The sequence below is a fragment of the Amblyraja radiata genome, chromosome 6, assembly GCF_010909765.2.
Source record: "Amblyraja radiata isolate CabotCenter1 chromosome 6, sAmbRad1.1.pri, whole genome shotgun sequence".
NCBI classification, from domain to species: domain Eukaryota; kingdom Metazoa; phylum Chordata; class Chondrichthyes; order Rajiformes; family Rajidae; genus Amblyraja; species Amblyraja radiata.
In genome coordinates, this window is record NC_045961.1 from 42,709,341 (window position 1) to 42,768,756 (window position 59,416).

At 41.6% G+C, this 59,416-nt stretch overlaps 1 protein-coding gene across 2 annotated transcripts; it reads right to left on the minus strand.

Moving 5' to 3' along the window:
• Positions 1–344: 344 nt before the first annotated feature.
• uxs1 (UDP-glucuronate decarboxylase 1) lies at positions 345–52,176 on the minus strand. 2 transcript variants are annotated; one of them, XM_033022620.1, is made up of 15 exons: positions 52,011–52,176; positions 46,962–46,989; positions 41,093–41,141; positions 36,675–36,718; positions 35,977–36,055; positions 35,179–35,359; positions 30,163–30,267; positions 28,516–28,575; positions 24,106–24,227; positions 23,471–23,590; positions 15,044–15,087; positions 9,579–9,639; positions 7,422–7,479; positions 6,346–6,449; positions 345–4,413 (listed from the first exon to the last, which is right to left on the minus strand). In XM_033022620.1, the coding sequence occupies exons 1-15, from the start codon at positions 52,096–52,098 to the stop codon at positions 4,282–4,284; spliced, it is 1,275 nt and encodes a 424-aa protein (XP_032878511.1). In that variant the 5' UTR covers positions 52,099–52,176; the 3' UTR covers positions 345–4,281. The 2 variants fall into 2 exon arrangements, with proteins under 2 accessions (XP_032878511.1, XP_032878512.1); XM_033022621.1 differs by having other exon boundaries at positions 3,467–4,413; positions 35,977–36,037.
• Between the last annotated feature and the right edge of the window lie 7,240 nt (positions 52,177–59,416).

Consider the following 59,416-nt stretch of genomic DNA (forward strand, 5'->3'; position numbering starts at 1 on the left):
CATCGCTAACTTTTACATTATGCCACCGAAACTTGGTGCACTCGCAGCACAGAGCGGTGAGGGAGCTGGCGTAAAATCATACCGCTATCGTGTACCATTTTTGCGCAAGTAGAAAGAGTGCGCAAACGGGAAGATAACAAGATCAGAGATTTAGTTATGTATAGATAGATGTGCAAAGTGCAAGAGTGAAATTCCTTTCTTACAAACAGTCCAGTATCGTCATACCCAGCCCACATCCCCGATTAGCAAATTGTACATGAAATAGTCTACCGCTCACACATGCAAGAAGTGCTATGTTTGCCACCGTCATCATATTCACAGAAAGCTGATAGCAAATAAATTTCCACATTTTTCAACACCATAATTTATTTTACAACCAAACAGAATGGAAATATAATCGCTGCAACAAACGTTTACAGAAAATTTAAACCTTCCATCATCCATCTCATATGAAGGCATGAGAATAGGTATATGCCTCAGATCAATAATGTCCACATTATTATTTTAGATGAGACATTCATTGAAACAAGGATCTTGAAAGATCAATTTCACATCAAATACTGGCAAGACGCTTAATATTCTGTTAGAGATTCAAATCAGTGACCACAAACACCAATCTTGTATTTTTGGATTAGAGTTCAATTGTAGGCAAATATTTGCTCTTTCCTTTGGTTTACTAATCCCACATAAATTTACTTTTAGCATGTTCATTCACATGTGCATGATCTCCATCTGCCACTATTACTCAAAGGCTCTCTCAGAAGAAAGTAGGTGAAATCATACTGATGCTTTCAAAGTATGGGTTAAGGCACATTGTTTGAGGAACAATGGAATGAAAATTACACTTTGTTAACCTAGACCCACTCTTCTTGAGATGAAACCAATACATTTCAACTTGGACACTAATACACTGTAACCAAATATAAAAGTCAAACAAGCTGTTGTCTGAAACAAGCTGTTGTCTTTTTCCCCTTAGTTCAGCAGCGTTTCACACTAAAAGTTACCCTTATTTACCAATAGCAAAAACCTGTCAAGGCAAATAGTTGCTTCCAAGGATTCTATTGCTATGAACCATGATCAAGAAAAAGGCATAGTAAAGATCTATATAATGCAGCATCCTAATAGTCATGAATCTTGATGGTTCAGCAACCGGCTCACTTACTGCTGCAACTCCAGAGCTTGCAGTCAGAGCCAGGACCCAGAGATAGACACACAAAGTGCTGGGGTAGCTTAGTGGGTCAGAGCATCTCAGGAACAAAAAGGATAGCTGACATCTTGGGTCAGGAACCTTTTACAGACGAAAAGATGGAAACAGATGAGGGTGGTGGGAGGAAGAGAATAGAAGCAAGAAAAGACCAGGACATATCAGGGCTAGCAACAAATTACCTCAGGCAAGGTGATTTCCCTGGTAGGCCAATTGTTGGCTAAGGAAAGTGACATTTTGAGTTGCGATCCATATTCAGACTGAAAGGCAGAGGGGTGGGGAAAAGAACTGGAGGCGATTCTGGAGAAATAGATCCAGGACCCAGATCCCTTGTACATTTCTGGCTACCTTTAAAATTCACCGGGTGCATCAGAAAATGTATTATTCTACTGTGAAACATGTAAAACACAAAGTAAACATGGTTTTGATTATTAATAGAAGTATCAGCAAATCTGCTCATGTCACTACTAAAATCCTGAGAGTGGCAAATTACCAGTTTTACCGAACTGCACATACCTTACCCAGAAATCTGATGATACTTTTTTCAGCTTTGAATTATTATGATCATCCTAGGGCAACATGAACCATACTTTGACAATAGAAATAACTTATTTGGACAAACAGTATAAATGAATAAAATAGACTTATTTACTCATTGAAAAGACTTTAAATGACACATACAAAAAAATTATTACAACAGTACAAGGAGAGAACATTTTTCAGATACTGTCTTTTCAAAATACCTTGGCCATACAGAACAGTTTTCAATTACCAAAATGGCATATTGGCGTGTCCAGTCAAGGACATTCATCTCAAGGATATACATCCTCATATAAATATGTCACTCATGAAAACGGCAGCTACCTTAGTCATTATTTTCCAAGGTTACCCAGGTTAAAGAATCACACCTTTAGATTAGAAAACCAAAGCCTACTCTTGGAAAACAAAAGCTTATCAGTTTTTACATGAATTGTGCAGGGTGTGAGGGGGGGAATACCGCATTTATTAGATAGATTAAGCCGTGTTACAAGTTATAACTGAGTTAGCATATATTAACGAAGAGCCTGTCATACTGACTAACCTGGAGGAAATTTCAGATTAGCTGAATACATGATGTGCTTTGGATATTCAGAAATCCTATCTATAAATGGCATTGGAAAATAATACACTTGATTGCAAGGTTCACACATAATCCCGTGACATGGGCCAATAATCATTCTGGGATAAAAATACAGTACAATTAGAACATACTGTCACGATCTGGAAAGGAAAAATGTTTCAAAGGACTAGCACCGAGCGTCTCATATCCTCCCTCTCCCGGAACACAATTTAAATAACTTAAGTTGGGAGGTGCAATTAGTTGTATAGATGGGAGATACAGGTTGCAGATGAAATATAAATTAATATAATATAGGAAAGGACAAGCTTGTTCAGAATGTTTAAAGAAGTTGCAAAACTATTTGCCATGAACTAGCTGAATTTGTGTCCATTACATACCAATGCAAATCAGTACAGGAGGTATAACTGAATCATTCTGCTGATTGGGGTGGAACTAGAATCCAGAAAATTAGAGCCAAACCATATGGGAAAATAAGAGGTATTTTTAACACAAAATGTTTGACTCTTGAAAGACCATGGCAAAATGAAATGAAAATGACAGATTTTTTAAAAAAGGTGCAGGGTTTGCAAGGGATGCGAAACAATGACAGACATGGATTAGTTACACTAATTAAATAATAGAATAGGCTGGAGTGGCTGAATGGATGCCTGTTCTTATAGCAGTACAGAGTGAAAGACGATTCAGCCACAAAAATCTCAAGGATGCCGCAACACACGATTTGGCATAACTAATCCTTTTATCCATTTAGAACATTGCCATTGTGATTGGGATATGAAATAAAAAGGAGGGAATGCGTTCTGCATAACTGAACATCAAGGGCGACCAAAAAGTACGGTTTACAAAATACGTGCCTATAAGCACGATTCAGCAAATCCAGCTTCTCCGATGATTCAGAATCCATCAGACCACTTTCCCTGGCAATAAGAACTAGAATAAACAGACTTGCCCCGAGGAATATGAAAGGCACAGTGTAAAAACGGATCTTCAGGTAGATCAGTCAAGCTACTGTTAACATTATAAACCAATTAAGGAAGTAGAGCGCTCCATAGAAAGGTGTCCTCAACATCTACTTTGTTGTAAATCTTAGACCAGGCCATTCCTTCCCATTTTATTTGGGAAGAATTAAATAAGAATGACAACAATCACCAAAGAGCTTTTAATTTTCATTTAAAATGGGAAACTTTCAGCTAAAGTAAATGGGCATATTTGATTTTAACAACTTTTAAGAGCTATAAACATATCACCAAACAAGACATACAAATTACAACCTTTTTATGCAATGCTACACAATGTAAAAATAGTTTAAATATGATACCCTACCACAACATTATTAAATCAACACTTAAAATACATTTATCCAGTCACACACTTCTCCCTCCAAACACACACAATGTAGCAGTGATTGAGACAACTACTTTATTTTTAAACTCTTATATAACATACATATTTTACAAAAAGAAATATATTCCTCAATATTAGTACATTTTTACAACTGTTAAAAATGAACAAACAAACCTTTGTGCGTGAGGAAACACTTAGATGCCAGAGCAACAATCTGATGTCACCTGAACAGACTGTTAGTTTGGTTGAAAATCATTGCACACAATTATGGTAAAAAATAAAATACCCCTTTTTATAAATAAACCTACTTTTAACAGGTATGTTCATGTGAAATAACCCATGAGGAAATCCTTCACACCAATTAAAAATAGTTCAGACAAATATAATAAACCAAGTACATTAAAAAAAAAGCTACCCAACAATGCAATGCCACTTTAAATAAAATAGATTAAAAAGTGCAAGGCAAGATCCGAAGTTTTTTTAGGCACATCCATCTGCAGAAGCAAGCTCAAACTACAAATTCCAGTTCAGTTTTAATGATTTTTCAGAGGTTCTTGAATTGCGAAATTTTCTTTCTCTTCCCTGGGGTGTCGATGGCTCAATTTCCACCAGTGCATTAATTGTGTCTCAGTCTGCCTTTCTTTGTTTTAGCAGGTTTGGGTTTTGGGATATATTGATTATTATCCTGATATTCTAGTTCTTTACGGAAGTAGTCAATTGTTTTGTTTAGGCCTTCTTCCAGGGGAACCTATGTGGAGAAAGCGAGAGAGGGGTGAAAAATAGCAATATATTTAGTATTTATTATTTTCTTTCATGTTTATGGTTTATTATGAATGCCCAGAGGCATTTGTGAAATGCGTACCACCAAAACCCCACATACCTATTGCATACAGTCATAGAGGAAAGAAGCAGGTCCGCAGCCCAACTCATTCATGCCGACCAAGATGTCTCATCTCAGCTAGTCCCATTCCCTCGCGTTGGCCCAGATCCCTCTTCACCTTTACTAACCCTGTACCTGTCCAAGTGTAATTTAAATTCTGTTCTTGTATTTGCCTCAACTACCTCCTCTGCCAGCAGCCTCCAAGTGAATATTATAATCAAGATGCTGCTGCAATTTTTGATAATCATCTTTACTATCTACGATGCCACCCACTTTCGTGTCACCTGCAAACTTGCTAATTGTGCCATGTGCATTCTCATCCAAATCGATGATATACACCACAAACAGCAAAGGGCCCAGCACTGATCCCAGAGCCACACCACCACTCCAGGCCTCCTGTCCAAAAAACAACATTCCACCATCACATTCTGCTTCCTTCCATGAAGCCAATTCTCCATCCAGTTGGCTATCTCTCCCCGAATCCCATGAGATCTAACCTTCCAGAGCAGTCTACCATGCAGAACCTTATCAAATTCCTTGCTGGTCCATATAGACGTCTACAGCTTTGCCCTCAGCAACCTCTTTAGTTACTTCCTCAAAAAACAGATTCGTGGAAACAATCTCCCACGTTCAAAACTGTGCTGACTATCCCTAATCAGCCCCTCTAACCAAGTGCATTCCCTCAAAATCTTCTCCAGTAACTTGACTACCATAGAAGTTAGGCTCACTGGTCTATAGTTCCCAGGCTTTTCCTGGCAACCTTTCTTCAATAGAGGCACAACATTAGCCACCCTCCAGTCTTCCAGCACCTCACCTGTGTCGAATGATTATTCATTTATCTCAGCCAGGGCACTTGCAATTTCTTCTCTAGTTTCCCACAGTATCCTCAGATACATCTGATCTGGCCCAGTAGTTTTTATCCACCTTCATACACCTTTACGATGTTCAACACCTCCTCAAATGCGACACTGACTATCCTCAAGACGCTTCTATTACCTGTCCAAAGTTCCCCAGTCTGCACAGCTTTTTCCACATTAAACTGAGAAATAATTAAGGGTCTTGCCTATCCCCTTCAACCCCACACAGAGGGGACCACATTTGTTTCTAAATGGCCCAATATCTCTGGTCACCCTCTTTCCCTTAATGTACATATAATCTCTCTGGATTTCCATTAATATTATATGCCAGAATTATCTCCTGCCCCCTTTTTGCCCTTCTGATTAACTTCTCAAGTATGCTCCTCAGTTCCTGAAACTCCTCTAGGGATACACTTGATCCCAGTTCCTATCGCTGTCCCATGCCCTCTTTTTCCTGACCACACCCGGTCTGGATTAACTCCATTTGCCATTTCTCTGCACGTATTTCCAACTGGTCCATATCCTGCTGAGTCCTTTGACAACATTTCTCAATATCCACAGCTCTGGCAAATTTTGTGTTTGCAAACTTAGTAACCCGTCACAAACAGGGTCCCAGCACTGATCAATGCAGAACACCACTGGTCACAGAACATCAGTCAGAATGATTGTCCTGGTCCGCCTCTGTGGGCACATCTTGAGACTGATTGTTTGTAGAACTTCAGTAGTTCAGCAATTCTACAGTTTTGTAGAATTAGTTTATAGAACTAATTGACCATCATTTAGCATATTTCTGGATGAAAGCAGAAATCCCATGGCTAATCCAGTCACATGTAAATAGCAAATGTGATCTAGGAGACTCAGACAGAAAAACTAATTGTCCTGGTAATAGCATGATGCTGCATGATTTACTAGCGAGTGTGCAGAGGAATCAATGCATCCTTACCACAGGCTCCCATCCGAGCAATTGCTTGGCTTTTTTAATATCTGGATTTCTTCGTTGGGGATCATCTTGTGCTTCTGGGAGTGACAGGATTTCACTTCTGCTCCCTGGTGGACAGAAAATTAACACAGCTTTTTTTTTTAAAGATGCTGTCGGTTTTGAATTGGCAGAAGATTGAATGATGTGGCTTGCTTTTTTCAGGAAGTATGTTAAAACTGTGGCCTTAGAGCTCAAATATCTTATAACTTTCTCCATAATCATTTTGACTCCAAATTATTTAGTTTAGTTTAGAGACACAGCGTAGAAACAGACCCTTCACCCCACCGAGTCCATGCTGACCAGTGATCCCTGTACACTAAGCCAAAATCTTAATTTCTAATTAATATGCTAGTTAAAAAAGACAAAGTGCTGGAGTAACTCAATGGAGCAGACAGTATCTCTGGAGAACATGGGTTGGTGATGTTTCTGGTCTACATATATTTATACACACACGCGCATTATTAACATGAAGTACCACGGTAAACGTGCATTATTTTAAAACCCCTTATTAAAAGACAAATCCTCCACCAGGATCTTTGATAGATCCATTGACAACGCAGAGGAGAAGGGAGCAAAACAGCCTGCCTTCAGCAGTGATGTGCACTGGGATATGCACTGCCTGGTTTAACTCCTCTTGGAGGAATATCTGCCCCAAAGTCACCCCACCACACGCTGGAAGTGTCTGATGTTGATGACAAAATGAAAAAGGTTTTATGACAAAAAAGGATAATAGGAAAATATTTTAAACAGACCTCAGTGGAAGTCAAGGAAAAAAAAAATCACAAACTCAAACAATTAGCAAGATATTAATGGAAACAAAGATTCCATTAAATGGTTTTACGGGCTTATAAACTGGAAATAAATAATTGAGAATATTTGTTGCAATTTTGAAATTGAACAATATACACAGATTGCTGCAGAGGATTAGAGGGAAGAGTATGTTTATATCTTTAGTCAAACATGGACTAAATGGCCTATTCTCCTGCAATGACATTCCTTCCCTCTCCAGATTACTAAAAGTAGCAAAAAGGAAATCTTACCAACAAGGCTCCGAATTAACTTGGCAAATTCCAGAATAGTGTGTTCTTCTGGATTTCCCTGCAAAAAGTAAACAGACAGCTTGCTCTAAATAAAACAGATAATGTTTAAAGCATTTGAACACAATTGGCAATATAAACAATTTTATTTCCACTTACTACATTTGAACAATTTGATATTAATGTTAATTGTTTGAATGTACACTATCATACATTTAATTTAAAATATTTGAAACTATTTATGGCAAATACAAATCCATACTGATTATTGTCATTTGAAGCACTCGCCACACATATGCATGTCTTGCGGTGATGCGCTCAATAGTTTACGGGATAATTGGATTGTTTATAAAGCAGATTACACGACGTATTAAACAATGTGTGTAGGAAAGAACTGCAGATGCTGGTTTAAATCGAAGGTAGACACAAAATGCTGGAGTAACTCAAAGGAACAGGCAGCATCTCTCTCGACAAGGAATGGGAAGGGTCTCGACCTGAAACATCACCCATTCCTTCCCTCCAGAGATGCTGCCTGTCCCGCATATTAAACGATATTATATAGTTACATGTATTTCAAAATACATTAACAAAATAATATTGTGTAATTTTATATAATATATATTATATTAAATAACAGACAAAAGTCATCATTTTTGCCCACCACCAAACACACTCCCTGCTACAGTTTCATCTCCCTCCTATGTTATTTGTCGGGTTGAAATAGTCCAAGTACCACCTTCCTGCTGTGCGAGAATCAAATTCAGATTTAATCTCAAGACCACTTCACAGCGGAATTCTCTTTTGAAAAGCATTTCATCTCTTGTTAACATCCTCTCCTTGATCTCGCTATCACCCCGAAAGCATATGCAATCCCTACTAACTTCCAACTACAGCTTAATAACCCCCCCCCCCCCCTCTCCCACCCCCATGTGTTCAGCAAATGAGAAAATGTATGCCAAATAGAATAAAATGTGGAGTAGTGGAAGGTTATTTACTTTTGTGGCAAGAATATAAAATCAAATTATTTCAGGTGTGCTCTATTATTAAAAGCATTGGGTCCTGTCAGAAAAATTACAAAGTTTGCTTACAGGTACAGAAGGCAATTGGATTTTTTTTTTCTAACAAAGAGGAAAGGCTTACATAAGTAGGAATGTGTTATCACATTTGTATCCATCCTCTTGCTACCTCTGTACTTGGCTTTGGTGACATCACACCCAACAATGCACGGGGTGTGTAGGGAAATACTTGGCAGTCGTGCAGTGAAGTTTTGTGGATTGATAAAGGAAGCTGCCTTATGTAGAAAGGCAAGCAAAGTGGGGCATACACTTTCCAGTTTAGTGGCAATTTGATGGAGACATATTCAGACTACGAGGGGTAGACAGAACAGATCTGAGATTGTTTCTCATGACAGAGTCGGGAACCATAGGGGATTTTCTAGGGATATGGATTGAGTCTTGGATGAGCAAGAATTAGGGCAGGTTGCAAATCTCTGGATATCTTTACCCTAGATTCCAAATTATGAAGTGACATCAAGGCCTAAATAATGGATTACAAGCGAATCAAGACTAATAGGATTTGGGCAGGAAAAATCGAGTTAGGCCAGGGAGCAGAACCACTATGATCTTTCAGAATGGTGGAGCTGGTTCAAGGAGCCACATGTCTTCCACCAACCTCTACTGCTTATGCACTTCTTTATCTAACAACATTGCAAGATTACTTTCAGTGATTCAAATAGGTGCCATCGCCTTCTCAAACACAATTAGATCCAAGAAATGAATGTTAACCATTCAGTGAGAATCTACCCATTATCAAAAAATTGAAGGTCATCTACCCAATTGTACAGTCTGTCATCTTGCTATTTCCATAAGAAATTCAATCTGTGAAAAACAACATACTTTAGGGAACTGCCCTATGGGCTTGTTTAATGGCTGTTACACAATATTACATAATAATTAAGTGACAAGTAAGTTAGTGCTTACATCATTAGTTGTAGGTGAAATACAATTAAGAGTTTGAGATGACTGAATTTTTTAAAATTTTAGATTACAAAACTGTAATCAAAACAGTTATTATCCAGTCTTAAGGTTATAGCAATGTCAAATATATAATTGATTTAAAGTGAATGCTCAGACTATGATTCTCCAAAAAAACTTTACATACCACATTAACAGGACTACTGACATTACTGTTCATCAAAGCCACTAATCCATTCACAAGATCACTGCAAAGAAAAATAAAATATTAAGATGAAAGTAGCTGCATTTTCTTTCGGCATATTTATCTAAAAAATAACTAAACTGAAGTAAGCATTATAATTTTAAAGAAAGTAAACTTAGATAAAACTAGACAAGAAGCTACCTGTGAAATTCAACAGCTTCTATAACTTCTTCATTCTTTGAAATGACAAAATCATCTGACACATTCACTTCAAGTTTCCATCGATGTAAGTTATGTGGAATAAAGTGGCTTAATATGATATAATGACCAATAAAACATTGCTTTTATGGTTTTAATATTCCATAGAAATTAAGGTTTTTGTAAAAACATTGAATTTGGGTGAACTTTTCAATTTTGCAACCTTACAGCGAGGCACGGAAATCACTATAAAAAATATAGGGGGGGGGGGGGGGAACACAATTTCTTGGCAGGTGGACGCACACACACGCGAGGCTTTGGAGGCTTCAGCCGTGGGCCCTGTGGACGGTAATTACGGGAACGACGGCTCAGGCTTATGGCCAGCGCGGAGAAGAAGCGCTAAATCCAGCTCAACTCTGCCTGTCTTGCCGGTTAACCTACAGCCCTGCCTGGACTGACGGGACACTAGTCCGGAGCCATAGAGCTAGCGCAGCTTCTCCGCGCTGGCTGTAAACCTGGGCCATTGTTCCCGTAAGTCCAGGCAGGGCTGGAGGGTTAACAAGCAGAGTTGAGCTGGATTTAGCACTGCTTCTCCGCGCTGGCTGTAAGTCTGGGCCATCGTTGCATATAAAAGAGCATGCAATTCAAGCACCGCTCTATGATCTTTGCTCCACCAGGACGTCTTCCACCTCCAATCACCACGCTCTATCCTCAGTCCCGCCCCACTACCGCCTCTGACCGACACCACCGTCCTCCAATCATTGCGCTGAATCATCATGTCCCGCCCCCGCTGCCTGCTGAATGACGTCTCTCATCCAATCAGCGCCCTCGATCATCAGTCTCACCCACACTGTCTCGCGGAAAGCGGAGATTTCACCCTGTTTGTAAAATCTGGATTACAAAAAAATGGGGGGGGGGGGGAGGGGAAAATCGTCCCATCTCTCAAAACAGGAGGGGGACGTGTGCCCCCCCCCGTGATTTCCGCCCCTGTTTACAGCACAGTATGCACCATATACAGGGCCCTCCATAATGTTTGGGACAAAGACCCATCATTTATTTATTTGCCTCGGTACTCCACAATTTGAAATTTGTAATAGGGGGGGGGGGAAACACGTGGTTAAAATGCACATTGCCAGATTTTAATAAAGACCATTTTTATACATTTTGGTTTCACCATGTAGAAATTACAGCAGTGTTTATACATACAGGGCACCATAATGTTTCGGACACAGCAATGTCATGTAAATGAAAGTAATCATGGTTTGTATTTTGTTGCATATACTTTGCATGAAATGACTGCTTAAAGTCTGCAAATCATGGACATCACCAGTTACTGGGTGTCTTCTCTGATGATGCTCTACCTGGGTGTATTTGAGTCATCTTTAGCTTATGCTTGCTTTGGGGGCCAGTCCCCTTCAGTTTTCTCTTTAGCATATAAAAGGCATGCTCAATTGGGTTCAGATCGGCTGATTGATTTGGTCACTCAACTGACCATTTTTTAATCTTTGAAAAACTTCTTTGTTACTTTTGCAGTATGTTTGGAATCATTGTCTCACTGTAGAATGAACCACCGGCCTTTGTTTGTTTGAACTTGAGCAGATAGGATGTGTCTATACACTTCAGAATTCATTATACTTCTACCATCAGCAGTTGTATCATCAATGAAGATAAGTGAGCCAGTACCTTCAGCAGCCATACATGCCCAGGCCATAACACCCCCACCACCGTGTTTCACAGATGAGGTGGTATGCTTTGGATCTTGGGCAGTTCCTTCTCTCCTCCATAATTTGCTCTTTCCATCACTCTGATATGTTAATCTTTGTCTCATCTGTCCACAAGACCTTTTTCCAGAACTGTGGTTGCTCTTTTAAGTACTTCTTGCAAACTGTAACCCGGCCATCCTATTTTTGCGGCAAAGCAGCAGTTTCCATCTTGCAGTGTAGTCTCTGTATTTCTGTTCATGAAGTCTTCTGCGGACAGTGGTCATTGACAAATCCACACCTGACTCCTGAAGAGTGTTTCTGATCTGTCGGACAGGTGTTTGGGGATTTTTCTTTATTGTATTGAGAGAATTATTCTGTCATCAGCTGTGGAGGTCTTCCTTGGCCTGCCAGTCCCTCTGCAATTAGTAAGCTCACCAGTACTCTCTTTCTTCTTAATGACGTTCCAAACAGTTGATTTTGGTAAGCCTAAGGTTTGGCTAATGTCTCTAACAGTATTATTCTTGTTTCTCAGTCAAATAACGGCTTATTTGATTTTCATTGGCACAACTTTGGTCCTCATGTTGATAAACACAATAAAAGTTTCCAAAGGTGATGGAAAGACTGGAGGAAAGACTGGGTGCTGAGAGCTCTCTTATACCTGCATTAAGATGGCAATTAAACACACCTGAGCAATTACAAATGCCTGTGAAGCCATGTGTCCCAAACATTATGGTGTCCTGAAATGGGGGGGACTATGTATAAACACAGCTGTAAATTCTACATGGTGAAACCAAAATGTATAAAAATACCCTTTAATAAAATCTGACAATGTGTGCTTTAACCACATGTGATTTTTAAAAAAAATTACAATTCTCAAATTGTGGAGTACAGAGGCAAATAAATAAAAGATGTGTCTTTGTCCCAAACATTATGAAGGGCACTGTAATATTGCACCAGGGCATCGGAAATGTCCTTGTTCTTCAGGGAACGGGGATTCCCCTCCGCCACCATAGATGAGGCTCACACCAGGGTCTCATCCATACCCCGCAACACTGCTCTCTCTCCCCATCCCCGCACTCGCAACAAGGGCAGAGTCCCCCTAGTCCTCACCTTTCACCCCACCAGCCGGCAAATACAACAAATAATCCTCCGCCATTTCCGCCACCTCCAACGTGACCCCACCACTCGCCACATCTTCCCATCTCCCCCTATGTCTGCCTTCCGCAAAGACCGCTCCCTCCGCAACTCCCTTGTCAATTCTTCCCTCCCGTACCACCCCCTCCCCGGGCACTTTCCGTTGCAACCGCAAGAAATGCAACACCTGTCCCTTCACCTCCCCTCTCGACTCCATTCAAGGACCCAAGCAGTCGTTCCAGGTGCGACAAAGGTTCACCTGTATCTCCTCCAACCTCATCTACTGCATCCGCTGCTCTAGATGTCAGCTGATTTACATCGGGGAGACTAATCGGAGGTTGGGCGATCGTTTCGCCGAACACCTCCGTTCAGTCCGCAATAACCTACCTGAACTCCCGGTGGCTCAGCACTTCAACTCCCCCTCCCATTCCCAATCCGACCACTCTGTCCTGGGTCTCCTCCATTGCCAGAGTGAGCAACACCGGAAATTGGAGGAACAGCACCTCATATTCCGCCTGGGTTGCTTGCGTCCGGATGGCATGAACGTTGAATTCTCCCAGTTTTGTTAGCCCTTGCTCCTCCCCTTCCTTAACCCTCGAGCTGTCTCCTCCCATCCCCCCGCCCTCGGGCTCCTCCTCCTCCCTTTTTTCTTCCTTCTCCCCCCCACCCCCCATCAGTCTGAAGAAGGGTTTCGGCCCGAAACTTCACCTATTTCCTTTGCTCCATAGATGCTGCTGCACCCGCTGAGTTTCTCCAGCATTTTTGTGTACCTTTGCTTTTGGTTCATTTTGTTAAATACCATTCTTTCTATAACAGTCATCAATTGCTATCAATAAAACTTTCAATGATATGAAGTTCTCTGGCTCATGATCAGTACCACAGAGCGTCTGCTAGTTACATATCCAATAAATATATTTCTAAGACATTAAAAGCTGGCAAAGGCAATTTGGTGCTGGAATTGCACTAATTTTACAGACAAATAATTTATAACTATAATGGCTCAAAGACACAACAATGCACAATAAAATCTAACTATATTTAGGACAAAATAAATCAAATTAAAGCCTAGGTTTCTGGAGAGGATGAAGACTTCAAATAACAACTTTAGTGACGTTATTAATGCCATGAAATTAAACAAAAGGTAGTTCATAGTATTGTATTGCATTCCATCTTGCTCATATCCTCTAAGAATACAAACAACTTTAGTTACCAAGAATTTTTTTTTACAAAATAATTTAGGAACTTTCTGGAACAGTGGTGCCCGGTGCAGCAGCGGTAGAGTTGCTGCCTTACAGCGTTTGCAGCGCCGGAGAGCCGGGTTTGATCCCGACTACAGGAGGTGTCTGTACGGAGTTTGTACGTTCTTCCCGTGACTTGCATCATTTTCTCTGAGATCTTCGTTTTCCTCCCGCACTCCAAAGACGTGCAGGTTTGTGGGTTAATTGGCTTGGTATAAATGTAAGTTGTTCCTAATGTGCGCAGGATGGTCTTAATGTGCGGGGATCGCCGGTTGGCGCGGACCCGGTGGGCCGAAGGGCCTATTTCAGAACTGTATCTCCAAATTAAAAAAAACTAAATTGCATTTAGAGATCACACTACACAATGCTTGTTGGTGAATTGCAACAAATGTGTGCAATAGCAATTTACAATTAAAAAAAGCAAAAAGGTACAACAAAATTGTGAAAGGATGTCAAGTTTTTAATGCTATATGTTAAAATGACAAGAAAATTAGGATTGGATGCCACAATGCCAGCAGTTAATGCTGCAAATATGACTATCAGAAGCTGCCCAAAGGTTAAACAGGTTAAACAGAATTTTAACTAATTTTGTTGCCCTTTAAGGAAATTAAAACACCATGTTCAAGAAATTACAAAACCCACAGTCCTCTACGGGGAGAAAAGATAATCAAGCTAACACTAGTTAGTTCACTTCCTCTTGCTTCATTTCAAATGAAGCCTGTGGTCACAAGATGATTATTTTATTGCAATGAATGGGCATGGCCATATCGTTTGCAGAGTAGGGATACCTCCTCTGGTTATCTTTGGTATTGGGACTGAGATTCATAGAATCAGGACTCGAGGCTTGGGATGTGTATTTGATTCCATTTTGATCAGAACAAATTAATGACAAAGAACATGAACGTGCAGTTCCACTAATTCCTTCACTTGAAAATGACTCCCACATTAAACCCCAACGCAGTACCTCAACTCCCAAATCACTAGCTCATTGTTTGGTATCGAAGCCAGCTACAACACTTCTCAGTTCCTTCCTTCTCTCGACATCTCCCACTTGGATCTAGTTATTCTGCCAAACTCCTTCCTTTGTCATGCTTGGGTCAAAGGATCTGATTTTTCTAAGTTTACTATGCACAAAATGGTTGATAAATTAAATTGATGGACCGGTGAAAACATTGATGAATTGACCATGTCTTACCTCACATACTGGAAAGACCTTGTTTGAGAGCCTGAGCCATAAACCTGTGAACACAGGAGGAAAAAAATGTATGTATGTATAAATAAATGTATGTAAAAACATAGTCCAGCATCCCTACAGTATTTCATAAATTGAATGCATTTTAACACCTAGTAATATTTTAGAAACCATGATACTCTGACCACAGGAGACTGTAGATGCTGGAATCTGGAGCAAAAACCCCCCCAAAAAAAGAGCTGCTGGAGAAATGTCAACTATCCATTTCCAACCGTAGGTGCTGCCTGGCTTAAAGTTCCTATTCCTGCTATCTTTTTGTTTAAAATCAAAAAGGTATCTTGCTAACAAAATATTTGTCTGATTAAAGAGATAAGTAAATTTTATTTATATAGCACGTTTAAATCAACTCGCGTTGAGACCAAAGTGCTTTACATAGAACAAATAAGTAGGATTCCGTACATCCATAGAAAAATTAAAAATAAAGAAAAATGACACAACACATTATAGAATTTAACATGAACGTCCCCCCACAGCAGAATAAAAATGTTCCACTGTGGGGAAAGGTAGTAGAACGTTCAGTCCTCTTCCTCTGTGATCACCGGAGGTCGGGGCCTATTTGTGGCCTCCGCAGCCAGTGGCCGCAATGGCAGCCCAATGTTTTCAGGCCCTCTTGCCGGATGATGAAGCTCCTGCTTCGGGAGAAACACTCCTCAGCGGCTTGGAGTGTCTGGAACAGCCGCTCCCTCCCCGGAGACCGCGGCTCCCGATGGTCGGAGCTCAGACTCTGGCAATTTCGCCGAGAGATCCCAGGCTCCGTGGTGTTTTAAATCCAGCGCCGCCCGCGGCTGGACGCTCCGGAGACCGCAGCTCCTCGATGTTGGAGTCGGCGGTCACAACACTCTGGAGCTTACCGCACGGCGACCCGGTAAGGCATCGCCCGCTCCGTGATGGTGCCTCAGTGCTGCGCCGTCGCCGAAGCTGGGGTTCTGGCCGGTCCCGACAGGAGACGCCACTCCAGTCTCGATGGTAGGACGCGAGGAAGGGACAAAGAAGCAGCTCGGAGGGAAGCCGCCTATCCGAAATAAAGTTTCCCCCTTCCCCTCCCCCACCACATCAAAGAAGACCTCCGACAAACATTTTTTTTTTTTTAACAGGACTTAAAATAAAAAATAAAAAGGGTGAAAGGACGGACTGCAGGCAGAGCAGCCATACACAACGGCGCCCCACTCCTGCAGTCCGCCATCAAACTAGGTGAGATTCCTCAGTCCAGTCAAAGCTAGCTAAAGTTGAATCTCCTAGAACTGAAGGCAAATTCCTGACCTTTCTGAAATTGGCTGAAACAGCAGGTAGAAAGGATTAATGGACCTGTACTCAAATGGGCAGGACATCACCAACTGAATCCATCAAGCATTACTGTTAGAGCTGCATCTATTCATTATTTTCAGACGATGGGACAGACAGGATAAAAGGACAAACATCGTTGTGATTTTAAATAGTTAAGTAGCAAAAGTGTGACACAAGTTCCCCACCCCACCAAAGTTTGCAAATTCACATTGGAATTGGAAGTAAACATCATGGTTATCAATGGACAATAAATATCAAAAAAGGAGATCCAAAGTTTTGTAGCTCATACAAGTTAAATATCATGAAGGGAATCAGAAGAGAGTTAAAAGGCAAGTAGAATGCAAAAAGTCGAAGTAAAGCAAAGTTGCGGTTGGACATGTACTATCAGACATTCTGGGTGCTACACCTTGGGAAAACAAAACTGGCCTTGGATGAGCATAACTAGTTCGGCAGGTTTAAAGATTTTTGTAAATCAAAAGGTACCAGGAAACAGTAATGGAAAGACAGGTTTGAAGATCTCCTGTTCGTATGCTTCCAGCTGACATTAAATTAGTACAAAGTGGGTGGAGGACATTGTGAGACACACCAACAAGCAAAACATTGTTAGGTGGAAATCAATGTGATCAAATTGAAGATAATCTACTTTAAACAAAGTTTTCTAAATGACAAGGAAGAGCCATAAAAATATTTTTTTAAATAACAGACGGCCTCGCATAAAAATCAAAAAGAAATGAAAATGTTGGCAATCCAAATCAAGTGTTTCAACACATCATTGACACAACTTTCAACAAGAAAAATATTTTTGATTTATGATTTCAGATGTTATTTAGTTTAAATCTTTTTATTTGAATTTTGAATTTAACAGCAATTTGCATACATACAATGATAACAGACAGTGATAATCAGGACATAATTGTACAACAGTATGTAAACGACCCTCAAAACCCTTACCCTTACCCACCCTCGCCACCCGGGGACAAACGACACTCACATACGTACACATCCACACAAATACGATTTAAAAATAAATAAATAAATAAATAGATAAATAGATTTTAAAAAAGTAAAAAAAAAAAAAAGATTTGTGGGGAGGGAGGGGTTGAGGGGATAGCAGCTGCAATAAGACAGAGCTGTGATAGAGGGCACTCAGTCCTCTTCCGAGTCCAGAAACAAGTTAAGAGAGTTAACAAGTTCCAGGAAAGGGTTCCATGTATCTAGGAATGTCTTGGTAGAGCCTTTGAGAGAGAACCTAAGTTTTTCAAGCTTTAAGTTGTAGAGCACCTCCTTGATCCAGTGGGCGTGTGTCGGGGGACAGGTAAGTCTCCAGTTAAGCAAAATCAGTCTCCGGGCTAACAGGGTTGTAAAAGCCAGGACCCGCTTCAACGCAACAGAGAGGTTGGTGTTGGGGGGAATACCCAAAATAGCTGACAGTGGGTTTGGTGGAATAGTCTGGCCATAGGCTCTGCTTAGCACGTCGAAAGCACTCCTCCAAAAGGTTGCTAGCTTAGGGCAAGACCAAAACATATGACTATGGTTGGCAGGGGATTGATTGCATCTGTTGCAGGTGTCTTTAACATCGGGGTATATTCTAGATAATCTTGCGTTTGTGTAGTGGACTTTGTGAAGGACTTTGCATTGGATTAGGCCATGACGGGCACATATGGAGGAAGAATGGATCAAATCCAAGGCAGAGTCCCATTGCTGGTCTGTTAGTTTCGTATTCAGCTCGCCCTCCCACGCAGCTTTTAATGAGGTATAAGGTTTCAATATAACCGACCCTAACAAGTTGTACAAAAAAGAGATGCATTTCTTCCGGTTGGGATCTAGGGCTAGGATGGAATCGGTCAGGGTTTCAGGGGGACAATTTGGGAAATGGGGGAATATCTTCTTCACAAAATTCCTAATCTGGAAAAAATGAAAAAGGTGGGAGTTTGGGAAGCTATAGTTGTATGAAAGCTCCGCAAAAGACGAAAAAATGCCATCCTTGTATAGGTTTTTGATACTACTGATGCCATTACTATGCCAGGTTTTGAATGCGGAGTCTGTACTTGAAGGTTTAAAGATGTGATTTTTAAGCAGTGGGGTCAAGATGGAAGGGCCTTGTAAACCGAAGTTTTTCCTAAATTGATTCCATATCTTGAGCGAGAGGGATACAATTGGGCCTGCACCCGCAGATGTTATAGAAAGGGGGAGTTGAGAGCATAGGACAGACCGCAACGGGAGATGTGAACTCGCCTTTTCCATGTGTACCCAGGTCGGTAGGTGGTCGCAATCATCATTCATCCAGTACAGGATTTTTTGCAAGTTAGCAGCCCAGTAGTATCGCCTAAAGTCAGGAAGTGCCAAACCGCCGTCATTCTTAGGAGACTGTAGTAGCGTCTTTCGAATTCTGGCCGGTTTGCTACCCCATAAAAATTTAGATATTCTCCTTTCTAATTTATCAAAAAAATATTTAGTGATAAATATAGGAACATGCTGGAAAAGGTACAGGAATTTGGGTAGGACGACCATCTTGACCAGATTTATCCGGATTTCAGATGTTATTTATGCATAAATATTAAAAAGCTCATCATGTTGCTAGGGAGAAAGTTGTAGGCATGAAAGCCAAAGATAGCGTTCATTTAAAAATCAACAGGCTTTTCAAACAGCAAATCTATATTTGTTTCCCCCCCCCCCATGGAAATTGTGATAAAAGCAAGTGAATGATAGATAAATAACTAATCCTCTGCAATCGATGTTCTAATTGCATTATACATTTTAATAGCTTCACTTTTTATTAGAATTTCAATTATTAATTTGAATATGAAGACTAGAATGTTTAATGTAACACTAATGTCGAATTGAAACGAATATTTCAACATAAATGTACAGAAAATCCTATTTTCACTAACTTTGAACAGTAAAAATACAAGTGCAATCCCCATTGTTGATGGTGGAGAGATCTGATAACATAAAGGCATTATCTAACATTTGAAAATGATATAATACGTGGAATAACTAATTATTAGCAAGGCCTTTCACATACTACTCACATTCATGACTTGAGAGTGCATTATTCTGGTTAAGGCACAATGCCACCTTGCTATGAGTATGTGGGAATAATTGACTTTATCTTGCTGGGGGGGGGAAATAAGTGTCTGCCTTCAAATGCAAAGCCATGTAAATTTTCAAATTACATAGCATTTTGAAGGGATGACATACAGCAGCTGTGAGTCACGGGAACTGACAGACTTACATTTCCTGCAATTTCTAAGTACAAATGCATATCATTATTAATCTCCCCAATATTTTTAATAACCTACTGGATTCGCTGAGTAATTAGAATTAATTAATTATGATTAGTAATTAATCATGCAGCAGAAAGTACGGGCTCATAATTACTGAGATAAATATTATTTTATAGGTTGGCAGTTCGTACAAATCAATCGCACAAACAAAATTATTTAAGCCAAGTTCTCATCCATGTATTCTAAAAAATCAAAAATAAAAAGGCTAAAAATCATTTCTACTTTCATCACGTCTTTTTTGTCCTCTCTCATTCTGTACCTTTCATTTTTATCTTTATGACACGAGTTGGTTTAATAGTCCTTCATTGTTCTTCTCTGTTGTTGACATTTCTCAACCATTTAATTTCATTGTTTGAAAGGAAAGGTCCCATTAATCACCCAATTTACAAACGACTCTTTGTCCGCTTGCATTTGCAGCAGGAAATGACACAAATCACAAATACACAGAATAGTGCAAGAAAGAGTTTAAATAGTGCCCCAATCTGCAACATCTCTCACTTCAAGATTTGGAAGGCATTTGTGCATTCCCCAGGTGTCATAGGCTCAAAGTGAGAGGGGAGAGTTTTACTAGGGATTTGGGGGCATCTTTTTCACTCAGAGGGCTGTCCATACCTGGAATGAGCTTCCAGAGGAAGCTATAAAAGCAGTTACAATGACGACTTAAGTCATTTGGACAGATATGAATTGCAACTGTTTAGAGACCTACGGGTCAAATCCAGGCAAATGGGAACAGCACTGTATGCCAATTGGCTCGGCATGGACAAGATGGGCCGTAAAGCCTGTTCCTATGCTATGACTCTACGGTGATCATTTCAAAAGACTACCCAAGTAGCAAGATACACAAAGAGCTAAAACTTTGTAGTTCCATCACCGCAGTTTGCCACTAATTAGAGTTTTTACTGCAAGCAGACCCTCACATATTGCCCTACGTTTTATACACTTGGGTGTCCTGTTCCATCTCAGCTCATTTTCTTCTACCATATTAGATTCTTTGAAACTACAAACTATTAAAACAATGTTTTGCCCAACATTCAAATGCATACACATTTCATGTTTAACTGCATGGAGGAGAGGTGTGGGGAAAGACACCCAAGTTTGTCACCCAAGTATAATGGAATGGTGATTGGGAAGTTAGTGGGAAGTAAGGAGACTGCAGAGAGAGATGAAAGGTAGAGGAGAAGACCAAGAATGTGCCATTTGTGCGAAAATAGCCATTGAAAAGGGCTGGAAGAACATTACCATCAGGGAATGACCCAAAAGACATCAGTTGGGAAGATGAGTGTTCAGATTGGAAAAGATAGAGACAACGATCTCGGACTTAAGGGTAATCAAAGTTCCTCATGAGAGGAAACCCGAAGCAAATCAGCACGCCAGGCAGCATCTGCGAAATACAAGAGGGGCAAGGAAGCCCACTCCTCCATCCTTTGCTTGCATTTTGAAAACAAAAATCTGATCATCAGGCTGTGGCCCTTTTCCTTGTTTATTAGTAGAAACTGAAGAGCAAGGATCTGGTACAGAAAGTTGTACAATGCTGGTCTGAGGAAATAGGTGAGCTCATACATGATTGTTTCTAATCCACATTCAAGGACTCAGCAGCCAACATAGGTGAGTATGCCACTGCCATCGCAGACTTCAGAAAGTGTGTAGAAAAATGTATACCAAGATGACAATCCAAACTGGAAACCACAGATTAACCACGAAATCCATTCCCAAATGAAGTGCCCATTTGTGCCGTTCAATGTGGGTTACTCTGACCTGTGCAGGAAATCTGGGTATGACCCCTGTACATCACAAGGTATGCCAAGAAACAATACCATATGAAGCTGGAGTGCTAGATTAAGCACACAGACACCCACCAATTATGGTAAGTCTTGCATGCTAGAACGGGATAAAAAGTGAAGTTGGGCAGAATTGCTGGCAACACAGCCACGTCCCCTCCCTAACTCTTTCCTTGCTTGTTTTGAACAGTAATTCAGTGGAATGACATCCCACTGAATGTCATGGCATAATCACATTGGTGTGTACTGAATCACCAAAGGCCATGCAAAGCAACACACTGGTGAATCAGAAGGTTTTTTTTTTTTTTTAATAACAATCCAATAATTTTCATGATCACCTTGATTGATACTAGCTTTTCAATCCAAAATCTATCACAGTATAAATGTTTCCATGGCTGCCATAGTGGGATGCGATATTATGTTTGCAGAAATAGTCAAGACGTCGAGATACTGGTGCAATGACCCTGCAACACTGCTGATTAATATGTAGTCTCAGCTGTTGATAGGTTTACCACACACACACACACACACACGAGCAACAGGTTGGGTCAGACATGTGGAATTTGTTCACTGTTCATCCAAGTTGCTCGGCCGTCTACTAGTGCTGTGAAACAGAGAGCGCCATGCTGAAAGACCACAGAAACAGAGAAGGATGAGGGGGAACCACGTTGAAACTTACCGAATAGTGAAAGGCCTGGATAGAGTGAATGTGGAGAGATGGTTCCACTAGTGCGAGAGTCTAGGACCAGAGGCCGTAGCCTCCGAAAAAAAGGACATACCTTTAGAAAGGAAAAGAGGAGGAATTTCTCAAGTCAGAGGGTGGTGAATCTGTGGAATTCATTGCCAAAGATGGCTGTGGAGGCTGTCAATGGATATTTTTTAAAGCGGAGATTGACAGATTCTTGATTAGCAAGGGTATCAGGATTTATGGTGAGAAGGCAGGAGAATTAGGGTTGAGAGGGAAAGATAGATTTGTCATGATTGAATGTCGGAGTACACTTGATGGGCCGAATGGCCAAATTCTGCTCCTAGACCTAAAAGGGGTGGGATAGCAGCTTTTGACACTTACCCGCCAGGTCTGATGGTGCCTAGGTCCTGCTCCCCAAAAGCTGCACTTAGGTTGGCACATATGCCCACAGTATCAAATTTAACTTCCCTTGTCTGCAAGGTACAGGAGACACACAAGCGTGAAAAGAAAGATGGTGGCTACCTAGATAGCAGGTGGTCTACTTTTGAATGGGCAGAATTCATAGCAAACTAGATCATTCAACATATGTTTGTGCTAATAAGGAAAATGTAATGAGAATTAAAAGATTTTGAGAAGTAAAAATGTAGGTGGAACAGATTGATTGCAGGGATTCTCGTGATTCCTTTACTTAAAAGGCTGGGCAAAAATATCATTCCTTTTATTAAAAAGAAAATTTGAAAACAGAAGGCTCTCCAAAACCTCCTTTACTTTCAAAGGACTGTTTAACATCATATGTGAATTTCTTTAAAAGCCCATATTACCACGAATGTCTAAGACATTACATGAAACAGAATTATTTCTAGGGTAGCACAGTGGCACAGCTCGTAAAGCCACTGCCTCACAGCGGCAGAGATCCTAGTTCAATCCCGACTTGGAGTACTGTGTATGTGGAGTTTGCACGTTCTCTCTGGACCATGCTAGTTTCCTCTGGGGGCTCCGGTTTCCTCCAATATCCCCAAAACATCTCTAAACTATTTCTATTCTTTCAATGGCTCAACTATGGCAAGACAATATATTGTTATAAGTAATCAATAACATGGTCTTATCAAATAAATAAAGTTAACAACCAGTGAAAAATAGTTTGGTTTTAATCTCATAGGTGTAGATGCAACAGAAACTGGCATCTTCTGTATATCTTTAAATTGTTAATAATAATTCAATGCCTGGAAAAGATCTGCTGTACAATTTACTGAGATTCGGACAACATTCCAAAGTGCACACACACACACACACACACACACAAAGCAGTGCAAGATTGACAAATTGTACTCACAGTCAGACCTTCTCCTTGGAGAGCCTGTAGAACAAAGTTACTCACTACTCTGCCATCATTCATATGCATGCGAGGTCCATATGTGTTGAAGATTCGGGCAACCCGAACTTCAACTCCTTCCTGCAACGTTGATATGGAACACCTGCGTTAATATGTACATTATCAAAGAAATAAAAGATTTATATGCAGCATACAGATTGGTCAAAATTAATTAAATCCATATCAGTTAATCCAAACATGTTATCATTATATTATCAATTAAACATCATTTTAAAATGACCAAATTCATCTGAACAGGAAATAGGTGTGATAAGGTATACAACTAAGAGTGATTTTGCTATATGCAAGTAATATTTAGACCGAAAGATGTTATAAAAATGTCATTAAATATGTAACTACTAAAACCCCATCAAGACTTTTGCAAGGTTAACAGAAAGTAACAATTCTAATCCGAACACATGCACCAAGATACTTATATAGATTACATATGGATTAAGATCTACTGCAAGCATTCTCAAATTATCATTCACATGGTGCTATATGTTTATGCTACCGAACTTAAAAGATACTACTTAAAGGCCAAAGTTTAGCAATTGTAATCTATTTTTCTGAGCAACTTGGAAGCATGTACAAACCTGCTTCATGTAAGCATAACACATAGTTTCAGCTACTCTTTTGCCCTCATCATAACAGGCTCTTGGTCCAATAGGGTTTACATGACCCCAATAATCTTCACGTTGCGGATGAACCTCTGGATCTTTATTGATGAAAAAAGATTTGAAAATAGATTAACCATCATACTCGTAAAATTTTGACGGTACCATAAATTAACAGTTCCCATCTTAAATGGCCCAGTCTAGGCTGTGGGCCGAGGAGCTTTATTCCAGTGTTTCGTGACCCAAGTCACAGAAATACATGAACTTTTCACATCTTGTGTAAAAATATTATATAAATCACCCCTGAAACTCGTCATGAACAAGACTTGCACATTTTTATTAAATTAGAGAAAAACCGGAAAAATTTCAGGTATTTTTCATCCAATCAAAGCACGTTTAACATTGAGTTGTATGCCAGTTGGCCAATCACGCACTTTGCTTCAGGGTAGCACACATCATAGCTGAGAGGACTTCACTGCTGCCTGTTTTACTGGAGATTCCGATGAAGGTTCTTTCTAGTTCTGTGGAATACATGTCGTGGAAACTTGCAGCAGGGTAATTGAATTTAGTGAGAAAAGCATTAAGAAGTCTGAAGAATGTGCAGCTAAGTGGATAGAAGTGGAAGAAAGTCTTGAAAGCAAAGTCCCTGCTGAGATGTTGCAACACAAATTGTGAAACCTGTGAAACATTGTGAATCAACTCAAACTGAAAGGTAAGATCTAAAGTCTGAATTTATGAAAATTAATCTGTATGGACTTTAATTAATTTAATTGCACCCTTTTATAATGTGAAAAAATGAGATTTGGAGGCTGTACATTCACTCATTCATTCACTCACTCGTTCATTCATTCATTCATGAAGTTGAGGGCCTAAACTATGTGTATCCATAACACAAGATAAATTAAACATTTTCACTAATGCCAGCTTGTTGTAGTCTAATAAGTCTTTAACATCTAATCTCGGAGCTGCCTGCGATAACTTACCGGGAAAAAGTTCTCCGATCGTGGGGCCTATGTATTTAACATAGTGAAGCCACGGTCTCAATTAAGAAGCGGCCGATTCGCGAACACGGAGCCGCGGATCATCTCCGCGGGCGGGGAGGGTGGGGGGCAAGGCTGTACATAGTGCCGTCCGTAGCGGCCGTTTCCAGGCCCCGACCACGGGAGAAAAACGGAGGAATATTCATTGCACTTTATAGGCTGCCATTGGAGTGAGACATGGTCAGAAATGTCTGATGTTTATGTAGAAATGAACTGGTGTATGTGAACTTGAACTTGAACTAATTTATCTATGGTAGTAACAGTGTTATTCTCATTAAATGGTATGAATAGAAGTCCATGAAGACTTAATGACTATGAGATGGGGTTTTTTGTAGCCTCTGCCTGACCCTCCACGTGAACTTGAACTAACTTATGGGCATTGGCCACTAGATGGCGCTTACTTTCCAGATCTCATTTTCTAATTAGTTTAATTAATTAATGTGCAACGTTTGGCAATGACGAGTTATGACTTCCTTCTCAATTATATTTCATCTAAATCTGTGGAAAATTTCATGTAGTTCAGTGACTTGGGTCACAGAAACTGATTTCTAGACACATTTTTGATGCTCGGCCCACAGCCTAGTCACCATGAGGGAAGTTGAAAATGTATGCCGCTGTATGGCAATAGGTACCACAATTTTCAATTTGATTTGGAAATTATCACAAGCACATACTTGGGAAAAATTTAACCTTTTACTTGCGTGACAAACTGCCCTTTCCCCATACCTCCAAGTAGAGTGTGCAATGTATAAGTAGGGGTTAGAGGAAATTGTATTTATTCCACCTACAAATTTTCACACATGGAATGAACTACAAAATCACATCAAACCAAATCCTCTTTTCCTATTGTTCTAAAGGAGAAAAAAGGCTACTTAACTTACAACCGAGAATCATTCTCTCCAAATGCAAGTCCAAATAGAAGTACGGTGATGGCAGGAAGGGTGGGGGGGGTATTCAACTTAAATGATGGTTTGTCCTTGAAACAATCAAGTACAGGAGTGAAGCTGAGCCAAGTATTGATCAATTTAAAGCCTAAATGATAAATATTAAGAATTAATATAAACTAGCAACCATAAGGTGACCTTCTGATCTCATAGAGATAAAAGGCCATTTCTGCCCCAAGGTCGATCATTGGAAATCTATCTCATTGCCTGTGATCACTGATATTTACATTCACTAGCAGTCAGATTAGGAAAAGGGAAGGTATAACGAGACCTGGGCTTGCTTGTACGTCAGTCACTGAAAGTAAGCATGCAGGTACAGCAGTCAGTGAAGAAAGCTAATGGCATGTTGGCCTTCATTGCGAGAGGATTTGAGTTTAGAAGCAAGGCGGTCAATAGACAATAGGTGCAGGAGTAGGCCATTCGGCCCTTTGAGCCAGCACCGCCATTCAATGTGATCATGGCTGTTCATCCCCAATCAGTACCCCATTCCAGCCTTTTCCCCATATCCTCTGTCTCTGCTATTTTTAAGAGCCCTATCTAGCTCTCTTGAAAGCATCCAGAGAACACGCCTCCACTGCCTTCTGCGGCAGAGAATTCCACAGACAACCACTCTCTGTGAGAAAAAGTGTTTCCTCGTCTTAAGGGATTGGACAGGCTATATGCAGGAAAATTGTTCCCAATGTTGGGGGAGTCCAGAACCAGGGGTCACAGTTTAAGAATAAGGGGTAGGCCATTTAGGACCGAGATGAGGACATTTTTTTCACCCAGAGAATTGTGAATCTGTGGAATTCTCCGCCACAGAAGATAGTGGAGGCCAATTCACTGGATGTTTTCAAGATAGAGTTAGATTTAACTCTTGGGGCTAAACAAATCAAGGGATATGGGGAAAAAGCAGGAACAGGGTACTGATTTTAGATGATCAGCCATGATCATATTGAATGGCAGTGCTGGCTGTTTCTAACTGCTTATACATACCCATGAAAGAGGGAGTGGGGGTGGGAGTTTGCAACCTTCACGTGGTCCGCCCTGTTTCAACGAATGCAATCAACCTGGCGTGCACAATCAAGTAAGATCAAATAGAACAAGTTGTCCTACAACTTCAGGCTGTGCACGCCATACGCAAGAAGAAGAAAAAGAAGGCGTGCAGAAGGGGGGAAAAAAGGATATTATGCAAAAATCAATTAGGACAATAATTCATTTCTACATTTCCATTTTTATTCAAGAATTGATTTTTACCGAGGCCGATTAATACAGATAAAAAATGGTGGCTAAGGTCAAGAAAAGTGTAATGGGGGAGATGGTGCTTGTGGAGCCTGGTCATTAGGAATGTGTACTTTCCTATTTCTTATGCAAGGTAACTTCATCATTTAATTCCCAGACTCCTGGGTGCTCCTCTCATTATAATCATTTGCTTCAGGACAACATGGCATTTCCCACATACTGCATGGCACCTCCTCTGATGAAAAACGATGCAGTAATCAACATATTAAAACTGTGGCACAAGTTTTGACTTCAGTTTGCAATTAATTGGATCAGTTTTAAATTGTGTTCATGCTTGCACCTTGCTTTGATTGGCTTTAAGCCGGCACATCCAGTCATTGTTCACAATTATATCACTGATCCAAAAGGACCTACCTATCTCATTTTCATTTAAAATAATAAAGTAAGCAAATATTTTGAAATAACTTGAAAATATCTTGCGTAATGATGCAGACCATCACATAGTTTTTAAACTGATTGATTTAATATTCCATTTATGAAAACTTCATTTAAAATGGAAGCCAGCCAAAAGGTTTTCATGGCTCCATTAGCATAGTATTACCTGCTTGGTCATTTAGGTATACTAAGAACAGGACAAAGGCTCACTATTGACAAAAATGCTTTCATTTGGTCTACCCAAAACATCTTCAGATGTTTGTAACATTGCACAAAAGATTGATTTCCCAAAGCCATCCTGAAAGATTGCTACTGCACAGCAGTTGAAAAAGAACAACTTTCACAAGAACTGTTAGTCCTAAATGAGATTTGCAAGCCAGAATGCAGAAGGTAAACAGGTTCTGAGAATATACCTTGAAAAATCAATGAAATACTACAGTTGGAAAGGCTGGAATTATTTAGATTAGGCAACATCTATGGGAAGAGACAACAACTCTTTCCACATTGCTTAAACCAGATCCTGCTGGGTGTGTCCAATATTTTCTGTTTTTTTAATTTCTAAGAATGCATATTTGGTGGCGTAATAATGGCTTGTGGCATGCAAATTAAATTTCAACCATCATTTCCTTGTGGCATATTTTCTCATAGGTAGCTAGAGTTGCTTCAACAACCATTAAAATAAGAAGTCAACAGAAAGACATTACTAAATGAAATTTACAGTAAAAATGTAACTATAAATTGGATCTTACCTCCATATACCTCAGATGTAGAAGCCAATAGGAGGCGTGCACCGACACGTTTTGCCAGGCCTGAAAACACAAGATCATACTAATTTAGTTTAGTTGCGAGATGAAGAGTGGAAAATGGCCCAGTCTGCCCACCGAGTCAGTGCCAAACAGCAATCACCCATACACTAGTTCTATCCTACACACAAGGGACAATTTACAAAAGCAAATTAACCTACAAACTTGCATGTCTTTGGAATATGGGAGGAAAGCGCAACACCCAGAGAAAACACATGGGGTCACAGGGGGAACGTACAAATGGCACCCGCACTCAGGATCAAACCGAGGTCTCTGGTGCTGCAAGGCAACAACTCTCCCACTGTGCCACCATGCTAGTAGTGCAATAATACTAAATGGAATCTATAGAATGGTGTTGACTGTTATTGTCTTCACTTACTATTCAAGAAATGTTTATAATCTTTTGTTAGATTTTACTTGAGGCACAGGACCTTATGATTTCCCAAAGGGCATTGCATAAAATATGAAACACGGAAAGCAATTTCTTCCGCACAAAGTTTTGATGATTATGACTTGATAATCTATTTTTTGCAAAATTGTTTGTAGAACAATTAGCTAGGGTACATTTACTCTTGGAGACATAACAAACTACAGATGCTGGTTTACAAAAAAAAGACAAAGTGCTGGAGTAACTCAGCGGGTCAGGCAGTATTTTTGCAGAGCATAGGATAGGTGATGCTTCAGATCTGAAGAAGGGTCCCGACCCGAAACGTAAACTATCCATGTTCTCCAGAGATGCTGCCTGATACATCGTGGAAACAGGCCCTTCAATCCACCAAGTCGTCACCGACAAACAATCACCATACACTAGCTCTGCCCTAGGGACAAATTACAAGTGCCAAATTACTACAAACCTGCACATCTTTGGAACGTGGGAGAAAACTGGAGCACCTGGTGAAAAACTACATGGTCACAGGGAGAACGTACAAATTCTGTACAGAGAAGCACCCATAGTCAGGACTGAACCAGGTGCGAGCGTCGATCCAAGGCAAGGAATCGGCTCCAATGGCAAGTCCACGCCCCGCTGTGGGACTCAGTCAGTCCTGAGCAAGACCTCCAGCTCCTTGATGTTAGGCTGCAGAGCGACCGGATATACGACCCGGAAAACCATTGCTTCTCTGGTAAAGTGTAGATTGAAAAAAAAATTCCCCCGACCCACCCCCCAATTTTTTGTGTTGGATTCAGTTGGGTAAAGGGATTACCCTCCTACAACATTGGCATTGGTCACAAGACTAGACCACCAGATGCATTGGTTATCGACATGACGATGATTCGTGGCACATTAATGTGCTACCACACATTCCTGAAGCATTACAAATTTATTTCCTGCTTTTCCATCATTGCCTCGGGGCTGGGTTGGATGACATATGGAAATGCTCTACATACCTAAGATTGCGTATGATTGGGAGCAGCCTTTACTTATTTTCCAATTAGAAAATAGGAAGGTACAAATGGCATTTGGTAAGGTGTGATGAGGTATTTGTACATTTTATTTCAGCATTCTAAAAAATCTCATGCAAGACATTTCATTGTAAACAAAACATTTCATATATTATAACGTTTTATAAATTAAACGTGAAGAAATAGTCTTACCCAACATGTTTAATGTCCCAATTGTATTGGTCTTCAATGTCTTGATTGGATTATACATATAATTTGGAGGAGATGCTGGTGAAGCCAGGTGATAGATCTGATCCACTATTTTAAATAAAAGATTAATTAATTGTCTAGTAAACTGAAGTATACATATAGCAATCCCCATTCATCATTTGAAACATTTCTAATTTAATGCAGTGATTTTCTAGTAGTAGCTTTGACCATCTTAACATCAATGATGAAACAAACCCTTAACCAAACCCAAAAATCCAACAATGTCTGTTGAGCATGAGGCCAAGACCATCACCTATCTACATAATAACCCATTTCCTTCCATTCCCTGCCTATCCAAAAGTATTTTACAAGCCAGTAATGCATCTGCTTAATCCACCATCCCCAGCAACGCATTCCATACTTTGTAAAAAAAACCTTGCCCTGCACATTTCATTTAAACTTTGCCCCATTCATCTCCAAGCTATGCTCTGTAGTATTTGATATTTCCAACCTGGGAAAAAGGTTCTGACTCTCCGAATTAAATATCCCCCTCATAATTTTATACACTCCTATCAGGTCTCTCTGCAACCTCCGACATTCCAGAAAAAAATAATCCAAGTAGCCATCCATTTCTGTACCAGATCTATATCCTACTGTATACTTTGACAGCCTTCTTCTCAGTCCACGGCCCAGGCAATATTGGTGTAATCTGCAAACTTCTTAACCATCCCATCTATGTTGAAGTCATTCATATATCACAAACAGCAGCGGTCCCAGCACAGATCCCTGCAGAACTCCACTGGTCAGACTTCCAGCACAAATATTTTCCTTCCACCACAGCATTGTTTTCTATCAGTTCCAAATCCATAAGACAGTTCCACCATAGCACCAAGTCACTATTAATCCTGTGCATCATAATCTTCTGGATCAGTATACCATGGGGCACTCTATCATATACATAGACTATATAGTCTATACTAAAATCCATGCAGACAACATCTACCACCCTACCGTCTTTGAACACCTACATCACCTGCACAAAAAACTAGATCAAGTTAGCAAGACATGACCTGCCATGTACAAAACCATGCAAAACACCCTTGCTTGTGAGTGTTCTCCACACTGATCTCGCTGTCCTTCATGTCCTTGGTGGAAACAGATGAAAATTACTTGTTTAGTATCCTGCCTACATCTCCAGACCCCAAGCGCAAATTCTTTGCTTTATCCTTGATATCCTTATCATACCATCTCCCAAGTTATCCACATGATTTAATATAGGTATGAAAAGCTTTGGCTTTAAAAAAAAAAAATCAGACTCAAAGCTATGTTGTAGCCCCTTCTGGCCCTTCTAATCGCCCACTCATTCCTTCCTCCTTTCTTTATATTTCTCAAAAGGCCCTGCCTGATTCTAACCTCTTAAACCTTGCATGCACTTTATTTTACTTTTTGACCAAATTTACAGCCTCTTTGGCCATCCAAGGCTCCCATTACCTTGCTATCCTTATCCCTCCTCCTTACTGGAACATGCCGGTTCAGAATGGGCCTGTAAACAACTCCCACATGTCTGATGTGGACTTACCCAATAATAATTGCTCCCAGTGAAGCCTCCCAAGCTCCTGCCTAACAACATCGCAGTTTGACCTACTCTAATTTTCCACAAAGTCCAGTCAAATCTTAATTCCCTATTCAAAACTTACATCTTAAAACTTAGAGTTGTGATCACAATCTCCAAAATACTGGTCACCGGTAAGATTAATTTCCTACCACATGGTCCATCCCTTCGCGGGTTGGACTATCCACATGCTGTTTCAAGAAACCCTCTTGGATACGACAAAAAATCTGCCCCATTTAAGCCTTTGGCATTGAACAAGTCCCAGTCAATGATGGGAAAGTTAAAAATCACTCACTAAAACAACCCCATTGTTTTGGCATCTTTCAGTAATCTGTCTACAGATTTGATTTACAAATGCTTCCAGGGAGATAATGCAGATCTATCAGCTGGCCAAAATGCATTGGCTACCTGCTTCTTGGTTTGCTTCAAAATGACCACATGACAATTTTCCACTGAAAGCCTGGCTCTCATCACCTCAATGTGGACAGCACTATGCAGGCTCTGTCTCAGCACAGAGAGCCAGTTGGATTCCCAAAACTAACAAACTGTATTTAATAAAGCAATACACAATCACACTTATGGATAAAAACAATTAAATTAGAACTTAAATGCATGAAAACACGAGTCCTTGCATTGAAAAACTCCCATTCACATGAATGAAGTCTGTTTCAAGTTTAACCCAGCTAAGTGTGTAGGAAGGAACTGCAGATGCAGGTTTACACTGAAGATAGACACAAAGTGCTGGAGTAACTCAACAGTCAGGCAGCAACTCGAGAGAAAAGGAATAGATGACCCTTCCTCAGACTCTTGGTAAAATACTCTTGACTTGTGATGCTCCCCGAAACATGGGTCCTGCTTCATTATTGGTTGGAGGAAATCTATTCACACTCATTCCAGGATGATCAATGATGTTTGGACCAATATTCATCACAGTAAGGATTTCTGAAGCAAGTTATCTGGTGATTATCACAATGCTGTTTGTACCGTTCATACATTGTCTGCCCGGTTTGTACATTTGTCACAGCAGTCCTCAAATGGTCACTCTGAAAGGTAATGCAAATGCAAATCTTTCTTTTTAGACCTTTGGTTCTCTTAATAAAAGATTTTGGAAGCCTACTTACTGGTTATAATAAAATGTTCATGTCTGCACATAAATAAGCTACCAAATAAAATGTTATGTTTTTCATTGATTTCATCAATTGTGGATAACACATTATCATGACGTTTGCTGGTGGAAACCGTGGCATTTCATGAACATTATTCGTGTGATTGTGCTATTATTGTAGATTTTGACTCAGCACCAATGAAGGCAGAGCATTACATATTTATCCGAGAAATGAAAGCAAGGCTCTCCATGATATTAATATTCGCTATTCAGAGTTTGACATTTGGAGACGGAATGAATTACACAGTCAGTCAGTGATTGAATATAGATTGGCATTTGAAAGGTGAAGGGATAGCAAACTGCTTTGTCCTGAATGGTTTCAAAGCTCAGAAGTTGTTCCAGAAAATGAGCAATTTAGCATTTAATCTGAAATTCATAATTTAAGTGAGCAAGAAATAAGGCATGTCTTATCAGACAGATTCTGCTCCTACAGTCAGTGTTGATATTGGATGAGGTTTAAGGGGACTGCGCAGTTCATGTTGTGGATATGAACTTCCAAAAGACATCTGAATACGTGGCATGTACTAAATAACACAATTGAGGCAGGGGCAGGGGGAGAGGGGGGGTCGTCTCACAAGCACTGGGTGCTTGTATATAAGCCAACAGAATTGTAGCAGAGCATTTCCACAGATCTGAACCCTGCAGTCTCCTATCAGATGGACAAACTTGGTTCCACAGGGATTTCAGAGGGTAATTGGGCAAATAGTGAATAGGTCTGTAACAAGCCTCAGTTGAGAAAATGGGCAGATGGTGAAAAGTTTTTTTTTTCAGGACAATTAAGTTAATAACACTAAAATGGTACAATTTTAAAATGGCAGAATTATAAAGGGCAGAAGAATGATACTTCGGGTTGAATGTTTTTATGAAGGTGATAGGCAAGTTCTGAAAACGACTGGAAAGACATTAATACTCGCCTAAAGAATATAAAAGAGTACAAAAAAAATATTCCTATGCTCCAATTTTATAGAATTAAGCAATTATTCTTGTGGATTCCAGCAGACCAATTATTTCTAGTATTTCTATTCTCTGGTTACCTTCTGTCCCATCCCTTACTTTCTCCAGCCTCAGTTTCTCAACTTCAAAGCCTATACTCTTCTCCGAAAATGCAAACAGTACTTTCCTAGTAATCTGTTAAGATGAGAAAAAGCAGACTGATCGGATGCCTGCACTTCCCCAAGTCCAATTTTAATCAATCTACAAATAATGGTCTTTACTAGATGCATAGAAAATAGGTGCAGGAGTAGGCCATTCTGCCCTTCGAGCCAGCACCGCCATTCAATGTGATCATGGCTGATCATCCACAATCAGTACCCCGTTCCTGCCTTCTCCTCATATCCCTTGATTCCGCTAGCCCCGAGAGCTATATTTTGAATGCATCCAGTGAATCGGCCTCCACTGCCTTCTGAGGCAGAGAATTCCACAAATTCACAACTCTCTGGGTGAAAATGTTTTTACTCATCTCGGTTCTAAACTGCCTACCCCTTATTCTTAAACTATGGCCCCTGGTTCTGAACTCCCCCAACTACTTTCAAGGATTCTGCTTTCTCCCCAGTTGTCTATTGGTCATTGGCAAGTATTGTCAAGAACAAAAATATTTTGAAAGGACAAAATGGCAAATGATGGGTTTCCTCAATAATGGAGGACAGTGAAGAATGATCTTGACCCAGAACAACATGAAGTAGACTGCATGGAAAGTTGACAAAATATATGATCATATTGAAAATCAAACCCTGGTTAATGTGGCTTACTTGTCCCTGACAGTGACAAGTCAATTGGCAAAAGAATTAAGAAGTGAGGAAAGCTGATAACAAAGGTCATACAATGATCACAAAGGAACGCCAGATTTAACAGTCTGGATAAAACAAGTTGGCAATATGAACTGAGGTTAAAGTCACAGAACATACGAGGAGTGAATTTTCTGGATTATTACCCGTCACCTTCAAGGAAACAGGATAGATGACTTTAGATCTAGCTGCGTAAGATCAACACTAGTGAACGTATGGACAACATAAAATTCAGGGAATACGGAAATAGGTTGATAATGGACAAGGTAAACAAATTAGCCATGATGTCACTGAATGGAATATCAGACAGAAACAAATTTCACCTCTACTCACCCCCATTTTTAATTCCATTTTCCATCAACTTCTCTTAAAAGACATTAAAATTCACTGCCCCAAAACGCAAACACGAGTGGCCATTTTTCCATAAATCCCATAAACATGAATAGATGATAACTTGCCTTCAATATATAAAGGTTCTACCACATCATGGTTGATTAATTCAAAGTTTTCATGACCAATCCAATGTTCGACGTTCCTTTTCCGCCCCGTGAAAAAGTTGTCTACAACAGTTATTTCATGGCCATCCATCATGAGTTTATCAGCAAGATGGGAGCCAACAAATCCAGCACCTCCAGTTATCTGTAATACAAAAAGCATAGTGCGTGAATGCAAAGAATAAAATCACTTTCAATGCAACAATTTTGAAGATGGCGACTATTTGCATGCTAGCCACAGAAGCAGATCTACAAACACACATTACAATCGCTCCACACTCTTAATCTGTATCTATACACTGTAAATGGATTGAATCTAATCATGTATTGTCTTTCTGCTGACTGGTTAGCACGCAACAAAAAGCGTTTAATTGTACCTCGGTACACCTGAGAATAAACTAAACTGAACTGATCGCACACAAACATTTAAAACCTGTTTATGAAGGCTGTGCTCCAGTGACAGAATGCCACTGTGAGGGACACAGACAGCAAATAGCAAAGAGGGTTTTGTAACCTCTTGATCAACAATTTGATTATGCCAACTACACAATTATAAGAGCATACACCAATCAAATCATGTTATCAGTTACATTTAGCATGCATGCAAAATGGGTTATCTGTAATAATAAATTGTCTCCTGGAAATATTTTCACTACTATCTGCTCTCAGTTAAAGTGGAAAAATCAACTGATATTAAGATATATTAACATATTTAATAAACAAATGCCTTAATAACAAAATAGGAAATAAAAATGCACTTACTAGAATTCTTTTACGATCCTTTTCAGAAAGGAATTTTACGGGTGGATACTTCTGTGACATACTGTTGGAAACATAAAACCTATTACTGATATTTTAAGCTGTCCCAATTAATATCAGAATGTAATTGATAATGATAGAATTGTACTTGGTTCCTGAATATATTTGTCATACAACATTGAAGTTCACCTGTTAAAATGTACCAAAAAACAGTATCTGTAATTAGTGGATCTGCAAGGATTCTCAATTGTGGAAATGCAAGATCAGCCATTTCATTTCTAAATCTCTACCTCTAAAACACTACAGTTTCAATAAATTGCAAATCTATAAGGACTCTGAGAATTTCAAGAATTCAATTTTGAAAGAATGTCAAGGCTGTTTGTTAACAATAAGATAGGTAAAAGTGCCATGGAAAGCACTGATAATGATTTATTACAAGGGCATAAATTCAGAAATAGCATGAGAAGAACAATATTTTGAAATAATATCAGCCCTGTCATACCTCCTATTGCCAATCAGCATTATTTCTAACATTAATTGAATTTGTTACATTCCGGGCAAAAGCATGAAATAGAGCAACTTAAGATTTCAAATCAAATTTCTAGAAATAGGCCCCTCAGACCAAATAGTTTAGGACAACATTTATATTTCACTGTACTTCATTATATAATCTAATCTAAGCAAATGGAATCACTGTTTACCTTGTTTCAATTTCTCTCATTTTTTCCTTCAAGGGTATCAAGGCCTGAAAGATGAAAATGCGTCAACATCAGTCTTAAAAGTAAGCTCACCATTCCAACTTGTGAAAACGTGATAATTTCAAAAAGGTCGTTTTCTGCAACACTCATCACTTTAGGCTAAACCATACCATCAGTATAAAATACAAGCCCCATTTCAAAGATGTAATCGGGAATCTTTCATATTATACACAACTTATTTACAAAGCCAATTACAATTTTAGTACATGGGGCATGTAGTGGGAATATTCCTAAAGTTCGCTGTACCATTCTGCTCGTTTGAAAGTTGTTCATATTTTGGGCCCATTTTTGTTCTTTAGCAGTAGAATTGAATATTAAGAATCATATAGCACCATCAAGTTATAGAGTAACACAGCATTCAAACAGGCCCTTCGTTCACCGTCCATGCCAACCAAGATGCCCATCTAGCCTAGTCCCATTTTTCTGCTTTTAGCTGAAATACCTTCAAATCTTTCCTGTCCATGTCCAAATGTCTATTAAATGTTGCTATTTTGCCTTATGCAACCACTTTCTCTGGCAGCTCATTCCATATACACTGGGTGAAGTTGTTGCCCATTCAGATACCTTTTAAATCTTTCCCTTCTCACTTTAAACCTATTCGCTCTAGTTTTTGATTCCTCTTACCTGGGAGGTAACTGTGTATATTCACCTTAACATTCATGATCACCCTCATGATTTTATGCACCATTATCACTTCTTCTTCAGTCTCCGAAGCTCCAAGAAATAAAGACCTGGCCTACCCAACCTCTCCCGTCCTTATTCCTGGCAATATTCTTGTGAAACTTTTCTGCACTCTTACAATCTTAATATCTTTCCTACAGCAGGATAGCTGAAACAGTACCCAATGGACCAAATGTGTCCTCACCAACATCTTGTGTAACTGCAAGATACCATCCCAACACCCATCAGCAATGCTCTGTACAATAAAGTCTAGCGTGACAAGTGCTTTCGTCACCATCCTGTCTCCTTGTGACGGCACTTTCAGGGTTACATGTATTTATATTCCCTGGTCCTTGTGTTCTACAACACTCCCCAGGGACCTACTGTCCACTCTGACATTCCAAAATGCAACACCTTGTACTTATCTAAATTGAACGCCATTTGCCATTCCTCTGCCCTCTTACCTAACCAATCATGATTCTGCTGCAATTTTTGATGGTCATTTTTTACTGTCTATGCCACCTATTCCAGTCTTATTTCCAAACTCAGTAACCATGCCTTGTATATTCTCATCCAAACTAAATAAATGAGAAACAATGATCCGAGCATTGGACCCTGTGGCTCATTATTCACAGGCCTATGGTAGAATTGCTGCCTTACAGCGAGAGACCTGGTTTCGATCCTGACCAAGGGTGCTGTCTGTACTGAGTTAGTACGTTCTCCCCGTGACCGCATGGGTTTTCCCCAGGAGTTCCGGTTTCCTCACACACTTCTAAGACATACAGGTTTGTAGGTTAATTGGCTTCAGTAAAGGTTGTAAGTTGTCCCTAGTGTGCAGACACGGTAGACCGAAAGGTTTTTTATCCTCACTGCATCTCTTAATTGAACCTCTAGTCCAAAAACAATCTTCCATTAACTCTCAGACACCTCCTCCTACTCATCCTTGGACCATGGCCCCACAGACGAGCACCAGGCCATGATCTCTAACACTATCACTGACTTCATCACTTCCGGCTCCCTGCCCTTCCAAGCCTCCAACCTCATCGTTCCCCAGCCCCACACGGCCCGATTTTACCTTCTCCCCAAAATCCACAAACCTGACTGTCCTGACAGACCCATTGTTTCTACCTGTTCGTGTCCCACCAAACTTATTTCCTCCATCCTATCCCCCCCCCGGTTAAATCCCTCCCTACCTATGTTCAAGACACCTCACACACTCTGTCTCCTCCATGACTTGCGTTTTCTAGGCCCCCATTCCCTCATCTTCACCATAGATGTCCAGTCATTCTACACCTCCGTCCCCCACCAGGAGGGCCTTAACGCCTTCCGTTTCTTCCTCGACCGCAGAACCAACCAATCCCCGTCTACTGATACTCTCCTCTGCCTAGTGGAGCTGGTCCTTACCCTTAACAAGTTTTCGTTTTGACTCCTCCCATTTCCAACCAAATACAAGGCATAGCTATCTGCCCCAGCTATGTCTGCCTCTTTGTAGGGTATGTCGAACAATCTTTGTTCGAGGCGTACCAAGGCCCTATCCCCAAACCCTACCTCCGCTACATTGACGACTGCATTGGTGCTACCTCCTGCACCCATACACAACTCACTGACTTCCATCCGGCACTCAAATACACCTGGACCATTTCCAACATTTCCCTACCATTTCTAGACCTCACTATCTCCATCGCAGGTAACAGACTACTGACCGACATCCACTATAAACCCACTGACTCTCATGGCTATCTGGACTACCCTTCATCCCACCCTGCTTCCTGTAAGGACTCCATCCCATACTCCCAATTCCTCTGTCTACACCGCATCTGCACCCAGGATGAGGTGTTCCACACCAGGGCATTGGAGATGTCCTAATTCTTCAGGGAACGGGGTTCCCCTCTTCTACTCTAGATGAAGCTCTCACGAGGGTCTCTTCTATACCCCGTAACTCTGCTCTCACTCCCCATCCCCCACTCGTAACAAGGGCAGAGTCCCCCTTGTCCTCACCTTCCACCCTACCAGCCGTCACATACAACAAATAATCCTCCGGCATTTGCCCCCTCCAACGGGATCCCACCACTGGCCACATCTTCCTCCCGTCTGCTTTCCTCAGAGATCGCTCCCTCTGTAACTCCCTGGTCAATTCGTCCCTTCCCACCCAAACCACCCCCTCTCCTGGCACTTTCCCTTGCAACCGCAGGAAATGCTACACTTGTCGCTTTACCTCCTCCCTTGACTCCATTCAAGGACCCAAGCAGTCTTCCCAGGTGCGGCACAGGTTCACCTGCAACTCATCCAACCTCATCTATTGCATCCGCTGCTCTAGGTGTCAGCTGCTCTACATCGGTGAGATCAAGTGTAGGCTTGGCGATCGGTTCGCCCAACACCTCCGCTCAGTTTGCATTAACCAACCTGATCTCCCTGTGGCTCAGCACTTCAACTCCCCCTCCCATTCCTAATCAGACCTTTCTGTCCTGGGCCTCCTCCATGGCCAGAGTGAGGCCCACCGTAAATTGGAGGAGCAGCACCTCATATTTCGCTTGGGCAGTTTACACCCCAGCGGTATGAACATTGACTTCTCCAATTTCAGGTAGTCCCTGCTTTTCCCTCCCCTCCCCAGCTCTCCCTCAGCTCACTGTCTCCGCCTCTTCCTTTCTTCTTCCCGCCCCCTCCCCACCCCACCCTCACATCAGTCTGAAGATGGGTCTCGACCCGAAACGTCGACTATTTCCTTCGCTCCATAGATGCTGCCTCACCCGCTGAGCTTCTCCAGCATTTTTGTCTACCTTCCATCAACACTCTCTGCTTTCGACCATGACTAATTACATATCCAATTAGCTAGCTCTGCCTGGATCCTGTGTATTCTTAGCTTGCAGACAAGCCTACCATGCGGCACCTTGTCAAAGGCCGAGCAAAGGTCCGTACAATGTCCACCTCTGTGCTAACATTATATGCCCATGTTTTATACTGATTTTCACCAGCAAACAATCTGGTATTGTGGCTTTTTTTTTGCACCCATGAGTCATTGCCATGATAATCGTAGACTAACAAATGAAACATTTATTCTAAGCTCTTCTTTTCATATCCAAGAGCTCGGAGTAATCAGATCAAAAAGTGAAATGAGCAACATTCTGATTTTCAATTGACCACTTTCTCCAAAGCTATAGAAAGACATTGCAGTTATCTTCACCAGCATATCAGCCAGATAACTGCAGGCTTCAAGTGTAACATTTAAAGATTGAAGTGAAGAACAAAAGTTGGAAAGAGGAAATGGGTCAGGTATATCAGGCAAAAGGTCACTTTGAAGGCTCTTAGGTTGAACAAAAACAAAAATAACAAAGGTGAAAGGCTCCTGATGCAGATTCTAGCACACCATTGCTGTCATGGCAAATTGAGAAACTGAATTCTACCACACATGTTAGTTTCTGGTCTACAACCATAAAAAAGTTAGTAATCAATTATGTTAGGGGAATAATTTGGAAGGAATCTTGTCAGCACTGCCGCTTCTGATCTGCAAATCACTGTAGTTTCCAGAAAGCCTCAATGTGCAGTATATGGCAAATTACACCATCATAACATTTAGGCAAGTATTTTAAATAAGAACTTTGGAAAGATTAGTCTCTTTTGATCAGTATGGTAAAGTTTCAGCGATATTTTCTACTCTGGTACTCGCAAAATATCAGAACATGATTAATAGTCAGTTGACTGACCTCCTCTATTTTTCTCTCAATTTTTTGTTCACTTTCTTCTTGCAGAGATCTGTCATGAGAAAAAACAATTTAAATGCAATTAAGGAAAGATAAAAACTGAAAATACACAACTTTTGTGGAAGCAAAAACTGTGAATTAAACAAACTGCTAGAGGAACTCAGCATTTTGGAGAAATGGACAGATAACTATTCGGGTCAAATTCTGAAGGATGATCCCAATCCAAAATGTCACTTGTCCAGTCCCTCCCCAGATGTTAGACACAAAAAGCTGGAGTAATTCAGCGGGACATGCAGCATTTCTGGAGAGGAATGAGTGTCATTTCGGGTCGAGACCCTTCCTCAGACTGGTTAGGGGTAAGGGAAAGAAGTGATATAGAGGGTGATGTGGAGAGATAAAGAACAATGAATGAAAGATATGCAGAAAAGTAGCGATGATAAAGGAAACAGACCATTGTAAGCTGTTTGTAGGGTGAAAATGAGAAGTTAGCGAGGGTTGGGTGGGGGAGGGATAGAGAGAGGGAATGCCGGGGCTACCTGAAGTGAGAGAGTTAAATATTCATACCACTGGGCTGTAAGCTGCCCAAGCGAAATATGAGATGCTGTTCCTCCAATTTGCGGTTAGCCTCACTCTGACAATGGAGGAGACTGAGGACAGAAAGGTCTGTGTAGGAATGGGAAGGAGAATTAAAGTGTTTAAGAAGGAACTGCAGATACAGGAAAATCGAAGGTAGACGAAAGTGCTGGAGAAACTCAGTGGTGCAGCAGCATCTATGAAGCGAAGGAAATAGGCAACGTTTCGGGCCGAAACCCTTCTTCAGAGAATTAAAATGTCCAGCAACCGGGAGATCAGGTTGGTTCATGCGGGCTGAGCGAAGGTGTTCCACGAAACGATCGTCCAGTCTACGTTTCGTCTCACCGATGTATCTTGAACGGATCTTGAACAACGGATACAGTAGATGAGGTTGGAGGAGGTGCAAGTGAACCTCTGCCTAATCTGAAAGGACTGTCGTGGTCCCTGGACAGAGTTGAGGGAGGAGGTATAGCGACAGGTGTTGCATCTTTTGAGGTTGCTGGGGAAGGGATGAGTTAACCAGAGAGTTGCTGAGGGAACGTCCTCTGCGGTAGGCCAAAAGGGGTGGAGATGGGAAAATGTGGCTAGTGGTAGGATTCTGTTGGAGGTGGCGGAAATTTGGGAGGATTATGTGTTGTATGCGACGATTGATGGGGTGGAAGGTAAGGACATGGGGGGGGACTCTGTCTCTGTTGCAAGGGCGGAGCACCGAGGAGACACGAGTGAGGCATCTGCTGTTCCTTCTTGCACATTGCGTCCTCCCCAGATGCTGCCCGACTTGTCAAGTTCCTCCAGCATTTTGTGTTCGGCAAGATTTCACCATCTGTAGATTCTTGTGTCACTGGATGAGTAATTCAGGGTGATACACCCATATCAGAACCAGTCAGATAAGGCGAACCAGAAGGACAGGTTATCAGAGGTTTTTGAACTCAACATTGAGTTGAATTGAGGTCTGTAATTTGCTCAATATGAAGGCAAGATGTTGTTCCCCATGCTTATGTAGCTTTTCATTCCAACAATGTAAGAAACCAAACCAAAGATCATAGGTGGAGTGGAATGGCAACTGGAAACTTGGGGTCATTGTAGAAGGCGGAACAGAAATAACCTACAAATATCCTACACTGAAACTGTGTTTGGTACGAAACGCAGTACATTTATTAGGAAATTGTTTAGATTTGGAGTAATACACCACGGAAACAAATACTTCTGCCCAACTCATCTGTGCTGATCAAGTTACCCATCTAAACATATCCTATTTGCTAACGTTGGTACAAATGAAGAAAGACTGGATAGACTCGGCTTGTACTCGCTAGAATTTAGAAGATTGAGAGGGGATCTTATAGAAACCTACAAAATTCTTAAGGGGTTGGACAGGCTAGATGCAGGAAGATTGTTCCCGATGTTGGGGAAGTCCAGAACAAGGGGTCACAGTTTAAGGATAAAGGGGAAATCTTTTAGGACTGAGATGAGAAAAAAAAAAAATTTACACAGAGAGTGGTGAATCTCTGGAATTCTCTGCCACAGAATGTAGTTGAGGCCAGTTCATTGGCTATATTTAAGAGGGAGTTAGGTGTGGCCCTTGTGGCTAAAAGGATCGGGGGTATGGAGAGAAAGCAGGTACAGGATACCGAGTTGGATGATCAGCCATGATCATATTGAATTGGCGGTGTAGGCTCGAAGGGCTGAATGGCCTACTCCTGCACCTATTTATTATGTTGGCCCTCATCCTTCTAAAACTTTATTTTCACCTACTTGTCCAAATGTTTTTTTGAAACATGATTTTACATGTGAGGATCTGGGTCCATGGGTGTGGAAAGGAAAGACATAAAAGGATAAGGGCTGCTCTTCCTGCAGCTGCTTGGGAAAGTATCTCCATACAGCAAGTGGTTACTGTAGAGATGGAATGAACCAGACTGCTGTGAAAAGGGGGGGGAAGTAGAAACAAGGAACTGCAGATTCTGGTTTACAAAAAAATCAAAAAAGATAGAAAATAGTAGAGTACCTCAGCAGACCAGGCAGCATCCCTCCAGAACATTGAATAGATGGTGTTTCAGGTCAAAACTCCCAAATATGGTAGCAATGTTACAAAATTTTGAGATTTTAAAAATCAAGTCTGCAATTTATCCCATCAGATAAAGCATAAAAATAAGTTTAATTTGACACCTAATTCACTTTCATATCTCAAGTATTTAAAAAGTTATGGCCATTTTCATACTGGGAAATGAGCATCTTGTTCCCTATTGATTTTCTATGGACATAACAAAAAAGCTGTGATCGTGAACAGTCAAAAGCCCAAAACTTTCTTAAAAATTAAGAGAACTGAATGAAATTTTCAGTTATCATAGATTGAAGCATTCTGAAACAAATATAAAATAATCTTACTTGGATGACCTGAAATTAAAGCATATAATTAGTTAGTTACCTAATTGTAGCTAATTTCAGACTTCAATTACTAGATCTAAGCATCTATCCATTTCTTAATAAATGATTAACATTTTTTAAATAGCCTAAATGTCCAAATAATATTCACAAATAACTCACAATAAAACATGATTTTTAAATCTCATTTACATTAATTTATAGACCAAATGGAAGGAATTTAGTGTTCAATTGCTGTAAATAAATGCCCATTTAAATCAGCTTTCCAGTGGGTTCCTGTGAACGCACTGGTTTAGAACGTACACATTGTGGTAGATTTGTGCCCCAAATGCCGAGAAAAATACTGCGGGATATAATGGGCCCAAAATGAGCTTCTCGCAATATTAAACTTTGTATAAAGGGATCTTTAGAAGCCCTTTTTAATGTAAAAATATACAGCTTACCTTCTATTATTTGCTTTATGAGACCCTGCGGTTGCTGGTGGTCGCGGGTTTAGAGATTGATTTTTAAACTACTATAACTATTATACGAGGCCTTTATTATGCGACGGGGTCTTTCAGCGATTTTTCGTTAATAATTAACTAGGCTGAACATCTTCGATTTGAACAGCCTAGAGAAAATCGCGTTTTAAACCCGCCCCCCTCTAAACGGCGCCAAAATCGCGCACACCCGCAGCGACAGATTTTCAGCGACGCTTCAGGTAGGCTTTGCAACATACCTAAATATGGGAGTTAGTTTTGACAGACACTTTCTGGACCAATGGCTCAGAGATGTCATCCTACATTCTTACCTGTTGCTTCCACAACACTGTCTCTGTTTGATTTCCCATTCATCTGTTCTCATCTCCTTTTATCCCACCCAGAGAAAACATAGGGAACCCTTTGTCGTCATCATCATCCCCACTAGTTTACACATTCAGAAGATCATCCCTTGTAATTTTCATGAGCTTCAACAAGATGTAATCTCTAAACACACATTCTCCCCTCTCCTTTCACTCCCCATTTCAGAATTTTGAAGGAAACATTTTCTCTGCGGCCATCTGATTTGCTCTTCCACCTTCATCCATTCCTCTCACTGCAATTTCCTCCCAGTTAAATGGAACATTGTCCCTTTACCTCTTCCCTTCCCACAATTCAGGGAAGAGAACAATTCTTCCAGGTGAAGCAGTGATTCACTTGGACTACTTCCAATTTAGTGCTCTGCTTATGGTACTCATGATGTGATCACCTTTACATTGGAAAAGTTAAGCACAATTAGGGATCATGCTTCATGGAAAGATATACCGTTCACAAGGGTGGCCCGGAGCTTCCGGCGTTCCACACACACCTTTCTCACACTATGTCCATCACCTATTCCCTTTCCCCTCCTTCTGCCCTTCTCTCATTCCTTTCTACCCCGAGTGTCACATTCTCCTTTAATTTCATTTCCCCACTTTCATACCTCTCTCCAACTTTACAGTTCACTCTTCCTTCCTTATCTGACACCCTATTGTCACGATGTCACCTCTATCCTTTGTTACCATCTCCATCCATTTCCTTATCACTCCTCCTCACCTTGCCTGTCCATTTCCCTCCACAGATGTTTCCCGACCTGATGAGATCCTCCTATTTTTTTTAAAACATTTAAATTGGTATTAAAGGGGCTGTCCCACTGTACGAGCTAATTCAAAACTTCTCCCGAGTTTCCCCCGATTCAAACTTGGAGAATTACGGTAATAGCCGCTCGTAGGTACTCGGGGCTCTTGTGGACATTTTTCAACATGTTGAAAAATCTTCACGAGCTTACCGCGCTTCCCGAGTACCTGCTGTTAGCGTTACGAGCCGCTAAGAGACGTCCCGAGCTCCGACATACCCATTAACGTGCTTACCACGAGTTTGATTTTTTTTTTTTAAACTCTGGAGAGCTCTTGAATGACCTCGTACAGTGGGACAGCTTCTTAAGTATATCAGCCAACATCACTACACAGAGAAGATTCTGGTCACTGAAAATCCTAAACAGGTACCCACCATTTGTCTCTCAGGAAAGATATCAATACTTCCTCTTGATAACTTTCCAACTAGTTTTACCTTAGTTTTGATTGTAATCTGTCTTTATATCTGCAAATTGTATTGTATTGTATTGTATACAATTTATTGTCATTGTCTCAATTAGAGACAATATGTCGGGTGTGGCATATACTATGTGGCATTCAACGACTTTTAGACAGGCGCATGAATATGCAAGATGGAAAGATATGGATCATGTGCAGGCAAAAGGAATTAATTTAATTTGGCTTCAAGTTTGGCACAGACATTGTGCACACAATGGGCTGTTCCTGTTTTGCACTGTTCTAATTGCTCTCATTAATCTACCAAATTGTTTTTCTTCGCTTTCCTAATTCTGACAAAGTGCCCTGGATCTCAAATATTTATTGTTCCTCCTTCCACAGCTGCCGAGTGTTTCAGGTTTTGTTCCACATCCTCCTATTTTGTTTTTACATAAATATTAAGAGTTCCAATACATTAGATAGCAACACAAGTTAATCCTGCAATGTTGTAACCAGGCTAATACATTGGGCAAAATTAGACAATACCATTTATAGATGAAACAAAACATTCAGAATTTTACAGGTCTAATTCAAAATCTTAAATCATTTTTACCATCTTGTGATGTGATAAAAAATAAAATGCATCAATTCACATTAGCTTTCCCTTGATCCAAATGCATAACTTACAAGTTGCCCAAAGAACATTTGAGAAACTTGGCATAATGCATGCAAAAAGTTAAATTAGCTTTTGTCAATAATAATAACCAATAATTTTTAATTCATTTTAAATCTCTCATGTTTACATGCACCTGGAATAGGCTATATTCAGAACTACTAGGGCAAACAATAGCATTCAGCAGAATTGCAGGAAAACAGTACCAAACTATACATTACCTCATTGTGACAAAGTTTCCCCATAAAGCTGCAATAGAAAAACAGAGAAGTTTTAAGAAAGAATATCAATGAATGGTAAAATTTGTACTTTAGTGTACATTAAAAAAAATCCCACTAGCCATAATGCTAGAATAATAAAGTTTTTAAAATTACACGATAGATATTTTCAATCTATGTTCTCAATGAAAGCTTCAGGAATTTACTATATTCATAAGGTAAGAGATTTATATCGGGCATCTCAGAAGGTATAATGAAAAATCCAGCAAATTCAGTAACAATCCCTCAAATACTTGAGAGTTGAATTTAAATTTTAATCCTTACTTTCTTCTTCTAATAACCTAGCTCCAGGCACATACATTTATTTTAGTGTTTAGGTGAAAATTCTCTCTGAACATTTTGATGGATTATATTTATACTAAACGTGGTGGGCTTTCTCCAAATTGACACTCAAAAACATTATGTATGAGATATAAGGTTTAATAATATATTCTTGGTTTGCCAACATTCAGCTGAAATTTAGGCAAAGCACCATAGGACTCTGGGTAAAACGCTATTGGAGCTACCCCATTTGTTTGAAAAGGAGCATATTATCTTGCCAAGTCCATCACGGGTACAGACCTCCCCAACATCGATCAACACGGTTCAAAGAGTATTTTATTGTCATGTGTACCACTTAAGGTACAGTGATATTCGATTCACCATACAGCCATACTAAAAAAAGCAACAAGACATACAACTACATAAAGGTTAACATAAACATCCACCACAGCAGATTTCCCACATTTCTCACTGTGATGGAAGGTAATAAAGTCTAATCTTTTTCACTCTTTATTCTCCCGCGGACGGGGCAGTCGAACCATCCGCAGCCGGCGATCGAAGCTCCTGTGATCGGGGCGGTCGAAGCTCCTGCGGCTTGTAGCTCCACAATGTAAAGTCCGCAGGCTCCTGCGGTTGGAGCTCCCGAAGTCGATCCCCAGCAAGAGGCCGTCAGCTCCACATTGTTAGGCCGCAGTGCTGTCCGAGATACGATACGGAAAAAAATCACATCTCCGTCGAGGTAAGAGATTTGAAAAGGTTTCCTCCAACCCCCCCCCCCTCATAAAACAAAACTAAAGAACACTAAAACATACATTTAACACATACTAAAAACAACAAAGAAGAAAAGGACAAGACAGACTGTTGGCGAGGCAGCCCGTGCAACCCTTGCCTCAAAAAGGCAGCCAGCATCGTCAAGGACCCACGCCACTCTGGCCAAGTCTTCATTTCACTCCTGTCATCGGCAGGAAAGTACATGCGCCATACCAAACTTTTTTTCTTGTTTATTATAGTGTTTACAGAGTACTATGTTTACATATCTAAGATAGACACAAAAAGCTGGTGTAACTCAGCGGGACAGGCATCATCTCTAGAGAGAAGGAATGGGTGACGTTTCGGGTAGAGACCCTTCTTGTGCTGCTGCAAGAAAGAATTTCACTGTCCTGGGACACATGCTCAATACCTGCAATTTTCCAAAATGTTTCATAAATGTCGCCGACTCAAAGAATAAATGTTTGTATGATCAATATGCAATGCTCCAAAAAACTGCGTCAAAAAGGCAATTTCCATGTGCTGAATTATTTCATTTGTTATTATGTATACTTGCTGCAGCTTTGCAGGCATATTAGATGCACCGAGCAAGAAATAAAATAAATTGTCCGTTATTTTAAGTAAACTATACCATGACAGTGCAAACAAATAAAAAAGGTGGGGCGACTATATCACCACAAAGTCTGTAGTGGTTTGGCAGATTTGAAGTGGTTAAAAGAGGAATGTTGAAGAACCTGACGGTCGATGGAAAGAAGCTTTTAGTGAACAAAGCAACCCTCAAAGGTACACAAAATGCTGGAGAAACTCAGCGGGTGAGGCAGTATCTATGGAGCGAAGGAATGGGTGACGTTTCGGGTCGAAACCCTTCTTCAGACTGATGAGGGGATGGGGGGCGGGAAGAAGAAAGAAAGAGGCGGGGACAGTGGGCTGTGCGAGAGCTGGGAAGGGGAAAGAGGGAGAAAGCAAGGACTACCTGCAATTGGAGAATTCAATGTTCATACCGCTGGGGTGTAAACTACCCAAGCGAAATATGAGGTGCTTCTCCTCCAATTTACGGTGGGACTCACCGTGGCCATGGAGGCGGCCCAGGACAAAAAGGTCGGATTCGGAATGGGAGGGGGAGTTGAAGTGCTGAGCAACCGGGACATCAGGTTGGTTATTGCGAACTGAGCGGAGGTGTTGGGCGAAGCGATCGCCAAGCCTACACTTGGTCTCACCGATGTTGAGCAGCTGATACCTAGAGCAGCGGATGCAATAGATGAGGTTGGAGGAGGTGCAGGTGAACCTCTGCCACACCTGGAAAGACCTTCGATTGTTCCAGCATCTGCAGTTCCTCATCCGCTGAGTTTCTCCAGTATTTTTGTCTACCTTCGATTGTTCCAGGATCTGCAGTTCCTTCTTAAACATAACAATCCTCATGCTGCTGTACTTTCTGTACCTGCAATGGACCAAGTACTCTCCTCACACCATTCTGCTGTTATGTTCTCGTTGTTGTGATTGTTAGTTTGTTCAGTTTAAAGATACAGCGCGGAAACAGGCACTACAGCCCACAGAATCCAGGCCAACCAACAATCACCCATCTACACTACTTCTATCCTACACACCAGGGACAATTTACAGACGGCAATACAAACACGTACGTCTTTGAAATGTGGGAGTAAACCAGAGTACCCGGAGAAAAGCCATGAGGTCACAGGGAGAACGTTGAAACTTCGTACGAACAGCACCTGTAGTCAGGATCAAACCTGGGTCTCAGGTGCTTCAAGGCAACAACTCTACCACTGTGCCACCCACATCAGGTTGTACTTATATTTACTGCACATATACTGCCTACTTTATGAGCTTCCTGTGAACAAAGAATTTCATTGCATCGTGGTGTATATGACATAATAAACTAATCAAAATCTGAAATGAACCAAGAATAGAAATTGACATTTCTCCGCACTTGCACATACATTGTTAGTTATAGGTGGCTCTGCAGCAAATACCTCACATTCTGATGGGTCTCAACCCAAAACATCACGCATTCCTTTTCTCTAAAGATGCTGCCTGATCCGCTGAGTAACTCCAGCATCTTTGGTATACACTAGCACCTGTAGTTCCCTCCTACACCTGTCACATTCCAAAGGTTTATGGGACTGCAGCTCCAATATTTGCCTTAAAGTCATATCCATGTATTTATTATTAGTTTGAGAATATAAAGGGTTAAGCAAGCAAACCTCTAGTTGACTGTGATTCATTGACATCTCAGAAAAATATTTCCCAATCAACAGCTAATTTCAGAAGAACTCATCCTTTTCTAGTCCGCAAAGACATTTAAGTGCCTTTATATCATCTTGGCTTGTTCATTATATCAGAAGGCTTGGAAAAGAAGTGTTCTCAAATTGGTAAAGGGTATCGCAGTCCATTTGTGTTGGAATATTTCCACATTCTTATGTTTCTGTTTTCACCAAAAAGTTTCAAATATAACTTAATATACATAATTCGTATAAAATAGGATGATGCCGAATGCTTTTTAGTTCCAAAGGTAGCCTTGAGCATTTCACCTTGAATTTAAGAATTCTGACAGTATTTTTGCTGTGTAAATTGACATCTTCCACATTTCAATGGGGTTATTTTTCAATCAGCTGGTTGTAAATATTGGGGGACTGCAAAAATCAATGCTAAGGTTTCAGTCATTTATAAAGTTAGAATAATGACTTAATGAGCTGCTAAAGGAAGTGGATACAATTACAACTTTTAAAAGACATTTGGGCAGATATATGGATAGGATAGAGGCCAGGTCTTACCTACATGCAATTTGAAACCTACTAACATAGTCAACTCTGAACTTCCTGCTCAGTTCAGGAGCAATTAGGGTTGAACAATTAACATTGGCACTGAATTAATATGAAAAAACATTCCATTAACTACATTTTGTACAATCTTTCAGAAAATGTCAAAAACTAGTTTGGTAATAATATCTCACTTTACAAACAAAAACCTTTACAGTACACTAATTTCACATCGATAACCCACATCAGCACCAATACTAAAATAGTTACCTGGGGCACAAACTAATAACATTTCTGTAGGGATTTTTTTTCGCTTTGCCAACAAAAGTAAATATTTATTAGTTATAAGGAAAACATAATTACATTTCTCATGGTATTGTGAATTCCTACCTTTGTGTGCCCACACACACACACACACAATTTAACACAAAATAAGGTTTATAAAAGTCATGAACCAAACTTTTATCACAGTGCAACAGCAGAAAAGATGGACAGATTGAAAGTTACTTCACCTCGACCTCCTGCCATTTATTCTTAGCCTCATCTTCTACCCAGCAAACCATCAATTCCATTGTATGTAAATGAGTCTGAAGAAGGGTTTCGGCCCGAAACGTTGCCTATTTCCTTCGCTCCATAGATGCTGCTGCAACCGCTGAGTTTCTCCAGCATTTTAATGTACCTTCGATTTTCCAGCATCTGCAGTTCCTTCTTAAACGCATCAATTCCATTATCCCACACACAACCCCAAGCTCCAGCATCTACCCACTCCCAGCAACCCATCCCAAACCCCCCTCACGGGCGAGTACGAGCGCTCAGGCTCCCTGGCACTACCCTGCTCTTTAAACTTACAACTATCCATTCACATTATTTGTACTTTGTACAACGTACTTTGTAACTTTGTAAGCGCTCTTTATGGGCGACTATTTGCATTCAATGGGTTTGCAAGCAAAGGATTTCACTGTGATTTGTCACATGTGACAATAAAGTATTCAATTCAATGTAATTAATTTCAACCGCTGTCCTCCGGCGCTCCGTGTCCCCAAGCATCCTCCTCCACCCTGTAGTCCCTGAGCTGTAGCCCTCTCCTCACCACCATCTCTCTCCCCTCAGCCCCTCTCCCATCCGACCCACGCTGTCCTCCAACATGACGAGCTGACTGCACGGTTCAGGCGCCGCAGCGGCAACTCACAGACGACGTAGGAGAGCAGTGCGAGCACGATCATCAGCTTCATGGTCCTTCTGTTGATGGCGCTGAGAAGAACCGACAAGCACTTCATCGTCCGCCGCCGCTTCACTCACCGCTCATAGCCCAGGCCGGCCCACTGCGCATGCCCACTCCGCCGCTTCACTCACCACTCATAGCCCAGGCCGGCCCACTGCGCATGCCCACTCCGCCGCTTCACTCACCACTCATCCCAGGCCGGCCCACTGCGCATGCCCAGGCCGGCCCACTGCGCATGCCCAGGCCGGCCCACTGCGCATGCCCACGCCGCCGCTTCATTCACCACTCATAGCCCAGGCCGGCCCACTGCGCATGCCCACTCCGCCGCTTCACTCACCACTCATAGCCCAGGCCGGCCCACTGCGCATGCTCACTCCGCCGCTTCACTCACCACTCATAGCCCAGGCCGGCCCACTGCGCATGCCCACTCCGCCGTTGCCGCGCAGACGGCTTCAATCGCGGCCGCCGAGCGGCAGTGTGGGATAGCACCGGTCCTCCCAGCTTGACCTCCTCCGCCTAGTGGAGTTGGTCCTCACCCTCAACAACTTTACATTTGACTCCTCCCATTTCCTCCAAACACAAGGCGTAGCTATGGGCACACGCATGGGCCCCAGCTACGCCTGCCTCTTTGTCGGGTACGTTGAACAATCCTTGTTCAATACATACCAGGGCCCCATCCCCGACCTCTACCTCCGCTACATTGACGACTGCTTTGGTGCCACCTCCTGCACCTACACACAACTGACTGACTTCATCCACTTCACCACCAACTTCCATCCGGCACTCCAATACACCTGGACCATTTCCGACACTTCCCTACCATTCCTTGACCTCACCATCTCCATCGCAGGGGACAGACTTCTGACCGACATACACTACAAACCAACTGACTCACATGGCTATCTGGACTACACGTCTTCCCACCCTGCTCCCTGTAAAGACTCCATCCCCTACTCCCAATTCCTCCGCCTACGCCACATCTGTTCCCAGGATGAGACGTTTCACACCAGGGCATCGGAAATGTCCTCGTTCTTCAGGGAACGGGGATTCCCCTCCGCCACCATAGATGAGGCTCGCTCCAGGGTCTCATCCATACCCCGCAACACTGCTCTCTCTCTCCATCCCCGCACTCGCAACAAGGGCAGAGTCCCCCTAGTCCTCACCTTTCACCCCACCAGCCGGCAAATACAACAAATAATCCTCCGCCATTTCCGCCACCTCCAACGTGACCCCACCACTTGCCACATCTTCCCATCTCCCCCAATGTCTGCCTTCCGCAAAGACCGCTCCCTCCGCAACTCCCTTGTCAATTCTTCCCTTCCCTCCCGTACCACCCCCTCCCCGGGCACTTTCCGTTGCAACCGCAAGAAATGCAACACCTGTCCCTTCACCCCCCTCGACTCCATTCAAGGACCCAAGCAGTCGTTCCAGGTGCGACAAAGGTTCACCTGTATCTCCTCCAACCTCATCTACTGCATCCGCTGCTCTAGATGTCAGCTGATTTACATCGGGGAAACTAAGCGGAGGTTGGGCGATCGTTTCGCCGAACACCTCCGCTCAGTCTGCAATAACCTACCTGAACTCCCGGTGGCTCAGCACTTCAACTCCCCCTCCCATTCCCAATCCGACCTCTCTGTCCTGGGTCTCCTCCATTGCCAGAGTGAGCAACACTGGAAATTGGAGGAACAGCACCTCATATTCCGCCTGGGTTGCTTGCATCCGGATGGCATGAACGTTGAATTCTCCCAGTTTTGCTAGCCCTTGCTGTCTCCTCCCCTTCCTTAACCCTCGAGCTGTCTCCTCCCATCCCCCCGCCCTCGGGCTCCTCCTCCTCCCTTTTTCCTTCCTTCTCCCCCCCCACCCCCCATCAGTCTGAAGAAGGGTTTCGGCCCGAAACGTCGCCTATTTCCTTCGCTCCATAGATGCTGCTGCACCCGCTGAGTTTCTCCAGCATTTTTGTGTACCTCCCAGCTTGACAGCTCGTTTCAGCAAGGGTCATGTCAGAGCAAAGATCCTATAGCAGAGAGCTCCGCTATAGGATCTTTGGTCTAGAGTGCCTTGCTGTCATCTATCCTGAAACGGGACAATTAACTTGTTACTTGCAGCAGCATAACAGATATCTAAACATAGTACTCTGTAAAAACACAAAACTGTTCAGAAAAAAATATGTGTATAGGTTTGGGGGCATCATTTTTGATTTGCACTATTATTACTTGCTTATTTGTCTGTTTTGTAAAAACAAACAGAAATAATTATGTTTGTATATTACATATAATATAATATATGATAAGCATGGCCTGTTTCCTTTATCATCGTTACTTTTTTGCATATCTTTCATTCATTGTTCTTTATCTCTTCACATCATTGGCTATATCTCTCGTTTCCCTTTCCCGTGATTTTCAGTCTGTAAAAGGATCTCGACGTCACCCATTCCTTCTCTACAGAGATGCTGCCTGTCCCGCTGAGTTACTACAGCTTTTTGTGTCTATCTTCGATTTAAACCAGCATCTGCAGTTCCTTCCTACACATAACTCGTTATCCTGTATGACCTGTATACCTTGTAGGTATAACTCGTTACCACTTAGCCCACGGACAACAATGGATCGTTTCCTTGATTGTCATTACTTTTTTGCATATCTTTCATTCATTTGTATCTCTCTATATCACCGTCTATATCTCTTGTTTCCCTTTCCCCTGGCTGTCAGTCTCGACCCAAAACATCACTTATTCCTTTTTTCCAGAGATGCTGTCTGACTCTGACACACCGAGTTACTCCAGCTTTTTGTGCCTATAACAAACAGACCAACAAAGAAAACAATAATAGTGCAAAGTCAAACATAATGCACCCATATCTACATTGTTCAGAGCCTGTTTGCAGGTTATAATGTTTAATCCGATGGTTGTGGGGAAGAAGCTGCTCCTTTAATTATTGATACAATGTGGAAATAGGCCCTTCGGCCCACAGAGTCCGCTCCAAACAGTGACCACCGCATACACTAACCTACACACACTAGGGACAATTTTTACAACTTACCGAAGCAAATTAACCTACAAACCTGCATATATTTAGAGTGTGGAAGGAAACCGGAGCACCCGGAGAAAACCCATGCAGTCACAGGGAGAACGTGCAAACGCCATACAGACAGCATCCATAGCCAGGATTGAACCTGGGTCTCTGGTGCTGTAAGGCAGCAACTCTACCATTGCATCACTGTGCCGTCCTGAACCTGGATGTTACAGTTTTCAGGCTGCTCTACCTTCTTCCCAATGGCATGTGAAATGAGAGCGTGGCCAAGGTGGTGCAGGTCTCTGATGATGCCGGCTGCCTTTTTGTGGCAGTGACTCTTGTAGATCCCTTCGATGACAGGGAGGGCAGTAGCCGTGATGGACTGAGCAGTGTGCACCACTTTTTTAAATCTTCATTCCTGGGCGTTCGAGTTGCCGAACCAGGTCATGATTAAACCAGTCAATGTGCTGTCTACTACACTTGTAGAAGCTCAAGAATGTATTAGTTGACATAACAAATCTCCCGAGTCTTCTAAGGAAGTAGAGGTGTGGTGGGCTTGATTGTATTAAAATGCTGGGTCCAGGACAGATCTTCTGAGATACGCACGCCAAGGAATTTGAAGCTTTTGATTCTCCACCAACGTCCTGCCAACAAAGATAGGTTTGTATATCCTCGTCCTTCCAATTCCAAAGCCCACAATCAGTTCTTTGGTTCAATGGTTCTTTTATTATCACATGTACCATGGTACAGTGAAATTTATTTTTTGCTTATAAATCAATGAGATTATTGCCATATGTAAAGACATCCTGATTTAGTACCCCATGCATAGAAACAGCCCACTGAGTCCATGGTACAGAGCTTTTGCATTTTTCAGCTTGAAATTGTGCAATCTGGTGCATACTGTAGCAAGTCTTTTAACATACACTTGAATGCAATATTTATGCTTTAAATTGGATTAGCTATAAATAAGGTTAGGCTAAATTTTATTCCCAATTACATTCCACAGTAGAGCCAGGCTTTGATCAACAGGTGCAGCACATGAATGATCTTAGTGTATTCATGTATGGAAATCAGATTAAAATCAAGCGCTTGGCCCATGTTGACCAACCTGGGTCTCACTGCACACCTGACCCTGACTCCAGTTGCATACCTTCTCTCATTCCTGACCCTGAACCCAGCCTTACACCTGGCCCCCTATTCTACCCTGATCATAGCTGCTTACCTGCTTAGGTTCCCAGTGCTGAACACTCCCATTGTCCCAGTTTTTACTGCACACCTAGTACTATTCCAGACCTTGACTCTGGAAGCACACTTGACCTTGCTCCTAGCCCCTCTGCACTGACAATATATCTGGCCCACACAGAGCCCCATATCTGACCCCCTGGACTTAACCTATAACGTTCAAGTCCACCGGTGCTTATCTAATGCGGTAATCTTTTATGGGGCACTTCACAGACCATTGGCTTCCTTGTTATCTAACATGCTAATTACTTTGTCAAACAAGTCATCAATTGGTTGAACATAATTTCTCATCCATAAAATTATACTCACACAGCTGTATAAGTATTCTGTTACCATTTCCTTCATTTTTCTAACAAACTGTCCTGAATTCATTTTCACCCCCAATATTTTCAGTAATTTGCTGTCTTCCTCTCAGCTAGGACTTTTCTGAAATGTAAAGTCCAATAACAATATATATTTAAGCAATAATATTCTATTTAATGTGATCTTGAGAGTACATAATATATTTCTGTGGTATACATTACACAACAATGAAAATAAATCTTTGTTTTGATTGCACCTACTGTACCAACATGCATACATTATTATATTACAGCTAATATTACAGGACATCCGGTGGTGCTGTTGCTAGCTGCCTCCGCCCACGGTCTGGCTGGGTTTTTTTATTTTGTTATGTTTAGAGTGTGTTTTTTTAGTTTTTTTCGGTATTTTATGTGGGGGGAAGCGGATAGGGTAAGGGGGAAAGCGTCCTTCAGTCGCTTCCCAGAGAGGATGCGGCAATTATCCGAGTCGCGTCCTCGTCCCCCCCCTCGCGGCCTACCTGCTGGATTGGCGTGGCCCTTCCTGCCGGACCGGACCAGAGCTTCAGCAGCGGCGGCGAAGCGTTGGAAACATCGCGGAGCGGGCGAGGCCTTCCTGGGATCGCCGCTTTCAGCTCCGGAGTGCTGGGCCGCTGCTCCAACATCGCGGAGCTGTGGGTGCGGAGCTCCCAACGCGGGCGGCTCTGACCTCGACATCGCGGAGTCCTGGGCCCCTTTGCTGGGGGTCGCCAACGCGAATCTCCACCCAGCGCGGCCTGTGGACATCGGGAGCCACGGACTCCGGTGAAAGGTGGCCGATGAGAGGTTCCCGGCGAGAGGGTCTGAACTTCAGGCCGACTAAGGGGTGCTCGGGAGGCCCCGACCACGGGTGAACATTGGGGAACATCGGCGAGGAGGTTGACTGGACTTTGGTTCCTTCCCTCACAGTGGGGAACTTTGGTGCTGCTGTGGGGATGTTTGTGTTGTGGGCTACTGCGTTCTGTGTTTTGTGGGGTTTTTTAATTTATTTTTTTGTATGACTGTAAGGGAAAAAGAATTTCGCTGTCTCTTCATTGAAGCCAATGACAATAAATTAAATCAAATCAAAATCAAATCAAAATATGTACTGAGGGGAAGTTTTTGTTCCAATGCTCCCCATTCCCAATTACATTTACATTGAAGTGATTGAAATCCAAGTGAAGTTTAAATGGCATCAGAAAAATAAAACCTCTGGAATGGATGATATTCATTACATGGTTGGTTGGAGTCAGTATCCACACAATTACTATATTAAACTTTGAATCTTCAGATGTCCTGGTTCAAGCTAAAACTAAAGACAAATAATAACTTCCTCACACATTCCCCTGCAATTATATCCGTCACTCCATTAAAATATGCCCTTCTTTGAACAAGCTCTTAAACATTGCATCTGAATCAGTTTCTAAATTTGATTACAGTCCTTGAGCATGTTCATCTACGTGTTCAATTAATAAAACAACGAGATTGGGGACATTTCTATTCAACCTGCCAAAGGAATTTGGGGGGTGGGGGTTAGAAATAGTCAGTGAGGTAAACAAACATAATGGTTGAGTGGCAAATGACAATAGTGCTACCTTCCCAATATTTAACTGAAGGAAATAATGGGTTATCGGGGCTGTATGTAGTGACAGAGAGCCTGACACCTTGCATGTCTTTTTAATATTACACTTATCCCATCCCCCTGGATATTCTGGATTAATAAATTAAGGTTTTGTCAACTAATTACAAATCAGGCTAATTACAAATCAATAACATTAGCCAACTCAGAAACACGAAGCGCTGAGCATTGGGATCCAGACATCACGGACAACTGGCCTTGGTTCCCTGCTCACATCTGGCAGTGCTTTCCGTCTCCCAGAGGCCGCGGAGCGTTTTTGAAAGTGGGGGGGTGGGGGGGGGGGGGGGGGGCTAAGAAACAGACTGATACATAGATAGGACAGGTTTGGAGGGATATGGACCAAAAGCAGGTAGTGTAGCTGGGTGTTGTCGGGTGTGGGCAAGTTGGGCCGAAGGGCCTGTTTTCACACTGTATCACTCTATGACGACATTATACCTCCACCATGCATGAATGCTTCAAAATCAAGTGGTCGATTTTATTGCCATATACTCAAGCATGGAAACATAGAAAATAGGTGCAGGAATAGGCCATTCGGCCCTTCGAGCCAGCACTGCCATTCAATATGATCATGGTGTTCATCTAAAATCACTACCTCTTTCCTGTTTTTTCCACATATCACTTTATTTCGCTAGCCCATAGAGCTAAATGTAACTCTTTCTTGAAAACATCGAGTGAATTGGCTTTCACTGCCTTCTGTGGCAGAGAATTCCACAGATTCACAACTCTCTGGGTGAAGAAAGTTTGTCCTCATCTCAGTCCTAAATGGCCTACCCCTTATTCTTAAACTGTGACCCTGTTTCTGAACTCCCCCAACATGGGGAACATTTTCCCTGCAGTTACAGTAAGTGAAAATCTAGCAGGCAAGCTTTCTCCAACCACCCCCATTTGAAGGGCACTATCTTCAACCGCTTCTACCCAGTGCTTGGTACTTACTTCCAGCAGCCACTGGTTGTCCTCCAGGATGCACCGAGCCGCAGCCTGGTCCATGCTGGTCACCAGGGCGAATTCGGCACAGAGACTCTCACAGCGCGGCGCAACGCTTCCGACGCCTCCAACCGCCCGGGACTCTTACGCTGAGGCTGCTCCATGGCCGGACCTGCAGCGAGCAACTCGCCAGTCGGCAAACATTCGCTAGCCCCGGCTCCCCGTCCGCATCTGCCCCCGCCGC

What these genes read in the sequence shown, in the direction of transcription:
- uxs1 (XM_033022620.1), bottom strand. Translation starts at nt 52,098, where the DNA reads ATGAAGTGCTTGTCGGTTCTTCTCAGCGCCATCAACAGAAGGACCATG. An exon ending in ACTGCTCTCCTACGTCGTCT is followed by an intron (nt 46,990 to 52,010) that starts GTGAGTTGCCGC and finishes TTTCTATTGCAG; the next exon opens with CTTTATGGGGAAACTTTGTC. An exon ending in TCCAAGGAGAAGGTCTGACT is followed by an intron (nt 15,088 to 23,470) that starts GTGAGTACAATT and finishes CTGTGTTCACAG; the next exon opens with GTTTATGGCTCAGGCTCTCA.